The sequence below is a fragment of the Nelumbo nucifera genome, chromosome 1 (assembly GCF_055504915.1).
Source record: "Nelumbo nucifera cultivar China Antique chromosome 1, China Antique-T2T, whole genome shotgun sequence".
Taxonomy (NCBI): Eukaryota; Viridiplantae; Streptophyta; class Magnoliopsida; order Proteales; family Nelumbonaceae; genus Nelumbo; species Nelumbo nucifera.
In genome coordinates this window covers 212,149,966-212,219,792 of record NC_142649.1, presented here as the reverse complement: position 1 = coordinate 212,219,792, position 69,827 = coordinate 212,149,966, and the positions used below count along the sequence as shown (strand labels likewise).

Sequence of the window (69,827 nt, the reverse complement as noted above, 5' to 3'; positions counted from 1 at the left end):
AGGGGGTCTTTGTCACAGACCCCATAGTACAGGAGGACTCTTTATAATTTACCCAAAAAAAAAAGAAAATATCTCTGAAAATACAAATATATATATATATATATATATATATATATATATATAGATATCCACGTCACGGAGAAAACAAAGGCAATCAGCTAAGACCAAGAAGGAGCCCCTGTTTGTAGTCCAAGAATTGTTGAGAAATGGTAGTGTCAGTGTGTGAAGTAGTAGCCCCTAGAATCTAGATTCTAATTCAAATGACGAGATCGCCTCTTGTGACGATACCCAATCATAACTCATAAGATTGACAGGACCCCACCCATATTATGGTTGTTTTATGGGAATGCAACAATTCAGTATTCCAAATTTTAAAGCGTGAAAATTCAGTATTTGACGTTAAGTAGCATTTGAAAAATACATAAATGCTTTTTGAGTGTTATTTAATTTTTTTAATCAAGTATTTAAATATTGACAAAAAATTAGGGGTTCTAAATTCTTGTCTCTTTTATTCAATAAAGTTGGGGTCACCAAAATGTCTACTCAAATGTGACCCCAACTTTTTTAAACAGAGGAGACAAGGATTTATGACTGTTAATTTTTGTCAATGTTTGGATGATTGATAAAGAAAATTAGATGACACTCAAAAGGTATTTGTATCTTTTTTAAATGTCACATAACGACTGATTAACACCTAGTTAACAATAAATAATGGATTGTTACGTTTCAAAAATTCAAATACTAAATTATCACATTTTAAAATTCGAAGACCAAAAGAACACTAAACTCAAATTATAGGTTACTAATTGGAAAATTTCCCTTGTTTTATTATACAGAAGGGCGAAGGCCCACACTACCGTCCTGCTCCACGAGTGGGTCAGGTTTTGGTTTAATTTGAATGTTCAAGTTCAACAACATCTGGGGGAGGTTTAAGATATTGAATGCATCAGTGCGTATCTTAAAGATTTTATATATTAGCTTTTAGGATTATCGATTTAGGCTTCATTTATTACGTTAACATAATATTCATCTTAACATAACAAATCCATATATACTTTAAATCTTAAATCAAATGGAGAGCTTCAATAGCTTCCTGTCTCTCTCTCTCTCTCTCTCAAATTGTCCTTTTCCCAGAATATACTTGTGTTTTTTTCTTTTTCTTGGAATCAATTCATGTGACATTTGAAGTCGTATTTGGGCATCAATTCTACTTCACGGAATCATTATAAATTAAATAAAAGTATCCCTTTTCTTAGTGCAGAATCTCATCCATTGATGAATGATGCATGGGTGTTTATTAGACAAATATGAATCAATGGGAGAGATGGACCACTAGTATTCCAGCATTTCTTTCCCACCCAGATTGGTATATTGATTTCACAGAAGAACTCTTATTGCAATTAAAGATACAAGTGTTAGCAGACTGAAATTAAGGTATAGTGGAGTGGTTTTCTTTTAATTTAATATAACAAATGAAACTTGATTACTATGAAGAAACCCAACATTTGTTTAAAATGAGAGTGAAAGTAAGTGAGCGTGAAATTTCGTTAAAACAAAGTCACTAAACAAATCTTCGATTGGTCTGAAAAAGTAGGTAACATCCACAACTAAACACTTCTTTGATTCCAAAAAGTTCTCTTTTTCAATGACGCCCATCTTACAACCTAGAAAGTTGAGTATCAAGTGCAAAACGCATATGGTCGATAGGGCCCAGGCCCATCGCTCTCTACTTTTTTTTTTTTTTTTTTGCTTTTTCTTGAAAAAAAAAACTTTGGCTGTTTAAAGAATGTCTTCAATATCATTCTTTAAGCCAAGAAAACAAAAAGGGTTCAATTATGATACTTGAAAAAATTACTTTATAACCAAGTGGCAACCAAATAAGTGGATTTATATCAAAATTCACAAGACGTTTTGATTGGTTAAAGCCTTTTCGGTATCATGTCTTTCTGATATGATAGATTTTTTTTCAAACAAAAAAACAACCGAATGATGTAACATGTAACGCATTGTGCAGAAGAACCTCCCAAACAGCCTTTTCATTCTATCTTTGACAGGTGTCCCATTGCACATGTAAATACAAGTGTACAATATCTCAAATGAACATGTTAGTGATTCATACAATTTTGTACCCCAAAAAAGTTTCATGCATAGGCTATCTTTGGTTTGAAAAGGAAATGTAAGGTTTCCCTACCTTTCCTACCTTTTTTTTTTTTTTTCTTTCCCTGTTTTTTTCTGTTAAACCAAACACAGCCTTAGGGCATGTATGAAAATTGCAAGCACAAAAAACGTGCAGTTAACGATAACGATCATTTTAGTTACAAACACATAGGCCTACCATACGCATTAACACTGCAACTTGGGCCGGGTTGGCCTGAACCCAGCCCGAAAAAGTTGGGTCGGGTTGGATTGGGTTGATGCTCGGGTTAGGGTTAGGGTTACGGTTGAAATTCATGAACCCAACTTTACTTTGAATTAGGTTAGGGTTGACCCCTTAGGCAATCTGACCCGACTCTATGGTACATGTCATATATAAATATATGTTATACGTAATATATAACATACATTGGTTTGTTTAGATGCATGATATTTGTATAGCCCCCACCACATAGTAGAATGTATTTCTTTTAAGATAATCACTTCACTTAATCCTAATCAGAAATACTAAAACTTTAATAACATTATTTTATATTTTTTGAAAATTTTATTCTTCATCTCCTCTTTGTTGTTTGCCGCCCATAAAAGATCTATCATAAGTCATAACTCATAATAAACTATAGTCATTTCTAACACTTGTTTTTTTTTTGAATTTTGTGCCAAAGTCTCAGTTTGGAAGATACAAATATGTACAATACAAATATATACAAAATACATAGTTTTGCACTCTACATATTTGTATTTGTACTCCTTCCAAACTGAGCCTAAAGAAAAAAAAAAAGAAAAGAAAAAAACGTCAACAAACAAATACTAATGAAACATAGGATTAATATATGTAGTGAAAGTTAAGTTGAGATCTAAAATTGAAAAATTCTATGAAGTTTTAAGGGATGGGAAGAAGGTTGGGTTGGACCCAACCCGAGCCCAACCCAACCCAAAATTGACTTTGGGTTGAATTGGCCTGGGTTAAGGTTGAAAGGATTTAGTTAAGGTTAGGGTTAGGGTTGGGGGTTTAGAATTTAGGGTTGGCCTCAACCCGACCTAACCCAGCCCAACTTGCAGCCTTAATACACATGTTATATGGGAGTTTGGATTTCCTCCTCACACTCATCTCACACAGCACATTGCAGCCGCTCATTGAGAACATCTCCCGTATTTTATATTTTCATTCGTAGGAAGATAAGTGTTCTCAACACACAGCTGCAACTGTCGTGAGGTGGGTGTGAGGACCATTCAGTGAGGAGGAAATGCGGATTGGTTTTATGGGTCAAGTGGAATTTTAAATATAAGTCTTGTTGATGCACCATGGAAGGAGACTATAGGAGGAGATGTCAAAGAGCAGTTGAATAAATCAACAAGGTGTAGTGGAAAAACACCAGTGTTTTGAAAACGGACTGGACCGACCGGTTGAACCAGTCAAACCATGACCCAGGGCCTTGACTGGTTCGGTCTTACCGAATAACCCTTTTCATTAAAAATAGTGAAAATCAGCTGATCGGCCAGTTTAACTAGAAAACCGGTGAATCGGTCCCTATTTCATGAAATCGCCCGGGTCTTGATCAATTGAAATTTTAAAATGCTTTTTAACAAGATTTGAACTCATGACCTCTTATTATCATTAATTACCTAATTACCATTAATGTACCTCTTAACTTGTATTGATTAATAACTCTTACTTTATTATGCACGTATTTTAAAGAAAATGTAAATTAAGAGACTTGGGTTTGACCCTAATTGAACTTCTCCCTTCTCTGATTTTATCTCCGGTCCAGTTCTCTGCCCCTACATCACAAGCACATTGGCCTTTGCTACTACATCAGTATCAAGAAAGATGATGATGAAACATATAAGAAGCTTTTAGATTCATCTAAGGGGGTATTCTTTTTTCCGATTTTGACAGGGGGGAAAGTTGGTCAATGGGATTTTGATTCCCATTGACCAAGAAACTCATGTTCATTTTTCAGATTTATGTGGGGATGGGGGAAATTTTATTTTCTTGGGTATAAGTGAAAGTTGGCAACATTTGAATGGGACAAAAAATATTCTTTTTAATAATGGATTTTTATGGTTAAAATGGTCATTGCCTTATTTACATGGGAAATAAAAGAATATAGGTAAATGCACTTACCCGAATAAGTCTTTCCTGAGAAACACTTAACCGAATAAGTAACTTACCGAAAAACAAACGGACCTAAAGTGTATTATCTTTAGAAGATTATTTGACCCCACCAAACGAATTGAGTTTGTCGTTTGAGTCATAAGAAAATCCGTTCCCATGAATATAATAGGGCCAAGCTGCAATACGATTATTGTATAAAACCCAAGCCTCAATATGCAAAATGATTATTTCATCGACAGCCTGCAAAATAGATGGGGGTGGTTAAATTTTGGTTCAAGTCTTAGAGTAGTGGAGCTTTGAGAGTGGAAATTCATTTTCGAGAGGAAACTTGGGAAGTCCACAAGTGTGATTAAATTCAATATTGTTCATATTTGAGAAAGATGGCATAGAGTTTTCCACATCGAGATTAGGGTTTTAGTTTTAAAATAGGACTTAATATAACTTGTTGACTTGTGGCATCATCTAGGGTTATAAGTCAGGTTGCCTGACATGAAGAATTTCAAATATCTGCTGAAGATTAGGATTCGGGACCACTGAAAATTTGACAAATTCTCAATCCAACCTGACCCAAGTTGCACTCTAGCCTCATTTCCTATTTTTTCTAGGAAGAAACCTCTAAATAACATAATTTTAAAAGGCTTATGCCTTGAGATAAGGCCCTGAAGGCTTAAACCTAATAAATTTGGTATGAGGCTTAAGCCTTTGCCATAAAATGGTGTAAGTCTCCGTTCATGAAGAGCACCCTAATTGATCTTGATAAGGTTTTAAATTTGTCAATGGAAAAAAAAAAGAAAAATAAATGAAAATTTGATCATGGCGAAAGTGTCTTAGTAAATGACTCTAAATATAACCCTTGCTGCTGCATTAGAGAGTAGAGACAAAGGTACCTTTGGTGAACTTAGTTGGAGATGACAAGAGCAATTCAATAAATCAACAAGGTGCAGTGCAAAAATACAATAAACCAGAAGGAGATCTTCCTAGACCAGATAGAGAGGATTTAATCTGCCCCCACATATTGAATTTAACAAATTGTCCAAAATCTAAGTCCATTTGCAATATTGCTGGTTTAAATGTTGGGCCTACATCATAAGCACATTGGCCTCTGCTGCTACAGCAAGTATTAGGAAAGGCGATGAGACAGAAAAGAAGCTTTAAATGCATTTTCTTCTCAAGATTATTTGACCCCACCAAAGGAATTGGGTTTGTCATCCAGTTATAAGAAAATTTGTTCCGTGAATACAACGGCACGGAGCCAATATGGAAGAAGATTATTGTATAAAGCCTAAGCCTCAGTCCGAAAGATGATTATATTTCATATTACAGCCTACAAAAAATAGGGGATGGAGTAACAATTTGGTCAAAGCCTAAGAGTAGTGAAGCCTTGAGATTGAAAACTCAGTTTGGAGAGGAAACTTGGGAGACCCATAAGTGATAAAGTTGGCATAGAATTTTCTACTGGGGTCTTAGTTTTGAAATACACCGTAAAATAACTAATTGACTTGTAGTTGTTAAAAAATAAAAACGTTATTGGGGATTTCATCTAATAGCTTAAGATTTTAAGTTGAACAGTTCTTTAATATGGTATCATAGCCTCTTTGATCGAGTGGTTTAGTGTTCAATCCTTATCGCTTTTATTATAATTAATTAAATTTCAATACAAGGTGTGGATGGGCCTGTACTTGTCTACACTTCAAGTTTGATAGTCTTTTGCATAACGGGGCGTGCTAGATAATAAAAACCTATTGACTAACCTGGCTCACACATTGACAACTTGTACACCACATGAAGAATTTCAACCATATATGGCTCATGTTAAGATTTGGGCTCATTCAAAATTTGACAAATTCTCAACCCAACCTGACCCAAGTTACACCCTAACTAGTCTCATCACCTGTTTTTTCTAGGAAAAAACCTTTTATCTGATTATTCAAGTATTGATAAATCTATAGGATCCAAAATTGTGGACCAAAGAACCTCTTGAGTATTATATGTATCCACATTAGAAGAGAACACTGGTAGATCTAGATAAGCCTAAATGGAGGCTTCTATTCTTGTTTTTAGTTTAATGGATTAGGGACAGCTAAGTTGTTGGTTTTGGTCATTTACAAAAGACTAATAGCTAAGTGTGGACTTTGGAGCACACATTGGAGGTCTTCCTAGTACAGCCGTTGTGTTGATACCATCAATCATTCTCTCTTCTCTCCTATAGGTGGATGATTTATTAGCAATCTCTTATCAAGGGTTTAGCCTACTGTTCTTTGGAATCTGTCCAAATTTCAGTTCACCACTTCCACAAACAAGTCTTAAATATTCTTTAGTTCTTATCAAGGGTTTTAATGCTGGTTGTTAATCCCAATGCTGAGGTTGTAACTTTAATTTAACCCATCAGCATCCAACAATTTGATTTATTATTAAATCATTGCCCTTCATCAGCTCTTCAATCTGATAACCAGATTTTGATACTTAGTGCTGCAATTACACAGTAAAGACAACTCGATGCAACCACCACTGAATTAGCCAACGGTATGTACACGTTTGAGGTTTGAACCTCCGATATCAGAGCCAGTGAGCCAGAGCTCACCCTCATAAACCCATTTCTTCCTCCTAATTCATGAATTCATGAGATGGGGTGTCCATACAATTATTTTTTTGCGTTATTCTACACCTTAGAAATGCACCGGACACCATCTATTTGAAATAAATACCGTGTGAGAGTGAGACCCACCTGTCCTAACGAACCATTAAAGAGGACTCAATTGAGCATTAATAAGTTATAAGAGTTGCAATAAAATAATTAACATTGCTTACAAGAGAGTGGGAAGTTTTCTGCTTTACCTTTTCTTTTTCATCTTTTCAATTTCAATTCATGTGGAGTTATACAGTAGTACTTTAGGATCCACTCAATGACAAGTTGTTTTTGCTTCAGTAGTGCAAGTGGTGGCCCACCCACCATCATCAAGAAGGTTGTATCCCATTCCCATCCATGAATTAACAAATGGAAATTGTTGCAGCATCAATCCAATGCTCAAAGAACACCACTGATCACATCCACATCTCATCACGCACATTGCCTTGCTAACTCAGAGGGGAACCACATTTGTTCCAGTCCCATGGAATGGATGATGACCCTCAAACAAACGTATCTCATGGGATGCTTCTATCCGTGTTCAACTGTTCAATGCCACTGGAGTTGTTGAGATGGCACTTCTACAAGCTCATAATTCATATCGAAAGCTGGACGACAATCACTCCACAGTTTCATTTTCCACTGTGAAAACTGAAAAGAGTTTTTAACTCAACTTTGTTCTTCTTGTTCAATCGAACTTGTAATTAGTACAAGAGGCTTGCTAAAACTAACTAGTAACCCAGGAGAAGATTCTTTCCTTTTTTTTCCTTCTCAGGCTAAGCCAGAAGTCCTTCAACTTATGTTATTCCAACAAAATATGTGGGTCATGAGCTATTAACTTGATGCGTTTCATGTCCACACCTGTCACATAATCCATGGCTAGGCCATGTGGGCAGTTGGCCGTCTCATGCCTAACAACCCCAAAATGCTCACCAGATGGGTAAAAACTTCACCATCATACAATGGAAGACCTTCCAGCTTCGGGCTTCCTAAGCAGAACCCAGTGCGGTCGGTGACCACCTGATAAACACGTCACAAAATGACTCGGGGGTCCATCTTCTATTAATAATTCACAGACTCTGGACTGCAGCTTATCATCTGATGTCTGCTGTGCTGCCTAAATGAAATGTCACCATTTGAAGCTTGGTTTTTAGTACTGGATGAATAAAAAGGTCTCCTTCACGGTTCATCTCACCATTTGCAGAATTGGAATGATTTACACTTTTACTTATCACGGAAAGCCCACAATTTTGGACTGCCATCTATGCTGCCAAGTGTTGATTTCTGAGTCATCAATAAGCAGACAATAGCAAATGCTCTGTCCGATTTGGATTCATGGAAGCCAAGTTTAAAGTTTAAACCCAAACCCCATTTTTTGTGGAATTGACAAAGGATTCATCTCTGCTGACATTTTTACAAATCCCATCAGTCGTTGAAGTAATACAACAAACAACTTCATACATGTTTTGAGCCTGTCCATCTCATCCTCACAGCAGGCGAAAACCCATGTTTTGGTTGTTTCCTTAGAAAAAAGAATGGTAAATCGAAATGGAAACAAACACATAAACCATGGAATTAAAGCGTGCCCATTGTCCACGGACTAGTTTTTACTAATGGCAGTGGGTAGTCCTTAGCCCTTACAACCATATTATTAAATATTGTACATGGGACCTCAATATTGAATGGAATATAAATGACAAAAAGCTAGAAGACAACCCACCTCTCAAATCAAAACTAAATCAACCACTACTCCGATACCCACCATCTGCCATCTTTATTTTATGTAATATTGGTTTTATCTTTTATGTGCTCGTATTGTCAAGGATGCCCAAGGTCGTTTGTAAAAACTGATCATATATTCTTCCTACGACAATAAGTTTGTAAAAAACTGATCAGCTCATCACTTTAGGCTTTAGCTTTTATTTGGTACAGGTGTTCAGCAAAACGGTTTTCATCGTTTTCATTTTTTTTGGGAAGGGAAGTTATTCAGATAGAACAAGGTACCATGCTTTTAACTTGCTGATTGGAATCCAACAAGATTACACTATACATGCGTGGGGTTTACGCACATGAATGAACCATAGTGCAAGTTATTTTAGAACTATCTACAAGTTCTTCAAAGCTTCCAAGTTGAAATAGAAAGAAAATTTTAAGATTCTCTGGTTGGTTTATATTTTGGATTTTGGCTGATTCAAGGATGGTTCAAAATATGGACGCGTACAACACACGCACAAAAAAAAAAGTCTGGTATTTTAATGATAAACATGTTCAGACAGAAATTTCAACAACCACCCCTGCTGCAATGAACTAAATTTAGACACATCAGCTCCGGGGAGGGGGGCAATTCTATGAGTTTCACAAACCAAGTCCTCACAATCCTTGAATGTTGAATCACCTTTAATAAATATCTTACTGTAACTACTCTCTGTAGCCATGATGTGGCTTTGTCTCGCTGCCTACATTTCATCTCTGTATCTGTATTAATCAATGATAACCCAAATTATTTTTTGCCTATTTGCTCTTAAAATGTTACCCTTGTGGTTCCTCATGATCCATCCATTGGTACATTTCCCTCCTTAAAAAAACCCTGTATATAGATAGAGTTTCAGTGGGTTCAAGAACTGATACGCACCAATGCATTGCAATATTTTGAACCTTGCGTCCAAGGCCTCAAGGGTCTGAAACAGCATTCCAAAGCATTTTAAGCTAGACAAGAATCAGAAATAGAACAAGCTTGTACTTTATATGCACAAACAGAAGATAAAGACCGTTTTCTCCCCAGCCCCCACACGCCTGAATAAACATATCACATAGTGGCCTCTTATGTCATTGGTAAAGATGTACTTCAGATTTCAAATGCAAATCTGGCCTCCACCACTGGTGAATGCCATGTGCTCGTTTAAAATCTGGTGAAGGGCTCAGATTTATGGTCAGATTAGCTGATGGAAGGAGGTGCAACGGTTCTGCTTGCTTCCCCATAGCAGCCATGAATAGGCTCCCTATAGAGTTCTGCATTGCTAGTTTCTCAATGCCTCCGGCTCCTATCTTCTCCATATTTTTCCTGTGCTCAAAATACCCAACATACTCTGAACAGATGTGATCACTAGGGTTCACAAATAGGCACGGAACCCAGGCAGATAAGGCAACAAATGCATCTTCTGATGGAGATCTTTGGCGGTGAGCCTTCACAGCAACTGTGAGTCCTGCAGTGATCAAGCTGCTTGCAATACGGATCCCATTCTTCAACTTCTTATCTTTTATCTTTTCAATGGGGGCAGAGAGGAAAGGCGGATTGAAGAGAAAGGTTTCTAGAAAATTGCCCATCTTGGCCATGGTCTTCCCAGCAAGCATCGCCACAGCAGACCCCAAAGAATGACCAGCTAACCAGATATTCAAAGATCCAACTGTAGCAACCATATTCCGGACAGCCTGTATTGCAATCTCAACTCGGGAGGTCTGATGAAGTCCATTCCGGATGAAGTGAAGGTCCAAATTAAGATCCCGTGAGAAAGAATCAGGTTTGGTAATGGTGCCTCGGAAGGCAATGACATATCTCGGAGCATTCTGTATGTAGCAGGAAAATGGGGGCTTGAATTCATATATGGCCCCAAAGATGGAAGAATCAGCATCATCCACAAGCTGACGAATCAATTGAAAATGGAAAAACTCCCACCAAGGGGGAGCAAGGGCTTCAGGCCCATGGCGATTCTCCTGGCGGTCCCTCTCTAGAATGTAGACACCCTGAACCAAGGTGGCTGCGACAGATCTTTGATGATGTGCACTATTCCTGCATATAGAAGTTTCATTTAATGGATCAACAAAAATAAATTTGCAAAGAATTTCATGTTCATCTTCATATAGAGTACAATATAGGGTATCACATAAGATGGGCATTTGAAGGTTATCTGGCACATACAGTATCAGGTGTATGAACCACTATCTATCATCAAAAACACCCAGAAACAATCCCAACTGGAGATAAGAATGTTAGCTATACCACAATCAAGTCAAGGGCCTGATAATAACATAACTACAGATATAAAATATGACAGCTTTGGATGATATGGGATTTAGAGAATGTTCATCATCACCGGTACTGTCATATGACTAGTATTTCTAATTGGAATTTTAACCATGTTTTGAGCAGGTAAACTATTTTACTTTTCAATAATTCTTTTTTTTTTTCACTGAGTAGAAAAATTGATGTAATGCCACAGGTAACATAAAATTGGTTTGCTGGCATCTAGTGTAGAATATTTGTCTCAACCGCTGCATGTATATAACATTTAGTAATGACTGACAGAGGTAAGTCCATTACTGTTGTCCAAGAAAAGACTTCATGGTAAAGGGAAACGATGCCATACCAGTCAACAGCTGTCAGGTGTGATGGTCCTGAAAGGCTAAATATTTCTCTCTCAGATGCAACTAAGCCCATTAGCCCTTGTATTCCACCTTACCCCAAAAGAATCTGCAAAAGGCCAGAAAGAAAAACCACTAACAAATGGTCCACCAAGGGGAAAATAATATTCCATGAGATATATAATAGTAAAAGGATTCCATGAGAATATATTGCAGAGGACATGACTATATGTTTTACATTGTGCTGAATGACTGCAAATTGCCTGATAAGTGCATGTATCATCCAATATCTCAGCATAAAGGCTCAATAGCACAAAACCTCATTCCCCTTCAACATCAAAGGTGTTGAATGATATATCTTGTATTGTCATCTATCATTAACTGGCAGTCCATTGAGGCAGGTCTATATCATCCAACAAAAAAATTAACAGAGAGGGTAAGTACTGCAAGAAGCAAAGCTTTTTAATGCAATCTATTCATTTTCTTAACCAAGCTCCAATTTTCAGCAAACATTTTCTTTTCCAGTTCATGAATCAAGCTCAAGCAAGCCAAGTCTGATAAATGTTACGCCAGGCAGCAGGTACATATAAACACATAAGGTTTGAGAAAATAATTTCTTGGAAGAACCTAACCATCAGAGCCACTTATGTGGCACGCAAGCAAGAATAAGGATGGTTCTATTGAATATTATTTTTCTTTACTTCTTATATTTTTTGATGGTAGAAATATTTCTATCATTTTCTATCCATTTCATGTAAGGTGCCATAGTCTTTAAATTCTATCTTTTATCCATAAATTCCTTTGGCATTCTTATAGATTATCAACCTATTACATTATTGACTGGGTAGTTAGTGCATTTTTTTCTTACCCAGCCACCTCAATATCAACCTATAAATGCACTATGTTCCTTTAACGATGATGAATGGAATTTGAGTTTATGCAACTCTTATAGATGTGATTCCTTAAATACTTCTTATTTTCTATTGCGTTTGTTGCCTGTTGATACATTGTTGTTGTTGGAGGAATGATTTTTGAGTTCAGAACTGATTTAATTGCACGCAATTAAGTAATTTGATCACCAACCATCAGAGCTTCTTGAGAACTGTTAAAATAATTTAGTTGTTGATGTTAGGGTCTGTTTGGCTAGTTAAAGTGTTTCTTTTATTTCGTTTTTTCCTTTCTGTTATGGCTGTTATTGTACTCAGGGGCACAAGGGTCTTTTCCCTTGTTATTTCTGCCACCCTATATATATTAAAATAAAGGCTGGCGCCGCCAGCACTGTTACATTGCAAAACCCTTCTCTCTTCTCTCCTCTTCTTCTCCTCTTCTCTTCTCTTCTCTTTCTCTTATTTCTGGCCGGCCATACTGTCAAGATGGTATCAGAGCGGGAATACTGATTAAAGAGAGCAGATCGAACAACCTTTACTGAGAGAACAGATCGAACAGACTTGCTGAACCTGGGCGGAACAGAAATCTGAATCTGGACTGAAAAAACAGCACTACAACTGGTACAGTTCTCCCATTTTCTCTTCTTTACCCTCCTTGGTCATGTACCGAGTGAAAACCATATGAATCTGGGCGGCTGAATGCTGTCGAATCTGTATACCCCTGTTTTTTCTTGGATCGTGTGATCCTGTTTGTTAGAGTTAGCCGAATAAGGGTAGATTAGTCAACTCACCTTGGTTAAGTTATGAGCTTATGTGGCAGTCTTATTAGAGGTTCTCTGTCCCATACTTAAGTAGGGGCAGTTTAGTCCTTGTACATTTAATTAGAGCCTAATCACTATTAAGAGGTCGACTGATAGGGTTTAGCTATCAGGTTCGACAGTTCTTTCATCTTCTTCTTCTTCTCCTTCTCTTTCTTCTTCTCCTTACTGGTTCGGACTACTGTAGCAACAGTAGAAACATGGTATCAGAGCGTGACAACTTCAGTTCGTGCTTCAGTTCTCTCCTTTTCTTCTCTGACTGTCAATGGAGAAAAGTGGTTCGTCCCAGGCCTGAAACATCACAGCTCTTCTTTTTTCTGGTGCACAGAACCTCCTTTCCTAAGAAAACAACTTCAGCAGTGAATGGTTGGCTGAAGCTCTCAAACGAAGGTTGGTTATCTCTCCTCTGTGTGCTATTGGTATCTCTCCTCTGTGTGCTGTTGGTATTTCTGGTTGTTGCCCTGGTTGTTGAAAAAAAATTCCAAGAATAGGCTGTGTTTACAGTGACCAAATGGTGTAAGGGCTGCTACTGTAGGTGGCCGAATGGTGCAAGGTGTAATGCAATGGTACTAGTTGAGTTTTTGTTAGTCTTGTGGTGCCCTCTTAAAAGCGTTAAAGCAGGTTTGTATTGTGTGTGACAGCTATGGCTGTGTGGTTGTGCTTGTGATGCACAAACTCTGTTGAGTAGTTGTAAGAGAGCTTGCATGTGGTTAGTAAGTGCTGAATTAATGTCGGTGTAGTCTGTGTTTTTTTGTGAAATCAGTAGTGGTGTGGATAAGAACAAAGGCGTGTGTATCTATCATTGTGTTTAGGGACTGCTGTAGGTTCTGGAACATCAAACTCTTGACAGCAGCACTTAGTTGGTGATTGGGAATTCAGATTAGAAGCAGCATTGAAAGAGTATCATGGCAGCAATGGGAGATGGCTGTAGTGATCAGAAACCTAGTGTGGTGGTTTCCTCTGACTATCTAGGTGTACAGATGACCTCAATTAAACTGAATGGTGAGAACTATGTTCCATGGGCCAAGTCGGTGGAAGTTTTTCTCAAGGCAAAGAGAAAAGTGAAGCATGTGAAAGAAGATAAACCACCGGCTGACTCTCCAGGATTTGATGATTGGGAACAGGAGGATGCTCAAATCATGGCATGGCTATGGAACAGTATGGAACCCAAAATAAGTGCCAACTTCATGTTCTTAGATACAGCTAAGGACATATGGGAACATGCCAAGAAGCTGTATTCTGGGCAAGATAATACTACAAGGGTATATCAGCTCTATCAGGAGTACTTTGGTCTGCAACAAGGAAATAAAATCCTATAAGAGTACTATGCCAGTATGAAGAACCTCATAAATGAACTCAATGTCTATCATCCTCTCACTACAGATGTTAAGGTTCAGCAACAACAGAGGGAACAACTATATGTCACAAGGTTCTTAGTGGGGTTGAAATCAGAGTATGAACCAGTTAGGGCCCAAATATTGGGAGGCTCTACCCTTCCTACACTTGAGGAAGTGTTTGCTCGGCTTCGCAGGATTTCTTTGGGACAGACAGAGAATCCCACACAGTCTGATAGATAAGCTTTTGTGACAGCCAGAGGAGGTGGACGTGGTACGAAAGGGGGAGGACATGCCTCCCGAGGAGGTCGTGGTGGTTCCATATTTGGCAGTGGTGGTGGTCGTGACTCAGGGGGAGGCCGTGGCAAAGAAAAATGCAGCTCTACAAGGAAGTGTACCCACTGTGGCAGGGAAGGACATTCCGTAAATTTCTGTTATGATCTTCATGGCCGCCCTCCCTCTAAATGGGCCAATCATGTTGTTGCTGGTGGGGTTGATGCCAGTGATAATCAATAGGCAGAACTAACTCCTTCCACATCTACATCTGTTTCCGGAAGGGAGATGGTGAGTGTACCGCGTGATGAGTATGAGCGGTTCCTTCAGTCCACTTCACAGCACACTACTGCTACTCTTGCCCACTCAGGTATAGCTTGCCTGTCATCTAAAACCTCTCCTTGGATTATTGACTCTGGAGCCTCTGATCACATGACTGGGACTCCAGATGTGTTCTCTTCTCTCTCTGAAACTTCCACATCTCAAACTGTTACCCTTGCCAATGGTTCCTCCTCTCCCATCTGTGGTGTTGGCAATGTTGACATGGCTTCTCTTTCTTTATCATCTGTTCTATATGTCCCTAAGTTTCCATTCAATCTTATGTCTGTTAGTAAATTAACCAAGACTCTTAATTGTTCTGTTACTTTTTTCCCTTCCTCTTGTGTTTTTCAGGATCTCAGGACGGGGAAGAAGATTGGTGGGGCGCATGAAGCTGGTGGACTGTATTATCTTGACGGTGGTGGATCGTCAGTTGCACTTCAGACTTCACTCACTCCTCTACAGTGGCATTGTCGACTGGGACATCCTTCTCTCAAGGCACTCAAGATACTAGTTCCGTCTTTGAGTCATTTGTCAGTGTTACAGTGTGAGTCGTGTCAGTTTGGGAAACATCGTCGTGTTTCCTTCAATCCTAGAGTTGAAAGTCGTATGTTGAGTCCTTTTGCTTTGGTTCATTCAGATGTTTGGGGCCCGATCAAAATAGAGTTTTATAATGGTTACAAGTATTTTGTCACTTTTATTGATGATTGTTCAAGAATGACATGGATTTTTTTAATGAAAGAAATGAGTGAATTATTTTCCATTTTTCAAAAATTCCATGCTGAAATACGTACACAATTTGGTGTTCCAATCAAAGTTCTTCGTTCAGATAATGGTCGTGAATATTTTCTAACTTCCTTTCAACAGTATTTAGAACAGCATGGCATCATTCATCAAACTTCATGTGCATCCACTCCTCAACAAAATGGGGTGGCTGAACGGAAGAACCGTCATCTCCTTGAAACAACTCGGTCTATTCTTCATCATATGAGTGTTCCTAAACGGTTTTGGAGTGATGTTGTACTTACTGCGTGTTTCCTCATTAATCGGATGCCCTCCTTTATTCTTCATGGTCGGTCTCCTTTCTCTATCTTGTTCCCCACCTTGTCTCCCTTTCCATTAACACCTCGTATCTTTGGCTGTGTGTGCTTTGTTCACAATCTGAGTCCTGGAATAGACAAGTTGGATGCACGCTCCATTAAGTGTGTCTTTCTTGGCTACTCTCGGACCCAAAAAGGGTACAAGTGTTACAATCCCATTACTCGGAAGTGCTATGTCTGTCCTGATGTCACCTTTTTTGAGTCTGTTCCCTTCTTCTTAGGAACTGAAGCATCTTCGTCTCCACCTTTACTTCCTCTCCCTCTTCCGGTCAGTGATCCCGTTCCAGGTGTTCCTGTTGGAGTTGACTCCTCACCTCATCCAGTACAGATCCCTACTGAACGACACCGGCCCCTCCTCCAGCTTCTACCTTGTCCGCGGATCTGTCGTTGCTCCTGTTGTTGAACCCTCAGGACTTGACCTACCCATTGCCTTATGGAAAGGTAAACGTAGTTCTACTTTCCATCCCATTTCCAATTTTGTTTCAGTATCTCGCCTTTCCGCCTCACATCGCCAGTTTGTTTCACTATTGTCATCTATTTCCATACCTAACAATGTCCAAGAGGCTCTTAGTTCACCTGGGTGGAGGCAGGCAATGGAGGAGGAACTCTACTCTTCAGCATACTCACACGTGGGAGCTCACTACTCTTCCTCCTAGTAAGCATGTTGTGGGTTGTAAATGGGTGTATACTGTGAAATACTTGCCAGATGGTAGTGTGGAGCGTCTGAAAGCCAGACTTGTTGCTAAAGGGTATTCACAGTTGTATGGAGTGGACTATATGGAGACCTTCTCTCCAGTGGCTAAGATTAACTCTGTCCGTGTGTTAATTTCCTTGGCAGTTATGTATGATTGGCCCTTTTTTCAACTTGACATAAAAATGCCTTCCTTCATGGTAACCTTATAGAGGAGGTATATATGGAGTAACCACCTGGGTTTGTTGCTCAGGGGGAGGCTGGTAAGTGTGCAGACTGAAAAAGGCAATTTATGGGTTGAAACAATCGCCTCGTGCTTGGTTCGGGAAGTTTAGTGAAGTGGTGAAGAATTTTGGAATGAAACAATGCCAGGTTGATCACTCAGTGTTCAGCTGACTCAGAAGCTGGAAAGATTTTATTAGTGGTCTATGTGGATGATATTGTCATAACTGGCAGTGACAAATTGGGGATCGACAAACTCAAGGTCTTTCTGCAAAATCATTTTCAAACAAAAGACCTTAGGACATTGAAGTATTTCTTGGGTATAGAAATTGCTAGATCAAGACAAGGTGTAAACCTGTGCCAAAGAAAATATGTTCTCGATCTATTGGACGAAACAGGACTATTAGGTGCAAAATCGGCTGAGACTCCTATGGAACCAAATGTTAAGTTGAGCAGTGATATAGGGGAAATATTTGATGATCCTGGAAGGTATAGACGACTAGTGGGGAAGCTGAACTATTTGACTATCAATAGACCAGACATCTCCTTTGCAGTCAGTGTGGTGAGCTAATTTATGCAGAACCCTCGTATATCTCACTGGGATGCAGTTCTTAGAATTGTAAGATATTTGAAGGGAGATCCGGGCCGTGGGCTATTGTATAAACCAGGAGGAAAACTTGAAGTAGTTGGGTACACGGATGCAGATTGGGCGGGCTTTGTGTCTGATAGAAGATCTACTACAGGTTACTGCACATTTCTTGGAGGAAATCTTGTGACGTGGAAGAGTAAAAAGCAGACGGTTGTGGCTAGAAGCAGTACTGAAGCCGAGTACAGAGCCATGGCACACACTACATGTGAATTAGTGTGGTTGAGGAATCTCCTACAAGAAATCGGGTTCCACATGGATAAACCTATGAAGTTGTACTGTGACAATCAAGCTGCGCTCCATATCTCATCCAACCCTGTTTTTCATGAGAGAACAAAGCACATAGAGATTGATTGCCACTTTGTGAGGGAGAAGGTTCTTACTAGAGAGATAAGCACAGAACATGTAAGCTCAGGTGATCAGTAGGCAGATTTGTTTACAAAAGCCTTAAGCTCAGGGAGAGTGAACTATATATGTAACAAGCTAGGATTATATGACATATATTCTCCAGCTTGAGGGGGAGTGTTAGAGTTAGCCGAATAAGGGTAGATTAGTCAACTCACCTTGGTTAAGTTATGAGCTTATGTGGCAGTCTTATTAGAGGTTCTTTGTCCCATACTTAAGTAGGGGCAGTTTAGTCCTTGTACATTTAATTAGAGCCTAATCACTATTAAGAGGTCGACTGATAGGGTTTAGCTATCAGGTTCGACAGTTCTTTCATCTTCTTCTTCTTCTCTTCTTCTTCTTCTCCTTACTGGTTCGGCCTACTGTAGCAACAGTAGAAACATGGTATCAGAGTGAAAACCATATGAATCTGGGCGGCTGAATGCTGTCGAATCTGTATACCCCTGTTTTTTCTTGGATCGTGTGATCCTGTTCATATGTTAAGACAACTGTAGGTCAAGGATGGCCTGTCATCTCAATGATTCGATTGGATTATAAGTGATAAGGATCTCTCTTGCCGATTAATGGTTGTTAGACATTCTAGAATTCTGGTAGGTTGGGACTGTTAAAACTGTACAGGTCTGAAATCTGCCGAATACTACCTCTGTTTTGTCCTGAATTTGGTACTGTTTATGCTCAACCTGGTTTTTTAAACCCAAGTGTGTGGGTGTGGACTGAGTGGAGTAAGGAGGGGTCCTAAGTCCGGTGTTTGGGACTGATTATCTGTTTGATCATGTCATCTGAGAATTCTGCTACTTCAGAGATTTCAGGGAGCCACAATGGAGTGAGTGGGGGAATGGATATGAGCTTTCCCATGGCTGTTATTCCCTTTGATGGTCTGAACTACCTTGAGTGGTCTAGGGGAATAAAACTCTACATCACTGCTAGGGGGAAAATAGGATACATCAATGGGAGATTGAAGGAACCGAAGTATGGAAGTGTTGAGTATGATAGGTGGAACCAAGAGAATAGTATGGTGATGTCTTGGCTCTTGGTTTCAATGCTGCCACAAGTAAGGAAGACTTTTATGTGGGCTGAAACTACTTGTGAGATATGGGAACAAGCGAAGTCCACCTATTCAGAGCAGAGACACTATGCCAAGATATATCAACTGCAAACTGAATCCTCTACTTGCAAGCAGGGGGAGAGGAGTCTCTCGATGTACTATTCTGATTTAACATCAATATGGAAAGAACTTGATCACTATCAGAATGTGAATTGGAAGTTTGATGAAGATGCAAAGGCCTATAAGTCACTTGTATCTCAGCAACGAGTTTTTGCCTTCCTCCTAGGGCTGAATCCTTCGTATGAGTCAATCAGAGTGCAGATCTTGGGTAGTAAAGACTTGCCATCAGTTCAGGAGGTGTATGCCTTGGTGCAGTCAGAAGAAAGCAGAAGAAGTGTGATGAATGGTGTAGAAGGAGAGTCAGTTGCCCTAACTGTCCGGGGAAATTCAGATACAAATGTCGGAGGTGGTTTTAAAAATGGTGACACTAAAAAAAAAACAGATGATAAGAGCAAACTTTGGTGCACTCACTGCCAGAAGACACGACACACGAAAGATACATGTTGGGATCTCCATGGAAAACCTAAATGGGCACAGGATTTGGGTAAGAAGTCAACACCTGATCAGGGCAAGAAACTAGGCCAGCAGAATCAAAAAAGGTATAACTCAGCCAATATGGCGTCAACAGAGACTAGTCCTTCGGTAACTCAGGAGAGGCATCCCAATTCTGACCCTAAGGAAGATATTATCAACTCCTTTCGTGAACATTTGGAATTGTATGGTAGGACTCTCCGCCAGATGGATTCTGGTCCTACTTCCTCTACCTCGTTTGCGTCTACATTAGGTAATGCCACAGTCTTCCATGTGTCATCTCATACGATTGATTCTCCTTGGATTATTGACTCCGGAGCTTCAAACCACACGACCGGTAAGTCAAATTTGTTTCAGACATATAACCTTCTCTCTGGGAGAGATAAGGTAAGGCTGGCTGATGGTTCTTTTTCTACCATAGCTAGCCGAGGTACCATACCTCTCCCACTTGGCCTTACCCTTCCTAGTGTACTGCATGTTCCGAAATTACCTATTAATTTGTTGTCCATTAGTAGTCTAACTCACTCCTTGAACTGCTCAGTCACTTTTTTTCCGTCTTCATGTGTGTTTCAGGATTTGGCCTCGGGGAAGACGATTGGTAGAGGAAGCATGGTGGATGGTCTCTACGTGTTGGAGAATAATGCTGGTCTTGTGGCGACAGAGTCCATGAGTTCGTCAAGTGAGAGTCAAGCCTATTTATGGCATAGTCGTCTAGGTCATCTTTCTTTTGAGTCGTTAAAAGTTATGTTTCCAAAGTTGTTTGAGTCCTTGTCAGTGAGTCAGTTACAGTGTCAAACTTGTCAATTGAGTAAGCATTGTAGTTCTTTACCTTTGCGAAATAAAAGATATGAATTTCCATTTCATATTGTTTATTCTGATGTTTGGGGCCCTGTTACTCTACCTACTGAGGCTGGCTATAAGTACTTCATTATCTTGATTGATGATTATTCTAGATACACTTGGGTTTACCCTATGCGATCTCAAGATAAAGTGCCACAAATTGTGAAAGATTTTCAACGCATGGTGTTCACTCAGTTCCAAACGAAAATCCATATCTTCCAGTCGGACAATGCGAAGGAATATTTCCATAGTGATCTCACGGAGTTTTTTGCTTCGAGTGGGTCACTTCAGCGAAGCTCTTGTGCCAGGACACCCCAACAAAATGGTGTGGCTGAACGGAAGAACCGCCACCTTCTCGAAGTCGCTCGTGGCTTATTGATTCTAATGAATGTGCCAAAACGGTTTTGGATGGATGCAGTCTTGTGTGCTACGTATATCATCAATCGCATGCCCTCTCGACTACTAGAGTATAAGGCCCCACATCAGCTTTTGTTCCCTACAGCCCCGTTGTCCACCATTCCGATGCGTTTTTGGGTGTCATTGCTTTGTCCATAACCTATCCCCTACTCGTGGTAAGCTTGATCCTCGGGCTATTCCGTGTGTGTTTCTTGGTTACCTTTTATCTCAAAAGGGGTATCGCTGCTATGATCCCATTGCTCGCAAGTACTATGTTTCCATTGATGTCTCATTCTTTGAGAATCAACCTTTTTTCTCAGTTTCTCCTCAGGGGGAGAGTAGGGTTGAGGAGAAACAGGCGACAACTCAAATTCAACTACCTCCTTTACCCGATCCTCCTCCATTCAGAGTTTTTCATCGTCGCCATAAGAGCCAGTAGAGTTCAAGAGCCGTGGAACCTGACACTATGCAACCAACATCATCGGATTCACCTGAGGCAGATCCGTCTCATCAGCCAGGTACACTTGCTCCTATTGATATGTCTGTTCCTCTAAATGTTGATTCACCTGTCACCAATGATCTTAATATTCCTATTGCTAAGAGAAAGGGTGCTAGGTCTTGTACCACTAATCATCCTATCTCTAATTTTGTGTCCTATGAGCATGTTTCGCCTTCATACCGTGCCTTCCTCTCTTCTGTGGACAGTGTCCCCGTTCCTAAGACTATGGCGGAAGCTTTGTCTAAACCTGAATGGACAGATGCAATGCAGGAAGAAATTGATGCTTTACACAAAAATGGCACTTGGGAGTTAGTAGACCTTCCTGAAGGGAAGGAACCAGTGGGGTGCAAGTGGGTGTTCACAGTGAAACACAAGGCTGATGGAATTGTTGAAAGGTATAAGGCTAGACTGGTAGCAAGAGGCTTTACACAGGTATATGGAGTGGACTATGCAGAGACTTTTTCTCCAGTAGCCAAGATGAACTCTATCAGGATTCTTCTTTCCTTGGCAGCAAATCTTGACTGGGAACTTCACCAATTGGACATAAAAAATGCTTTCTTGAATGGTGACTTGGAAGAGGAAGCGTACATGACCCAACCCCCAGGGTTCTGTGCCAAAGGCAGTGAACAAAAGGTGTGCAGGTTAAAAAAATCTCTATATGGGTTGAAACAATCACCTCGGGCTTGGTTCAGTAAGTTCCATTTAATAGTTCAACAGATGGGGTTCAAACAATGCCAGTCAGATCATACTCTATTTGTGAAAAGAGGTGAAGGTAAAATTGCAACTCTTATTGTGTATGTGGATGATATAGTGATCACAAGAGATTGGGAGGCTGAAATCCGGAGACTAAAAAAATTCTTAGCCACTCAATTTGAGGTGAAGGATCTAGGCCCCTTACGTTACTTCCTTGGAATTGAAGTTGCTCGCTTTCACAAGGGCATCTTTATTTCCCAGCGGAAATATGTACTAGATCTACTAGAAGATACATGCAAGTTGGGGGTAAAACCATTTGATTCACCAATTGAACCTAATCATCATCTGGGAGACAGTCAGGGAGAATTTTTGAAAGATGTAAAGAAGTTCTAGAGACTCATGGGGAGACTTTTGTATTTGTCTATGACCAGGTCTGATATTGCCTATGCAGTGGGTGTCTTTAGTCAATTCATGCACAGCCCTAGGACAACTCACTTTGAGGCTGCAGAGAGGATCTTGAGATATCTCAAGAAGTTTCCTAGAGCTGGTTTGTTGTTCCAGAAACATAGTCACTTAAAGGTGGAAGTATATACTAATGCAAATTGGGCGGGATCAGTCAATGATCGAAAGTCTACCGGTGGGTATTGTGCCTTTGTAGGAGGAAACATGGTCACATGGAGAAGTAAAAAACAAAGTGTGGTGGCTCCAGTGCTGAAGCAGAATATAGAGCGATGGCTCATGGGGTTGCGGAAATCATGTGGATAAGAAATCTGTTAGGTGAACTGGGTTTCGCAGTGAGCAATCCTATGTCACTCTACTGTGACAATAAAGCTGCCATCAATATTGCTGCTAATCCAGTCCTGCATGATAGGATGAAACACATTGAAGTGGACAAGCATTTTATTAGAGAGAAACTTGAAAGTGGAGAAGTGTGTACACCATATGTCAGCTCAGAAGAACAAATTGCAGATATCTTCACCAAAGGTCTTCATCATGTGCGGCACAAAGACTTGTGTGACAAGTTGGGCATGATTGACATCTATGCTCCAACTTGAGGGAGAGTGTTAAAATAATTTAGTTGTTGATGTTAGGGTTTGTTTGGCTAGTTAAAGTGTTTTTTTTATTTCGTTTTTTCCTTTCTATTATGGCTGTTATTGTACTCAGGGGCACAAGGGTCTTTTCCCTTGTTATTTTTCCGCCCTATATATATTAAAATAAAGGCTGGCGCCGCCAGCACTGTTACATTGCAAAACCCTTCTCTCTTCTCTTCTTCTCCTCTTCTCTTCTCTTCTCTTTCTCTTATTTCTGGCCGGCCATACTGTCAAGAAGAACCTAACCCTAGAGAAAATCTGAAAATCATGTACCTCAGAAAACCTAGAAAAAAAAAGACAGATTCAATCATACTGTCCCTATATTTCCTGAATTTTCATCACTTTCTTTTAAAGTTTCTGCAGACTTGGGGGCTGTCTGATAATGACTGAAGCAGCTGAACTAAATGACTTATTTCTTTGTCTTCTATTGGATAAAATAATTGAGTAATTCAAGGGTATATTAGCCAACCCAGCTTCAGCTTCAGGCATTAAGGAGACACATCTACTGTTATCAAATAAGCCCACTTAACGTAATAACTAGATTTCAGGTCACTTATGTTCCACTTTTAACCCTATTTTTTCCAAATTTCAACTCACTTTTCCTGAAATTTCTGCAAACTTTAAGTTCTAATTTGAAATCAGAGTTCATATCAATTAAAATTAATTCCAACTCATAACAATAACCTGCCTTATCAATATTCCAAACTAACCTTATAGCATTCCCCAATTGTTGAAAATCACTTTCCCCATTTTCACCTCCTTAAACCCTATATGACAAGATTCCCCATTTCCCTAACCCATATTGTGAAACCACTCCTCTCACCACACACTATTTTCCTAACCCATTCTGTGAAACCACTCCTCCCACCACACACACACACACAATATGTGATGAGGAAACTAATAGCACCTTGATTTCTTAAAGACAGTTTTCCCATCATAAAGAGTATTATAATTGATTGTTCTCATAAACTTTGTATGAAAATTTTGCACTCCAAATAGCATGTCATTCCTCAATTAGTTGAGAATAGTTTTGTCCCACATTTTGTTAAGACACAAATAAGTGGAACAGGGAGACAAGTGTACAAGAAAAGGCCACGTCAGCCTTTAAGTAATGTAACTGAAAGCCAACCACTCAAACAGACTACATAACTGTTAGAGTGAGCCGAATAGGGGTAGTTTAGTAATCTCATGTCAGTTAAGTACTTTGCTTATGTGGCTGTTTTATTAGAGCACTCTGCCCCACACTTAAGTGTGGGCAGTTTAGTCTTTGTAAGTGTAATTAGAACCTAATAAACATAAGGGGGTCGACTGAATGGGTGACTAATCAGTTTTCGACTAAACCCTCCTGTTCTCTCTTTCTCTTGTCTTCTTCCTCATCTTCTTCTTCCTTCTTCACTGGTTCGGATTACTGTAGCTGCTCCAAAACATGGTATCAAAGCGAGGTTTCTGACCTGCTTCCGCTTGCAAAGCATCTCAGCTGTGTTCGTGACACCCTCTTCTTCGTTTCTGGTTAGTTAATGGAGAGAGCTGGTTCGCCCTAGGTCTGAGACATCACAGTCCGTTGCTCTCTGCTGCGCACAGTTTTCTTCATCAAGGAAGGTGATTTCAGCAGTGAATGGTTGGCTGATACTCTCAAAGGAAGGTTGGTTATTTAGTCATTTTGTGTTGCTGGTATTTCTGGGTAGGAACCCTTCAAGAATCAGTTAGTACTGATTAGAACCTAGAGAACTAGGTTCATTGTTGCCCTAAGAAGGGTTGTGTGTGCAGTAGCCGAATGGTGTAGGGCTGCTGTGAGTTGTTGAGTGGTGTTAGGGCTGCTGTAGGTGGCCGAGTGGTGTAAGGTGGAATGCAGTGACCTTGCCAAGCTCCTTGTGGTCGTGTAATGCCCTCTTAAGTGTGTTAAACAAATCTGAACTGGGTGTAGCAGTTTGACTGTGTTGTGGTGCTTGTGATGCACAATTTTTTTTATTGAGTGGTTGTAAGAGGGCCTACTGTTGTGTTGTGGTGCTTGTGATGCTTATGTGGGTCGTAGGTGTGTGAAGTCAACAGTAGTGTGAAGAAGAACAAGTGTGTGCTCCCACTGTTGTGTTTAGGGGCTGCAATAGGTGCTGAAGTATCAAACTGTGAACAACATCAATCAGCTTGTAGCTGAGAAGTAAGGTTAGAGGCAACTGTGAAAGAGTACAATGGCAGCAATAGGAGATGGCTACAATGATCAGAAACCTAATGTGGTAATTTCCTTCGACTACCTACGGGTACAAATGACCTCAATTAAGCTGAATGGGGAGAACTATGTTCCATGGGCTAAATCAGTGGAAGTGTTTCTCAAGGCAAAGAAGAAAGTAAAGCATGTAAGAGATGAAAAGCCACCGGAGGACTCTCCAGGGTTTGATGATTGAGAGCAAGAAGATGCTCAAATCATGACTTGGCTGTGGAATAGTATGGAACCCAAAATTAGTGCCAACTTCATGTTCCTTGATACGGCTAAGGATATATGGAAGCATGCTAAGAAGCTATATTCTAGACAAGATAACACAGCAAGAGTGTATCAACTTTATCAGGAGTATTTTGATTTACAACAAGAAACCAGAACTCTAGAAGAGTACTATGCCAGCATGAAGAATATAAGGAATGAACTCAATGTCTATCACCCCCTTACTCTAGATATTAAAGTTCAGCAACAGCAAAGGGAGCAACTAGATGTTACAAGATTTTTAGTGGGGCTGAAGTCGGAATATGAACCAGTTAGAGCCCAAATATTGGGGGGCTCTACTCTTCCTACACTTGAGGAAGTATTCTCAAGGCTTCGTAGAATTTCTTTGGGACAGACAGAGAACTCCACACAGTCTGATAGATCAGCACTTGTGACAGCTCGAGGAGTTGGACATAGTACAAGAGGGGGAGGTCATGCTCCCCGAGGGGGCCGTCGCAGTTCCATAATTAGTCGGGGTGGTCGTGACTCAGGGGGAGGCCGTGGCAGAGGGAAGAATAACTCTACAAGGAAATGTACTCATTGTGGTAGAGAGGGACACACAGTGAGTTTCTGTTATGATCTACATGGCCCTCCCTCTAAATGGGCTAATCATGCTGTAGCAGGTGAGGTTGATATCAGTGACAGTAAACCGGTAGACCGAACTCCTCCCACATCTACATCTACCTCTGGGAGGGAAATGGTGAGCGTACCGCGTGATGAGTATGAACGGTTCCTTCAAACTACATCACAGCATATCACTGCCACACTTGCCCAATCAGGTATTGCTTGCATGTCATCTAAAACATCTCCCTGGATTATTGACTCTGGAGCCTCAGATCATATGACCGGGACTCCAGGTGTGTTCTCTTCTCTTTCTGAAAACCCCACATCACAAACTGTTACACTTGCCAATGGGTCCTCATCTCCCATATGTGGTGTTGGTAATGTTGACATGGCTTCTGTGCCCTTATCATCTGTTTTATATGTCCCTAAGTTTCCATTCAATCTTATGTCTGTTAGTAAAATAACCAAAGCTCTTAACTGTTCTGTTACCTTCTTTCCTTCCACTTGTGTTTTTCAGGATCTCAAGACGGGGAAGAAGATTGGTGGGGGGCATGAAGCTGGTGAACTGTATTATCTTGACGGTGGTGGATCTTCAATTGCTCTTCAAACTTCACTTACTCCTCTACAATGGCATTGCCGACTGGAACATCCATCTCTCAAGGCTCTCAAGATTTTGGTCCCGTCATTGAGTCATTTGTCAGTTTTGCAATGTGAGTCATGTCAGTTTGGGAAACATCGTCATGTGTCATCGTGTGTCCTTCAGTCCAAGAGTTGAGAGTCGTATGTTGAGTCATTTTTCTTTGGTTCATTCAGATGTTTGGGGTCCAATCAAAATAGAGCCTTATAATGGATACAAGTATTTTGTCTCCTTTATTGATGATTGTTCAAGAATGACATGGATTTACTTAATGAAAGAAAGAAGTGAATTGTTTTCCATTTTTCAAAAATTTCATGCTGAAATACGCACACAATTTGGTGTTCCAATCAAAATTCTCCGTTCAGATAATGGTCGTGAATACTTTCTTACTTCATTTCAACAGTATTTAGAACAGCATGGCATTATTCATCAGACATCATGTGCATACACCCCTCAACAAAATGGGGTAGCTGAACGGAAGAACCGTTAGCTTCTTGAAACTGCTCGGTCTATTCTTCACCACATGAATGTTCCTAAACGTTTTTGGAGTGATGTACTCACTGCATGTTTTCTCATTAATCGGATGCCCTCCTTCATCCTTCATGGTCGGTCCCCCTTCTCTATCTTGTTTCCCACTTTATCTCCATTCCCATTAATTCCTCGTGTCTTTGGTTGTGTGTGCTTTGTCCACAATCTGAGCCCTGGAATAGACAAGCTAGATGCACGCTCAATTAAATGTGTCTTCCTTGGCTACTCACGGACTCAAAAAGGGTACAAGTGTTATAATCCCATTACCCGGAAGTGCTATGTCTGCCCTGATGTCACCTTTTTTGAGTCAGTCCCCTTCTTCTCAAGTCCTGAAGCGCCTTCGTCTCCACCCGCACTTCCTCTTCCTCTCCCTGTCAGTGATCCAGTTCCAGATGTTGTTGTTGGAATAGACTCATCACCTCATCCCGTGCAGATCACCACCGAACGTCCACCAATCCGGCAAGTGTATACATGTCGAACGACACCGGCCCCTCCTCCAGCTTCTGCCTCATCTGCGGATCCTCTCATGGCTCCTATTGTTGAACCTTCAGACCTTGACCTACCCATTGACTTACGGAAAGGTAAACGCAGTTCTACCCTCCATCCCATTTCCAATTTTGTTTCATTATCTCGTCTTTCTACATCACATCGCCAGTTTGTTTCCCTTTTATCCTCTATTTCCATACCTAACAATGTTCAAGAAGCTCTCAGTTCACCTGATTGGCGGCGGGCAATGGAGGAACTTTCTGCTCTTCAACATACTCAAACGTGGGAACTTACTACTCTCTCACCTGGTAAGCATGCTGTGGGATGTAAATGGGTGTATACTGTGAAATACTTGCCAGATGGTAGTGTGGAGCGTTTGAAGGCCAGACTTGTTGCTAAAGGTTACTCACAGTTGTATGGAGTGGACTACATGGAGACATTCTCTCCGGTGGTTAAGATTGGTTCTGTTCGTGTACTAATTTCCCTGGCAGTTATGTATGATTGGCCTCTGTTTCAGCTTGATATAAAGAATGCCTTTCTCCATGGTGATCTTGTGGAGGAGATATATATGGAGCAACCACCTGGGTTTGTTGCTCAAGGGGAGGATGGTAAGGTATGCAGATTGAAGAAGGCAATTTATGGGCCGAAACAATCGCCGCGTGCTTGGTTTGGGAAGTTCAGTGAAGTGGTGAAGAATTTTGGAATGAAGCAGTGCCAGGTAGATCACTCAGTGTTCAGCTATGACTCAGAAGCTGGGAAGATTCTATTAGTGGTCTATGTGGATGATATTGTCATTACTGGCAGTGATAAATTGGGGATTGGCAAATTAAAGGTATTTCTGCAAAATCATTTCCAAACAAAAGATCTTGGAACATTGAAATATTTATTGGGAATAGAGGTTGCCAGGTCAAAACAAGGTGTAAATCTGTGCCAAAGAAAATATGTTCTTGATCTATTGGAAGAAACAGGACTGTTAGGTGCAAAACCGGTTGAGACCCCTATGGAATCAAATGTTAAGTTGAGCAGTGATACAGGAGAAGTATTTGAAGATCCTGGAAGGTATAGACGACTAGTGGGGAAGCTGAACTATCTGACTATCACAAGACCTGACATATCCTTTGCAGTCAGTGTAGTGAGCCAATTCATGCAGGACCCTCGTATACCTCACTGGGATGCAATTCTTAGAATTGTGAGGTATTTGAAAGGAGCTCCAGGCCGTGGACTATTGTATAAACCAGGAGGAAAACTTGAAGTAGTGGGGTATACAGATGCAGACTGGGCAGGCTCAGTGAATGATACAAGATCTACTACGGGCTATTGCACATTTCTTGGAGGAAATCTTGTGACGTGGAAGAGTAAAAAGCAGACGGTTGTGGCCAGAAGTAGTGCTGAAGCTGAGTATAGGGCCATGGCACATACTACCTGTGAGTTAGTGTGGTTGAGGAATCTTCTACAAGAAATTGGGTTTCACATGAATAAACCTATGAGACTGTATTGTGACAACCAAGCTGCACTCCATATCTCATCCAATCCTGTATTTCATGAGAGATCAAAGCACATAGAGGTTGATTGCCACTTTGTGAGGGAGAAGGTCCTTGCTGGAGAGATAAACACAGAACATGTGGGCTCGAATGATCAATGGGCAGATTTGTTTACAAAAGCTCTAAACTCAGGGAAAGTGAACCATCTATGTAACAAGCTGGGATTATATGACATATATTCTCCAGCTTGAGGGGTTGTGTTAGAGTGAGCCGAATAGGGGTAGTTTAGTAATCTCATGTCAGTTAAGTACTTTGCTTATATGGCTATTTTATTAGAGCACTCTGCCCCACACTTAAGTGTGGGCAGTTTAGTCTTTGTAAGTGTAATTAGAACCTAATAAACATAAGGGGGTCGACTGAATGGGTGACTAATCAGTTTTCGACTAAACCCTCCTGTTCTCTCTTTCTCTTGTCTTCTTCCTCATCTTCTTCTTCCTTCTTCACTGGTTCGGATTACTGTAGCTGCTCCAAAACAATAACAAACTGGACAAGTGGAGAGGCTGGTATAACAGAATTGTAACTGAGTGTATCCTAGTTATAAATAAGGAAAGGAAGTCCAGAAGAAGGAGAACTGATTTCTGGAAATTCCGTCTCTCTCTCTCTCTCTCGCGCGCGCGCGCTTCAGGAGGCAGGCTTCCTCAAAAAGCCCTGAGTTAGGCAGTTACCTAAAACATTTTTGCACCCCAAAAGAAAAGTGTGTCCTATTATTGTACTTTGTTACCAACTTGATCTCTTCAAATTTTGGTACTTTTATCATTTTAAATAAACCTTTATGTAGTGATGACTCTGATTTGGTGGATAAATTTTCAAAACATAAAACAACAGTGGTAATGTCCCCTGCTATAATTTATCCTAGATACAGTCTCTAGGATTTAATCATCCCTCATTATTCTCTACTAAATTCATCCTATGAAATTTCAATAAAAAAATCCAACTAAAATCTTAATTTTGGAACTTTTGAATTTTCTCCCATAGAGAAGATTCTTCACCCCTTTGTGTTTTTTTTTTGATAAATGACTAATATTTTATTAAAGAAAGATCAAGATTACACGACAATACAGACTAAGGAGAGGCACAAGCTGGTACCTCTCCTAAACAACAACATTGTATTACATCAGACTAGAAAACAAAAATTGACAGAGCTGCCCAAAATAATTGTTCCCTTGAGGCCCCTTGCTTAGCTAACCCATCCGCCATGGTATTAGCTGTTCTACCCACCCACTGTGAAGTATCGGTCATGTTCCTTGAAAACCAATTAACTTTCTTCAGAAGGTTCCTGTAGCACCAAATAACTGAACCTGGATTTGTTAACCAACCCACGACAACTCTGGAATCTCCTTCAATAACCAGCCCACCAATTAGTGTGGGTTTTACATCACACTAACTACTTGAAGCAATGCAATTAACAAGGGTATGAATAAGAAGGCTTTTCTGTAGACCAATGGCCCTGTGCCTACCTAAGTTATTTGTTGTTGAGGGATGAAACTTCAATGCATGTTTTTCTGTATATTTCATGCATCCTCTCACATACACGATACACCTTTGCTCTATGTCTATTAATGATAACTTGATATAGCCTTCTATAAGGAAATAGGAGGATGGGGAGAGTAAAAGATCAACCGTAAGTACTAGATTACTCATTTACAAACCCAATTTTCTGGTTCAGCAATTGTGCATAAACAGACCAACAATGTTTTCTCAATGACAGCCATACATGAGCCAGACCAAATGACAAATACAACAAAGTGACATCAACCATTTCTTGAACAGATATTTGTGGAAAAGTTGCTTTTCGTCTCTCTTGAGTTTAACTTCAAATTTTAAAATGATAAAGTAAAAGAAAATTATGTTTGCAGCATATAATATTGTTTGATTCCTTGGTTTTACAACTTTCCTAAACCTAGCAACTATTTCTCCAAGTGGCCATAACAAATTCTTTTCTTTAATAAATCTAATCCCAGATAACAATCAAAAGAATAAACCTAATTCCAGAATTCCATTTTGGTGTATTTCCTTGAGATCTAGAAATAACAGAAACTAAAGATTTTAGATAGCAATACAGCGGTAAAAAAACACAAATTTTATTAAAACTCATCATCATGGATCTTTATGTAAAATAAACAATGAATTAAGGAGAAGGCCAAACATGAGAAAGCTAATTAAGGAAAAGGACAGCCGCCTTAACATTTCAAGCCGCTTACTAATTAAGGAAAAGGCTAAACGTGAGAAAGTTAATCTGTTTGAAGAGGTTAAGTGGGGCTATTTTGCCGGATATATCTGATCAAAGCTAAATGTTTTTCAAAAGAATGATATCATCGAGAAAACTAGGACCTTTAACACAAATAGTCTTGAAGCGGAGGCCTAGCAGAAGTAGGCGTATATAATTCACACTGGGGGAATCAAATTTTCGCAATGACAAGAATTATCTGTCTTTTAGCTACCAAACCAAATGACATATTATTTAATAAAAACCATGAAGAAAAGAAGATATAATCAGATGGTAGCATACCAGAAATATTGATCAGAATCCCCAAATGCAGAAGAACAAAAAGAAGGAAGCTTTTAATAAACAAATCGAAAACGCCAAAAGGAACGAAACAAGCAGGTGTCCAAGGTATCTTGTTTATGAACTTAAGAAAGAAGAAAGTAAAGAAAGAGATGGTTGATGAGCACCATTGACAGATAAGAAATTGGGAAAATGAATAAACAACGAGATGTCTCACAATCCAAATGCAACTTGACAAAAATCTAAGAACAAAGAAAGCCAATAATCAATTTAAAATTTTCGTATAAACTTTTAACAAGTCAAACAGAGGGAAATGATTAAGAACTCCAAGTATCCTACATGTCACAGAAAAATGGATCTAGGTTTGGAGTAGTTAAAAAAAAAAAAGAACTAGACACATTTTAAGACTGAGAAATTTCCTAAAATAGTTAAGATAATAATGTACATTGGAAATTTCTAGCAGATCAGGTGTGAACCAGAAAGAAGAGAATTGTGACCTGTTGGAAATCCAGGGCTTACTTTAGACTTTAGAGTGGTTTGAAGAAGAAGAAATGTTAGGACTGGGGGGTTGAAGAAGAAGAAGGTGTAGGTCCTCTGCTTCCTCTTCCTCCCACAGTTCTCCGTTTCCCTCTCGCCCTTTCTCTGCTGCTCACCGTTTCCGGGAGGTAGGGAGGTAGGTAGGTAGGATTTGCAGATCTAATTGAATCCAACCGCTGCCGTTGTCCTAACTCCGAAGTAGGCGTAGGACCCTTGTTACGCTATTGGTTTAAGCTGGCCCACATTTTTGTTTTTGTTGGTGGCCCAAAATGCCTCCATGTCAAATACGTGGGCTTTGATGAAATGAATTTTTTACGAGTTACAAGCCCATTTGTTGGTAAAGCCAAATTTGAACGTAATGAAACTCATCAGTTCATAAAACTCGCTGGCTTAATTGAGTTTATATTATATATATTCTAGGGGTGGTTGGGAGGCCTTGGGGCCGTTTGGTGCTTATTCTCATAATTTGTTTGGTTCAAACAGGAATGAGATTTTATTTTCAAGGAGGAGTAGGAAATGGTCATTCCCTCAAATGGGAGAATGTCATTCCAACAGGAATAAGAATGGGATTCTAATTCCGCCCAGCCAAACGGTTGGAATCAAAATAACCCATTCTGGTTCTGATTTCAAACCCCTATTCCCGTAAACCAAATGGGGCCTAAAATTGGGACCATATGTCATCATGCCCAAATAAAGATTCACACGAACTGAATTTTTAATGAGTTATTTGAATTTTGATTGTAAAAATTTCGATTCATGCCACTGTAAACCAATCTCGAGTCAAATATATAGGCCTATTTATTTGCTCATAGAGTTGAATTTGAGACTAATCAACTCGAAGTCTAATCTAGTTTATATTTATATGTATGAATTTTTACTTTTTTTATATGAAGCTTGGTTCATGAGCTTTCAACTTGAACCGAAATTGAAGTTCATGCTTCTAGTTTAAATTGAGCTCGAGCCCAAACTTAAAAAAAAAAAAAAAAAACAACCAAGGGAGCAATAATTATTAGTCATCATTGTTGTTGTTAAATAATAATTCAAGCATAATATTGATAATAATAATAATATATTGTTAACATTACGTGGAAACAACAAGATTATGTAGAAAAAAACAACAATGATAATAAAAGTATTAATAATAATTAATTTCATAAATTAATTATAGTAATTTTGTACAAATACCAATATCATAGCAAGAAAATTTAAAGGAAAAAAAAAAACATTTTAGCTATAAATTGGTTTTATCAGCACTTGATTATATGATTCTAAGATCACTTTCTTGAAACTTGTACTTCTTGCCAACAAAAGACCCTGATAGATTGTTTTGGGTTCAGCTTGGAGGGCCAAAGAAGCAAACACATGCCAATAACTAGTAGCAACACAAAATGCAGAGCTGTCACGAATAACTGCTCCAAAGCTGGCCTTATTTCCACCTTTGAAACCCCCATCAACGTTCACCTTTACTAAGCCTTGACCAAGGGGCAACCAAACAACTAAAGAGGACTGAGGGGCTTCATTCAGTTGCTGAATTTGCCAGGTACTTTGCAACAGGAGCTCGAGAGCAATGGACTCGACATCGACTGGGAGAACTCCCTCACCTACCTATAGATATTGTTCACCAACACAATAGGATCAGCAGTTCCTTAAAAAATATAAAGGTTTTAGCTTTCCAAATAGTCCAAATAATTTGGGCTGTGTGAGAAAGCAATTCAGACTTTCTTTCTTTTAGAACATAGTAATTTGAGACCCAATCAAAGAACCAGTCAACAAGCTTGATGTAAAACTGATTTAGGAGCCTTGTTACAAAGAGGGCATAGGTTTGACCTACCCAATTATCTTTTGAACAACAAATCATTTACCTCATGGCAACACCTCCATAAGAAATTTTTGATTTTTTGTTCAGTGGGCAAAGACCAAATTAATTTCCACTTGGATTTTTGAATGGATATGGGAGTCCCTTCTTCTAGATTTTGATTGTTGGCAAGAAAGTTAGTAGAGCGAACTGTTCACTAACCATTTGGGTTCAAAGTCCAGTAGAGCCTATCTTCCCAATCCCCATTGACAAAGGGGATTTGGGTGATTATGTTACTACATCACTGAAAGAGTTGGAAATTAGGTTTTCTTTCCACCTTCTTTGTCAATTAATCCACTCACCAATTTAGGTTCAGAAGGGCCTGGCATCGGCCCCATTGGTTTAAAACCTTCTAGAGTTGGGAGCCATGGGTTCTCCCAGATTGAAATATTAGATCCCTTATTGACATTCTAGCAAACTCCTTTAAGTCAAATTTTCCTCTCCTCTATCCCCAAGATCCCTTAGCTTGGAATTAGAGGAATCACCAATCACCCCTCTCGTAGAGCTCACCACTACTGCTACAACATCTTTACATGAATGAAGGAGATAGTAGAGTTTCTCTATTTATAAGGGCAATGTTGACATTTTAAATTTTTTATAGACACTCTTGTCCTAGCGAAAATAAATAACTGTGGTTTTTTTTTTTTTGTAAAACATGAATAAATACTTAGTTGCCACTTATTGTATGGTCACACCACTTATTTAAATAAGTAATACCAAACAGCCACCTAATAAATCAACATAGATAAACCAGTTCAACCAATATAAATAACCCTGAATCTTAGGTTAGTTCAACTAGTTTTTTGAACACAAAATCCAGCTAATAAAATATTGGGAAAATTTCCATAGTATTTTATACTTTAGGTCAAGTGCCAATTTAGTACCTAAACTTTAAAATGCCATAATCTAATACCTAAACTTTCATTTTGCGACAATTTAGTACCCCACACTAATTCATCATCAGTTAGAAGAATAAGATGATATTAAATATTTTTGAAATACCAAAACTAACATTTACAAAAATATACGGACCACTGGTCAACTGTTGTATCAATAGCGGCGCCGACCACATTCCTTTCCTCTTCCTCTTCCTCGAATCCAACTTCTAGTTGTCTTCCTCTTCCTCACGTCCACCCCCTCCTGTGAGTCACCGGCCATTGCCAAGTAACCTATTCAACTACTGTATCAATGACGAGTCTTTAACCTGAGACTGAGGCTACGAGGATTGTGCTCATCCACTCGTCTATTTAATACAACTGCTGCTGTATCACCGGCCATCGCCATTGATACAAATGTTGTTCAACTGAGCACGAGGAGGTTAAAGATTAAGACTGAGCAGTTGTATCAATAGTTGTATCACTGGCCATCACTCAGTCTCTTTCACCTGAGACTGAGACTGTGAGTCTGTTCAACTGCTGTATCAATGGCGATCCAAGAGCTGCTCGGCTCGAGGGTCCTTTTGTTGCTGCTGATGATTTGCCGATTCTGTCGCCACCTACGGTGGCCACCACCAGCTCCACCTCACAGACCACCATTGCCACAACCTTAGGCGGTCCGAGAGTTGGTCCATTGTAATGGGAACAAAGGTACCTCCACTGCCATTCGGAGATCCACCTCCCAACTCTTGCCTAAGACGAATGAGTTGCTCCGGATGCTTCTCAATTCTATGCATCTCTGGTTCTCCACAACCTTGCAAGTTGTACCTCTGTTATTAGCAAATCATCAGCAAAACTCTGGTTCTCCCATCCGTCGGAGGTCCGAGAGCTGGTCCATTGTGTCTAGCAAGCTCTAGTTCTCCACAACCTTGCAAGCCATACCTCTTCCCAGAATATCTGTAACTCTCCTAAATCCAGCTCCTCCACCCTCTGTTTTCTAGCTTCTCTCTCTCTCTAGATTCATTGATGAAAGATGGTCTGGCGGTGCAGCTAAAAAACAAACACCCCCCAGGAGCTGTTCTTCATGCACTTGAGTTGGTCGCTGATGACGACAATGGTGGGGAGCTCAATGCCTTCTTTCATGACATTGAGGTGGCGCAGCTAGTCTACGGCGTCGAGGAGGGGTCGAATCCAGTCGTTGTAGGAGGAATAGAGAGGAATTGCATCTTCGGTAACCTCAGCGTCTTCTTCCTTGGCACTACCAAGGCCAATGCTGGCCATTGTGTCTTCCATAGAAGAAGTTGCAGAAGCCATGAGAGATAAGAGAGAGATGGTTTCTTTTCAAATTATAAGAGTTGCGTTGCGCAGAGTGAGAGACGAGAGATCAAAGGTGATGCCAGTTGAGATTGCTTGGGTTGCCAATTTAGCATTTTCACTGCCATGATGACTTCCAAGATTCATATTGTTCATTGCTAATTTGCCATTTTCGCCCAGACCATCAAAGGAGGTGGCAAGTTCACTCTCCTCTGCATCAGGTTTTATCGGTTTTCTTCGTCATCTTTCTCGGTATTTCATTCCCCATTTCCCATCTTCACCTTTTTCTCCTTCCTCTAGTCTGAACCTCGTCATCCATTCATCACTATTCATCGTCTCCTTCGATGAACAGTGACGACACTCGCCTCTCTCTCTCTTTCTCAATAATCCCCAGATTTCACACATTCAATGTTCCGGCGCAACACATGGTGAGGCTTCTCATCATGGTGGTCTTCTACATCTGCAACGACGGTGGTTCCGAAGGCAACATCCCCTCCAACGCCAGCAAGAAGAAGCCCAGTGGGCTCCTGTACAGGAAAGGCAAGTGGTTTTTTAGGCTGGTATGAGAAATCCACATATTCCGCAAAACCTCTCCGCGTTTTTGAGTTTTGACCTCTGAAGTTTCGAATATAATCATTAAAATCATTAATGTCATCCCAACTGAAATCTCAAATCTGGGCTCACATTAGATCAGACCATTAGGAAAGAATCTTACCTAATTCAACTCTCAAGGGTGGGACCCACTGCTTAGATTTGGACGGTCGGGATTTGGACCCAATCTCAGTAACTACAAGTGCGAACAGTAGTTACCACTTGCATAGGTCGAAATAGCTAATGGGATCATTTTTGTAATTTCAATAGAGAATTCATGCATTATTCGAAATAGTTTAAGGGTATTTAAGTCTCTTTGTCTAACTAATGGTGAGTTAACGTCGGGTACTAAATTGTCGCAAAAATGAAAGTTTGGATACTAAATTATCACGTTTTAAAGTTCGGGTACTAAATTGACACTCGGCCTAAAATACAGAGTACCTATCGAGAATTTTCCTTAAAATATTTAACTCGAAACGTACAAGCATGCAACTTGGCCTAGTTCCATTGCATTCTCACAATTTGGAGTTTGGGGCATCCAACCTTTTATCTACACCTAAATTAAAAAATGGTTCCCAAGAAAGACCATCCACCCTACTTGTGAAGTAAGAAACCTTTTTGTTCGCTACAACAAATAGGGACATTTAGGGGATGCTTGGTACCAGTGCATTTCACGACCATTCCATTTCATAAGTGGATCCCAATTCATAGGAGATTCGTTTCATTGTTTTTTTTTTTTTCTTTTGAGAAACATAAAAAATAGGGTTGCAGGTTAACTAGATGTTTAAAGTGATTAGGCTTAATATTATAATATATTTATAATGACAATTGTGTGACATCTAAAAAAGTAGTTAGCTTTTTCAACTTTCAATGGGTAATTTAGGATCCTAGGCGATTTAAGAAACAAAATTTTGGCATTTCAAGAAATCCCTCCTTTCCTGAACCCCAAAGCTAATTATTACAAACATGTTATAGCTACCAAATACCATTTTTTTACCGATTCCATTTATTTGTCGATGTGGCACACATGACACATCAGCAGAACGGGACAGTCGTGAAACACACCGGTCCCAAACGTTCCCTAATGAGTGAATGAAACCATTGGGTCATGTGACTAGTGTCAACACTTACGCAATAAAAGCCTATACTACAAAGGCCCAATTTGTCCGCATTTAGCAGGGGTAAGTTGGTCAGCAAACAAATTGACCACGATACCTATTGATGAGGGGTGATTTGACCCGACCTACTCATGTACGAACACGTGAAAGCGACCTGATGATTAGACCTTGACTCGACACTTTCTACCATATCAGCAGGTGAGGTCACCTCGGGTACCTCAGCTAGGACCGAGGTCCAAGCAGCTCATGATGGCCCGACCTACCGATGTGACACATAGCTATCTTCTAGAAGCGGGCCAGCTGTCTCCGAGCTCTTCGGGATCACGTCGCACAACTGTGGGTCTTATCCTTATCCCGCCCAGATCATACAGACTCGATAAGCCTTTTGTCTTGCACGAAGTCCTCCTTTTGGTGCAGAATAGACTCCTAATAGTGCATGCCGAAGATCTTAGAGGTGTTTCGTGAGACCCACTACAGCTCTTCTATTTAAGGGCACCAACCTCAACGACATAAGGTATGTGCGATTTACTACTTACTAGCACTCTTGTATTCGAGATTACTAGCTCGCACACCCAAGTACTGACTTAAGCATCAAAGTGCCCATGCTGGGTAAACTACCTCGGGTCCTCTAAGCTTCCTTCTCTTGCAGTTCAACTGTCCAACTGAGCAATCGACGTTTGCGCTACCATCTAGCTAGGAGCAACTTGATCACGCACAATCAATTGGCATCGTCTGTCTATGAGAAACACAACAAAAAGTTAAGTTCTCACTTCTAGCATTTACTTTCTTACAAATTCTATTAATGGCTTCCTCTAGCACTAGCAAGAGCATTGAGATGACTATCACCGGGGGGCAGGACCAACCTGCATTCAATTTAGAGATCCCCTCTGTGACCATCGGTCAATTCACCATCCCCCTTACTCTACCAGGGGTATCTGCAGTCCAGAACCCGGTATTCCTTACTCAGCAAGTAAGCGCACCTTTGCCTCATGTGAAAGTCGTTGTCCCAATCACAAAGTCTTATGTGGTTCTTGGGGTCGGAACACAACAGTTCTTGGGGTCACAACTCAGCAAGTAATGCAACTACAGATGCAGCAGATCCAACAATTTCAGTACCAGTAGTATCAACATTACCAGCAGCACTTTCCTCCTCTCCACCAAAACTAACAGAACCTGAACCAACAGCCTGGACGTCGACCACCTCCCCGGGGATCGATGCCCTCTCGGGTCCCAACTCCTCCTCGGGGCCCGACTCCACCTCGGGAGCCAGCATTAGGTCAATGCTCGTCACCACCACGGCAGGTAGTTGACCAAGAAACCAGCCACAACGCACCCACCAAAGCGATCAATAGCAACGATCGTGCAACGAGCATCGTGAGGATCAAATCAACAATCAGCAGCTCGGGGTAAGAGGCGAGAACCCAGCTCAGGACCCCTCTATTCCCCATGGTAGCCAGAACCTGGCCTTTGTTCGGGACAATATAAAAAATAAGCCCCCTCCTTCTCCTCCTCCTTGTGGCAACGTTCGAGATCAAGAAAGCTCTAGGGTCGAGATTTAGGCCAGCATAGAAGTAAACAACACCAATGAGGTAGCGAAGAAGCGATGTCGACAACATGCACGTCGTACCTCAGGTAAGACCAGCGCCATCCCAATGACACCAGAAACAAGGGAAGAAGTGAGCTTGGTAGCAGCACAGCCGGCTCCCATCTCTCTAAGTCGACCTTCCCCTAGCCTTGGAGATTATCTCGGCCCCAAGGCTGAGGAACTTTAAGACGCCTGCCCTGGAGACCTATGATGCAAACTCCAACCCGAATGATCATGTGGGTAGTTTCCAGTCCTTAATGCTACTTGTCGGGGTGAATGAAGCAAGCCTCTGCATGGCCTTATCCACGACCTTCAGAGGCATAGCTAGATCGTGGTAAAGGAATCTACCTCTGGAATCGATCAAAAGCTAGAAGCAGTTCATAGACCTGTTCACCACCCACTTCGTCACAAGTAAGAAGTGCCCGAAGTCTCTGATGATCCTTCTAAACGTGGTCCAGCGGGAGAACAATTCCCTAAGAGATTACTTCAAGAGGTTCAACTCGGAGAGGCTACAGGTACCTAACCTCGACTGTGCCGTGTAACTCACTATGGCCCAAAAGGGAGTTCGCCAACTAGATTTTTGTTGGCATCTCGAGTTGAACCCTCCTAAGACCATGGAGGTGTTCCTCGATGAGGTTGACAAATTTATCAAGGTGGAAGAGGCTCTCGGGTCCTGGTTAGAGCTACACTAGGCTGGGAAGAGGAAGAAAGCAGAAGCAACAAGCATCAACGATGAAAGAGCAAGTCACCAAAGCGAAGTAGATCACCATGCAGCAGGTGAAGTAAGTCTCCAAGAAAGAGCAGGTCACCACCTCAGGGTGCTAGGTTAGGTCGGCAATTTAGAACTAGACAGACCAAGCAGAAACAAGGTATCGACACTGAGAGCATACCATCATGACGTAATCCACCGCCCTAGCACCCACTTGAGCATGAGGCAGCTCGGAATACTTAATGACCTCCTCAGGAAAGGTCACCTCCTTACTCTTTATGAGGTTGGTCCTGGCGTTCATGATGCTTTTGACCATCTCAGGGCCCTCACTAGAAGAACTGACCTTGGGATGGACGGTTTGAGGCTTGGGCGATGGAACTACCTCAAGTCGGTGAGGCGAAGACTCCTCTTGGTCCTCCTCGACCAAGTTGATGACTGTAGGGTCCTCGGTCTGAACAGGGGCATCTGACTTGGTTGAAGGTGCTTGGGAAGAGTCACCTTGGAATGTCTTTCTCTTCCTCCTCTTCTTCATGCTAACGAAGAGGTTAGTCATCGGGATGCTTACCATAATGCCTATGGAAAGCAAGTACCAGGTTAGCCGAAGTAACACAAGAAAAGATAGCGTGGGAAAGTAAAGTGTGTGTGTATACCCCGGTGACGACCTACTCAGAGGACTCAGCCCGGCCTTGACAAGCTTTTCCTCAGCCAAGTAGTCTCCCAATTCTTGACCGAGCTCAACTAAGTACCGCATCTTCTTCATCATCTTCCTACTCAAGCGGTCTCTGGGGTCACTGATGGCAGTTCTCCATTGAGTTGGGAAGGGCCATCCCCCTTCAACGATCACAATAAAATACCTAGTCTTCTAGGCTGGCACCTTAGAAGGGTACCCGTGGAGCAGCTTGTACTAGGTCGGTAAGCAATATAATAACTAAATTTGTCCACCCCTTTGGGACCGGCAGGATTCTTTTTGATTGAACAAAGCGAGGAGAAGGTATCAATATCTAGGGGGAGGTTGCGATCATGAAACAAGGAGATGGTGCCTACCACGGTACGAACAGAGTTCGGATGAAGTTGGTTGATGGTGACACCAAAGAAGTTTAACACTTTAACAATAAAAGGGTGAAGCGGGAAATGGAGCCCGACAATCAACTTCTCCTCGAAGATAGAAATTCCATCATCATCGTGTTCCAAGGGAAGACTCTCTAAAGGTAGACTATAACCAAAGTGATCGGCGAACTTATAATGGGTAGCCAGCGCCTCAATCCTCTCGGGTGTTAGGATAGAAGGACCAAAGCAATCTGGCCCCCGAGAAGGACGAGCACGACGAGAAGATGAAGCCTTTTTACTAAATGCTTTTCGCTCCTGAACCGAGGTCTCCACCTCGTTCGGACCGGACTCTAAGCTGTGCATCGATGTGACCATCTCGGGCATGCCAGACTCTGTCTTGAACCGAGGTGCCCTCCTCGGCCCTATTGGACTCACTAGTCATATCGATCAAGCTACCTGTACTACTAGGCATGCTAAAAACAAACAAGCGAACTCAAACAGGAAGCAAAGGCAAGGAAAGACAACTTACCTAAGAAAGAAGAAAGGAGACGACCTCGGGGACAAGACAAAGAGGACCAACCTAGAAGCTAGCGTGTGACCTCTAGAACGCGGAAATTCGAAATAAGATAAGGAGAAATGGAACCCCAAGGCCCCTATTTATAGCCACTCTAGTCGGTCATGGATGGCTAATATCAGTTTGATTTGAGGACTCCTATAAAAATTGGGACCTTTGAGGTCGAAATCGGTTGAGCGTGCGTTTTGATGTTCATGGAGTTTTTAATCCGAGTGACATCCGTGCATCCCTGGTACGTGATCTGGTTTTACGGTTGAGCCAGTTGGGTCATCACGGTCTGACCTTTGGACCGGACCTCGATCGAGACGGAGACCAGGCCAGATCTACCTAAGCTCGTCACGAACTCCCCACACCAGGTCAGGACCCCTAGCACGGGGAGTGGGGGGCAAATGATGAGGGGTGATTTGGCTCGACCTACTCATGTATGGACATGTGGAAGCGACTTGATGATTGGACCTTGACTCGACACTTTCTGCCACCTCGACAGGCCAGTCACCTTGGGTACCTCAAGCACCTCGGCCAAGACCGAGGTCCGAGCAGCTCGTGATGGCCCAACCTGTCGATGTGACACGTAGACATCTTCTAGAAGCGGGCCAACTGTCTCCGAGCACTTTGGGATCACGTTGCACTACTGTGGGTCTTATCCTTATCCCGTCCGAATTGGACGGACTCAATAATCCTTATCGGCTTGCACGAAGTCCTCCTTTTGGTGCGGAACGGACTCCTAACAGCGCAAGTCGAAGATCTCGGAGGCATTTCGTGAGACCCACGATAGCTCACCTATTTAAGGGCACCAACCCCAACGACATAAGGTACGCGCGATTTATTGCTTACTAGCACTCTTGCATTCGAGATTCCTAACTCACACACCAAGTACTGACTTAAGCATCGGAGCACCCACGTCGGATAAACTACCTCAGGTCCTCTAAGCTTCATTCTCTTACAGTTCGACCGTCCAACAAAGCAATCGACGTCCGAGCTGCCATATAGATAGGAGGAACCAGATCGTGCACAATCACCTGTATTTGTTTATCGCTATATTGAGTCCCATGATAACCAAGGATACTGGAGAGTATCAGTTACCCATGTAATTGGTAAACTTAGCCACATGCCGATAAATGCTCTTTCCCTCCACTACTCTCTTTACTAGGATAACTTGGAACATACAAGAACACTGAAATCTCACTTACCCAGACAAGTTTTAGCTGATAAATACTTGCCCGCATAAACATACTTACCCAGATAAAGTAAAACTAACGGAGACAGCGTTTGAATTTATTTGCTGTTTAGAAATTAAAAGCAGTTTTTGGCTGGGTTTTCTCATTTACATCTGAAGGAGAAACCTCAAGATAAGGGGTAGCATTAGTAGTAAAACTTTAAGTGCGGCCCCAACAAAATTCACAGATCTAAACAATCATAAATCACATAGGGTCATATATGATTACATTACTTCTGTCGTGATAATAGAACTAGAACAAAGACCATCCATGTTATTATCCTATATACAAGTAAAAAATATGTTCAGACAAGGAAACTTATAAAGGCTCAAAAGAATGACAAACCACCTGCTCACCCTTCCGCTACAAGAGTTTCAGACACCCTCCCCCAACACCCCAAACTGCACCATGAATGAAAGAATCAAAATTCCAGTCTCTGAATTCCTAGTACATAAAAAAAGAGCACCATGAATTCCTAGTACAAACCACCTGCTCACCCTTCCGCTACAAGAGTTTCAGACACCCTCCCCCAACACCCCAAACTGCACCATGAATGAAAGAATCAAAATTCCAGTCTCTGAATTCCTAGAACAAATCTAGTTATCTACTTCGACCAAGCAACTGCATCGATCTCTGCCTGGGCACTTCTGTATAACTCCAATCTCTTTGCAAGAGCAGCTCGCCGCTCCATGACTGCAGGGTCCTCATCCAATAATGAGGCCAACTGCTTTTGCTGTAAAAACATTTTTAGAAAGTCAACAGACCGTAACCGCAGTAACCACATGTGCTCCCAGAAGAATAAACGGTATTTGCTATTTCAGCATAAGGACAATGGGTAGTAACAGTCAGATAATAGAACCAATCTACTGGACAACAGAAGATGCAATATAAATTGATCTGTAAGGACCTGTAGCTTTTATCTACTGAGGCAAAGGGAAAGAAGACTTGCAGGATGCAGCATAGAAAGTGTGGCATATGTCTGTGTTTGTGTGCCTACATAAATAATTTACAAAAGAGACAGGTAACCTCCTCACCTCCTTTTTACCCAATTCAGTGAAGAAATGGTCAAGCAAGGACCGTTTGGATTCACGCACTTGACAATAAACAATGGACTTAGGAATGGAGTTCCGCAGGCTTGCACAGACCATATTGACATAAGACAAAACGGTTGTTCCTGTTTATATTAAAAAAGATTCATAATTGGCACTAACCCAACGGAAATGGAAATAACCTGCCAAATTTGATCAAGATAATATTCTCCCAGATTTTGATATGATGAAGCTGCCTGTACATGAGGTGTTATTTTTTTAGCATTGAATTGGGAGTTGAGACCCACTGCAACACCCATATCTCCCATTCTATTGGCACTATATATTACAGTCCAAATCAACCCCTCAAAGTTAAAGGACAGTAACCGTTAAGCCATGTTTGGACTGGGGCAAAAGTGGAAACAGAGACGCGACATGATTCACAAAATCCACTTTGCCTTTTGCTCCAAAAAAAGAAGAGGGTGGAGTCCGAAGAGTGGATTTTTAGTTGTATCTCCTGCCTGTTAGCAGGTTTTGGAATCCACAGGGTAGACTAAGCATGTCATTACTCATCCAAATGACCAGTTTAATTATATCATATCTCACTCTTTCACCAGATGGTTTGTCTCTGAACCAGGCTTTCCAGATCTTGGCTTAGACAGAACAAATTCCTGCATGAACCATTGAGATCCTGCTATACAAAAACTACTTACCTATTCTACGAAGATACGGATCATTATATCTGTCAAAAACTGAATGTGTTGGATTTCCTCCTTTCTCAATATCTTGGGGAAGCTTCCGGAAGAAATCAATTGTCAGATAACTACACTCCATGTCAACTAGTTTAAGAGTTGCCTTCTTGCTTTCTTCCCTCATTCTGTCCAGTGATTCACAAGCTGCATTCCCAACCTCCACCCTGAGAGTGGGGTACTGCCTTAGCTCCTGAGCGAAACAAGAGAGAGCAAATCCATTAAACAAATTCAAGGAGTTACAGATGAAATCATAAAGATACACTTGGATTAAAAGAAGCAGAGTAATGACTATATATATATATATGTGTGTGTGTGTATGTATGTATGGTCATTACTTGGTGTAATGGAAAAATCTCAGGCTGGCAAGACCCCCAGATAGCTGGGACCGTACCCAGTCTACCCCTCCCAAGACCCCAGATAGCTGGGACCTACATTGGGTAATGGCCTTTTAATTGAAGAGGATTGATAGACTAGACAAACAAACAAACAGAGAGGAAGATAGAGAGAGGTTTTCTTTTCTTTTCTTTTTTCTTCTTTTTTTTTTTTGGGGGGGGGGGGAGAGTTATACATATGAGATTTTGAATTTTTGAGGAAATATATTTGGATATAGTACAATAAAGACAATATGCATGCAACATACATCAACAAGCAGTACAATAAAGACAAACATATTAATATGCACCCAGCCATGCATGCAACATACACCAACAAGTGTTACGTGTACATGCTATGAATCTACCAAGAAGTTGTCCACATACCATAGATTTTGTTGATATCCCAATTTCCAATTCGTTTCAAAAATAATCATCAATTAGATAACAGATCAAACCAAATATCTATGCCAGATAAAAGAAATAGCATGTAAACATAACAACCCCTTTTCCTTTGTCAGTAAGAAGGTAATTTATAAGGCTTTATCTCAATATCTAGAAGAAGAGAAGAAACAAATCGCATCACTCTCAGAAGGTTTTATCTCAATGACCAATTTATAAGGCTTTATCTAATGGCCAATATGGAACTTTCTAATATGTAGTACTACCTCATTGATTATATCTTTCCAGTGCAAATATGAGAATTCAAAGTTAACAGTAAAAATACTCAACATGGACAACTGTGAGATGTATGCATCACTTTATTAGGTTTTCTAACTTGTTAGAACGTAAGAAGAGCATCTTGCATCTGATATTTTCATTCCTACAAAAACAAAGTACAGCTATGAAGCCATTTCCTAAATATGTCAGCAACTTTGCTCTTACAAACCCATGGTCATAAAAAACATGTAACAGGTTTTGACTTATATGCAACAGATTATCATACAAGAAGGCAATAAAATGAAGGTAGCATTTGGCATACAAGGAACTTACCGCAGTTTCATTGACTGACTTGTGAACCAGCTCCTTCAGTATAGCATGAACCTGGACTTTGTGCAAAAACAAAAATTTGCAAGGAGCAAAATATTTTAGTATTGTTGTAGAGAGTACATTTCAACAAAACACAATGTATAAGATAATTTAAATAGAGCAGACAACAGGGAGCCCCTGTACTATTATACTTCAGACACTACAGGCTATGATGTAAAAATATATGAATACTATTAACAATCCAAACTGTTCAGTTTTCAAAGCCATCTTAAATACTTTGTTTTTCCAAAAACTAAAAAAACAAACAAGTAGGATAACCAAACTCTGTTTGGATAAGCTTTTGCTTTTGAGCTTTGGTCTGTGGGAAACAAAATTGAGCCAAAAAAAGTGTTTTGAACATTTGGTAAGAATTGCTTTTGGGCTTTAAAAACACAACCAACACTTCGGTACTATTAAAAATCCAAACCATTCAACCGAACCTTTCCTAAATGGTCAGTGAACTAGGATTCTTTTCTTCAGAAAATTTGATCGGACCATTCAACCCACAATCTGGTCATGATTCCTGTCCAGGTTAACCTAAAACCCAAAAATTCTTTGAAAGCCATTCCTGGAATTCAAACAAAAGAATGTGAGAAATACTTTCTGATGGTGTCTAATAAACACAAACAGAAAAAGACAGAAAAGAGAGAAAACAAAACAAAACTAGAAAGGGAGCAAAGGTGATGCGATAAAGGTAAAATATCCACTGAAGTCATCAAACACCTAGCAAACATTTTGTTGGTTGAATTCTTCTCCTATCTTACAAAAGTTGCTCTGTAATCTAGATAATATGCTTTAGTTTTTAATTTTTACCGCATCAACAGCTGCCTCTGCAGGCCCTCTAATAGTGACCAATGATGATTCAATGAGTCGGCGGTACCCCTGTTCAGGAGCTATCAAATGAGGTTGGTACCCATCAGCCTCAGTAATTAGTTTTCTTACATTTTCCACTGAGAGATGCTTATCAAATTGCAATCGTTTTAGAGCTGCAGGAAGTTGATTGTCAAAGACATTGTAGATTTTATCACCACCAGGGCGGCTGCAGACATTATATGCATTAAAATGCAAGGTTAATCCAGACACTAAGAGGAAATAGTAAATACTATATATATATATTGGAAAAATAAGTTACATACATGCCATCAATATGCTCTTTATATATTTGATCAAAAATACGACAAATCTCCATTATCATGTATAACTTTCCCTGCATGAAATGAGGAATGAGAAAACCATAAGAAAAGTTGTATTGCGGGGGGGGGGGGGTAAGAGGCTGGAGGACTGATACACATTGCAGTAGTAGGGGTTATCAATTCTATCCCAGCCCATAATAAGACACATAATATTACATATATAGTATAACTATATTATATGTCATATAATATAAAATAACATAGATATTTAATATGGCACATTTAAAGTTATATAGGCCCAGAAGCCAGGTCCATGGAGGGCAGGGCCCAGGTTTATATTTCAGGTCCAGGGTGCAGGCCAGGCTGGGCCTTGCCCTACCCCTTATCATAGGTGCTAAAGCCCAGCCCGGTCCATGATCACCTCTACATCGCAATTTTATCAGTAGTCAACAAAACCTCCAGGACTAGGAGACCTGTAGGCCATCAACTGACCCAATAAACTAAAAGCACAAGTGGATACAAAAGAAAATTGGCAATGACTTACTCCAGCATCTGCAGCAATAGGCTTCCCAAGACGGCTCAATTCTGCTTCTAGTTCAGCAATAGTTTTATTGATAAGGGACTGGATACCTGGGATTCGGGACTTGATTACAGTTTCCAAATGCTGCAAGAAGAATCATTATATTATATTTAAATTACAATGCCGAAAAACATTAAATTGCCCAACTCAAGTAAATAAATTTTTATGTTAAGTTGCCAAAGATAACACCAAAAAGTTTTGACTAAGATTAACTGAGTTGAATTGAAGTACCAATTGACTAAATAAAACAAGTACACTCTCTCAATCTTCTCTGAAAAACAAAATCTGCTACACCTTTGATAGCATTTTTCCTAGATGCTCAGAACCCATTCTCTGAGCAAGATGTTTGTACTCTGGACTATTAGCAAAATATTCCCTCTCTCTTCGTCGAGCAGCAATCATATCAACACTCTTGTTGATATCAGCTTGAGAGCGATTAACAACACCAATCCAGGGAAACTGTAGCCGATATGCCTTGCCTTCCAGTATCTAAGGAAGGCCACAAAACATCAATCAGAATGCAGTCCTTCCAGAAAAGTTAAAATGCCCCATGTCTTACAATGAAAAGGGGGAATTAATTCAAAAATCATCACACAAATATCAGTTTAATTACTTTTGCATGTTAGACATGATAAGAATGCCTGTATATGAACTATAATATGCCTCCTGTCACATTCCTAAATCAAGGGGTGTTTGATGCTATGTAACATAATTGTGGTATGTGGAGAGGCATAGGACTGCTTATATTTTTCCTTTAGTTACTGCCCTATTGCAAGCAACGGGCACATATTCTCTCACTTACATCAACTGCATCAGTACCCTTATCCATAAGATCAATCTTGGTCAAAACACCAAATGTCCTCTCCCCTGAACGGTTGAAAATAAACAACACCAAGATTTAGAGTTAGTTGAATGTTCAAATTCAATTTCAATTGCTACCATCCTGTTAGCCAATAATATATAATGGAACAAAGAATTCTTAAAATTTACAACTTAAAAGTACAAAGAAATTGGTATTCCTAAAAGAAGCTGCAAATACCACCTTGGTATTACTTTAATGTCTCAAACCTTGCAACAAATGCAATGAGGTGAAGTAAGCAAGAGAATCAGTCAAAACAGAAGTAAAAGTTTGTGCCTTTCTTCTTTTTCCTGGAAAAGACATCTGTGCACATTTTAGTAACAGGCTTACCTTTAGGATCTACTTCACGAGAGATCTTGATTGCATCAGAGGTGGCAAGGTCTTGATTGGCAGGTGATATTGCCAATATTATACAGTTTGGCTGCAAGGTAAAGGAAAAAGTTTCAATAAATAATACCTTTGAGCAATGTTTTAAAAACCGACCCAGAGGCCGAACTGTTTTTGCCTCCGGGTTGCGGGTCACCAGTTCGACCATCCAGGTCAAACGGGTCAGACCATGCCACACACACACACATATATATAGGTATGTTTAAACCTGTATTTTATCAATAAAAAATGTATAATTACCTTTTAGATGTAAAATATGTATATATAAATGTTATTTTATGTTTAATTTACATTTTTTAATTCAGTTTGAATTTTTTATTTGTAAAAAATGCTAAAAATATGCATATATATATATGTGTGTGTGTAGGTATGTATAGAGATCTATTTTATTAATAAATAATGTATAATTATGACCTACATATAATATATGTATTATTTAATATTTGCTGTATGCTTTTTAATTCAGTTTTTAATTTTTTATTGGGTAAAATACAAAAACCTCCCCTGTAGTTTAATTTTAACAAATACCTCCCCTGAACTTTTGAAAAAATCAACAGAAACCTCCCTTCGATCACTAATCCAAACAGAAAACATTAGACCAATACATCGGTTTTTTTCAAATACCCATTCTACCCTCTCATCGATCTATTTCTCTCATAATCTCCCATTCTTGATGAAAAAATCAACAGAAACCTCCCTTCCGTCACTAATCCGGACGGAAAACATTAGACCAATACATCAGTTTTTTTCAAATACCCATTCTACCCTCTCGTCGATCTCTTTCTCTCATAATCTCCCATTCTTGAACTCCATTAACTAGGAAGTAGGAACCTTGTTTAAAACTCCATCGACCGAAGAAGAGAGGAACCCTGGAAGAACATTTATCATCTTCTCCTCTTTCAATCTTTCGTTCTTAAAACACCATCGACTCAAGAAAAGGTAGCAACCACCGTTGACTCTTTCGGCCCTGAAACTTACTCCAGTCAGGAAGGGAAACAACATTTGACCACTGGAAATTGTCTGGTGGAGAAGTGAGGCAACGTTTCTGGTTTATGCACATGAAACACAGATAAAATTTGAACTTTAGCTATAGATTAGAAGGTGAACTGTTGCAGGTGATTGTTCTTCACCGGAAGGTTGGCTGAGAAGTGTGTTAATCAACTTAAAGGCCGCCTAATCTTTTAATCACATCTTGGATTTACAATACTAGTTTTCTAGCGGAAATGCCAAATGATGAATTCTTGGGTTTGATTGCATATCAGAAATAAAACTGACTGTTACACTGTTCAACTTTTCCCCCTGTTTTGCTTTTGGGTTTTATGTATTTATGGACACTTCTGAATGCATTTTTTTCTCATTTTGGGTCATACCAAATGTCATTTATTGAATCTCTGGTTTGGTTTTTGTCGGCTTCAATGAATTTTTGCTTTTATTATTTCTGTGTTTTTGGATTCGATGAAGCATAACTCTATTTGGTCCCAAATTTCTTATCGGTTGGCTGCTGGTTACTCAACTTACAAGCTACCAATGATGTTAGTAACACCTTCAAAAGAAAACATTAACAAATTACAGCACAGAAGAGGAATTGATTTCTTGTCCTTGAGAGCCTTGGTTATTTTTCCATGCGATACTGGTGAGAATACTCACACCTATTTATGAAATGCAATCCTCATAGCAAGAGAAACGGAAAAAAAAAAAGCTCTGGTGAAAAATTCCTCGAGGGGGGAACTAGATATTGCAGACAATGAAGAACAGTTTCCGGTAAAGAACAGTGGCTAGTGAAGAACGGTTTCTAGAAAATGGGAAATATTCTTAGGCGAATGGAATATTTTGAATGATGGTGCCATGCAAGTGTTTAGTGGTGTTAGGGTTTAAACTCTATTCTTTTTCTATGAAAAAAGGCTCATAAAATCGCAAGAGTGATGTTAACCGAATGAAAGCATTTTTAGAATTTTAATATATTTTCAATGGTGCCCTGACAATTAGTTAGGGGTAATTTTGTAACTTTATACGTTTTCCGTCTGGATTAGTGACGGAAGGAAGGTTTCTGTTGATTTTTTCAAAAGTTTAGGGGAGGTATTTGTTAAAATTAAACTACAGGGGAGGTTTTTGTATTTTACCCTTTTCTATTTGTAAAAAATATCAAAAATTGCAATTGAAGGCCAAAAAAAGGGTTTTTTTTCATGAAATTGGTGGGGCAAGGATCCATAGGCACCTTGGGGCACATAGACCTCGAAAAGTTACCCAAAATCAAGAAAGAAAAAAAAAAGATCACCCCAATTGGACATCCAAGCACAAAGTTATTGCCTTTAGAAATTTGCACATACATTGAGTGTGCAACCCGTGACTTGGTAATCGGGTCGAATGAGTCAATGGTTCAATCACCCAGGTCGAGCGATTTTTTACCAAATCAACGGTTTTTAAGCAAATGATGGATTTTAGAGAAACTGGGCATAGAATCAAGGCTGGGTGATGATTCGAATGGTTCAACCAGTTAGGTCAACGGTGGGTTGAAAACACTGCCCTTGAGGCCTTGATATATGCACATTGAGATGAGAGAGAGATATTTTGGGTTGCATCCCATCCAATGGAAGGTGTAAGAAATTTTATTTAAATCTATGAAAGCTCATCTAGATATTGTCCCTACTGAGAATTACAAGCTCAAAAGTTCTATAATTTAAGACCTCATCACTAATTTGACCATTATGCTCTTGTAACATAGACACCCTTTTTAAATAATAGCATCTTGAGATAAACAATAAATGTGCATTGAAAACAAGTAATTATGTCTTTAAAGTAATATACAGGCATTAGTCTAATCTGTCAAGAGGTGTGAGACATTCTAAAAGTTCCGTGGTTTCAGGAATTTCAAATTGAAATTACCTTTTCAATATAGGAGCGAACCATATTTTCAATGTCTTGCACAATACTTTCCGGTTGACCCTCTGTCAATATAGTAAATTATTAAGTGCCATTTAAAAGAAAGTAAAAATACATGAGAAGAAAAAACAGAAAACCTTCAGTACTGGCTGACAGGTCAGAACAATGATAGACTACTTACCAACAGCTACTTTTGTAAGTCCAGGAAGATCAATCAGAGTCAAGTTTACAACTGTCAAGGGACAAAAAATAATCATGATAAACTAGGAAAAATCATAACGGGGCTGTATATTGACACATAAGGACTTGACAATTATAAAGGGACTGATAAATAATCCTAAAAGATAGTTTTTGTTTGGCATTGATTTTCAAATTAAAAGGTCAGTAATCCACAGTGAAATGCATAAAAAAAATGTTAATAGTTAAAAGCTTCAAAGAACAGGTCAATTTTTTTATGGATGTAAGATCAACAACTTGCCCTAGTAAAAATCTGGATCTCATTTTAGATATCTGAGAAGATAGAAATGAGTTGAAAAATGATGGCATTCGTTCAAAATTAGTACAAGAACTTCTCACTTTTCCAAGAAAAGTATTTAAAACATAAGCTTGATACATCTCCAAATGTATTGAAGAAAGGTCAAAACTGCCCTAGCAGAAACATTTAGATGCCTACCATAATCATAATTTCATAATATCATACCTTGCAAAAAACCAAAAACACAAATTGTCATCCATGAAAAGAACAAATTCATAGTTGTTCAAATAAAACAAGAAGGTCCACACAATCCATTTAGAATTTTAAGCAGAGATGAATGGAATCAGTAAGTAAATCCATATTAGAATTGTTTATGAAAGATTTTTTTTTTTTTTGGTGAAAGAATTACTTTGTGCTACCATATCTATTTTCTTCTTTGGGAAGATCTGTCTCACATAGGATGTGATTGTAGGAAATGGGGCGAAGCTTTAGTTCTCCCTTTTGGTTGTAATCTCTTCAATCTAATTGTTAGTGGTGTTAGTGAAGGGGTATTTCAGTCTTTGTACTTGTTGAGAATGCTGATGTGTACTGTTATATTAGTTCGAGTGCCTCTTACTTAAAGAAGGGCACTCAAGTCTTTTCCAATAAGTTAATAATATAATAACAGGTCTGACCGAATCAAGGGATTAACTTTTTTCCCTAATTCGAACCAGCCTTTCTCTCTTTTCTCTCTTCTCTCTTTTCTTCTTTCCTCTCCTACTTCTTGCTGTCTACTTTACTCTACAGTCAACGAACAAGACAAAATTCTATGGCAGGTCAAACTTCAACATGGTATCAGAGCTAGGTTCACCAAATCAGACTTGCTAGAATTCTGCCTTCTGCGCATTCGAATTAGGGTTTCACTTGGGGTTCTCAGTTGTGAGTTGGAGACTGGGAAAAGGGCTGAAAAGGAGTGATCGCCCTCTTCCCTAGGAGGTCTCTATGCCTCCGATTGTGTCGTTGGTGATTGGTTGCTGTGGTTTCTAAGCCCTAGTTAGGGCTGGTACGTGTGGTGCAATGGTGTCTCAGCCCTTCATATGGTTGGCCTTCAGGCGATGAGGTAAAGTTTTTTTATAAATTTTTTTTGTTATGGAATACATGAGAGGTGTAGTACAGTTCGCATGATGGGTTTTCAGATTGCAGTATGCTAGGGTTTATGCTAGGGTTTATTCTGGTTTGTGTGTGATTCGAATGGCAATAGTGTCTACTGAATGGTGAAGCTTCCTATAGTTGTGGATTAATGTTGGTGGTGTTACAAGTGTGGTTTTCAGCTTTTGATATCGCTGAAATCAGTGTGTAGACCTCGGTGAGTAGGGGTTGTGGTGTTGTAGGTTTCAGCATTTAATACTGCTGAAATCAGTGTACAGATTTCGGTGAGTAGGGTTTGTGGTGTTGCAGTTCTCAGCTGTTGAAATCAGTGTGCAGATTTCGGTGAAGTGTCTGTGTGTAGTGTGCAGTGTGTAGTGCTCCTAATTCAGTGCTCAGAATTAAGGGAGTTCGGCAATGGCAGATAACAGTGATAGTAAACCTAGTGTCATGATATCTACTGACTACCTGAATGTCCAAATGACCTCCATTAAACTGAATGGAGATAATTATGTCCCTTGGGCCAAGTCTGTAGAGGTTTTTTTGAAGGCGAAGAAGAAAGTGAAGCATATAAGAGAGGAGAAACCCCCCGCTAATTCTCAGGAGTATGAAGACTGGGAACAGGAAGATGCATAGATCATTACATGGTTGTGGAATAGTATGGAACCCAAAATCAGTGTGAACTTCATGTTTCTTGACACAGCCAAAGAGGTGTGGGATCATGCTAAGAAACTGTATTCAGGTCAGGATAATACCACTAGGGTATATCAACTGTATCAGGAATACTTCAATCTGCAACAGGGAAATCAGAGCCTTGAGGAGTACTATGCCAATGTGAGGAATATCCGTAATGAGTTAAATGTCTATCATCCTCTCACTTCAGATGTCAAAGTTCAACAGCAACAGCGAGAGCAGCTTGATGTGACACGGTTTCTGGTGGGGCTGAAGTCTGAGTATGAACCAGTACGAGCCCAGATACTAGGGGGATCTGCTCTTCCATCTTTAGAGGAGGTGTTTGCTCGTCTTCGGAGAGCTTCCATTGGATCTATGGACTCTAATGTCTCCGATAAATCAGCATTTGCAGTGTCAAGAGGCCGAGGTGGCAGAAGTGGGACTCGAGGAACCCAGCCTGGCAGGAGTGGTAGTGGTGGATCTACACATATCCGTGGTGGTGGTCGTACTGGAGGCAGAGATTCAGGGGGAGCTCGTGGTAGAGGACGTGGCTCGGGTCCACGGAAGTGTACTCACTGTGGTTTGGATGGACATACCATTAACTACTGCTATGACTTACATGGTCCTCCCTCGACGTGGGCCAACCATGCCATGACTAGTGACACCAGTTTCAGCTCTACACAGGAGAAACGGTCAGCTGACCTGATGCCTTCTACTCCCTCAGATGGTCCAGGCAAGGAGATGGTGAGTGTTCCTCGTGATGAGTATGAGAGGTTTGTTCAATCCAAGTCGCAACAGAACACAGCTTCCTTTGCACACTCAGGTATGGCTTGTTTGGCATCCACACCCAACCCCTGGATTATTGACTCTGGAGCCTCCGATCACATGACGGGAACTCCAAGTGTGTTTTCATCTCTCACTCATTGCTCAACATCACAATCTGTTACCCTTGCTAATGGCTCCACGTCATCTATCTGTGGTGTTGGTAATGTTGACCTAGACCCTGTATCCCTATCCTCTGTTTTATATGTACCTAAGCTTCCATTTAATCTTATGTCTGTTAGTAAGCTGACCAAGTCCCTTAAGTGCTCCATCACTTTTTACCCTTCTATGTGTGTTTTTCAGGATCTCAAGACGGGGATGAAGATTGGTGGAGGGCATGAAGCCGGTGGACTGTATTATCTTGATGGTGGTGGACGAACGTCAACGGCTCTTCAGTCATCCATTTCTCCTCTCCAGTGGCACTATAGATTTGGTCATCCTTCGCTGAAAGTGTTGCAGTCCTTAGTCCCTTCATTGAGTCAACTTTCTGTTTTAGATTGTGAGTCTTGTCAATTTGGGAAACACCATCGTGTTCCCTTTCGTTCTAGGGTCGATAACCGTGTGTCGAGTCTTTTTTCTTTAATTCATTCAGATGTTTGGGGTCCTTATAAAGTGATGTCATATAATGGATACGGATATTTTGTTATTTTTGTTGATGACTGTTCAAGAATGACGTGGCTCTATTTAATGAAAGAAAGAAGTGAATTATTTTCCATCTTCCAGAAATTTTATGCTGAGATCCGCAATCAATTTGGTGTTCACATCAAAATTTTCCGTTCTGATAATGGTCGTGAATACTTGTCTTCATCTTTTCGAGAATACTTGGACCAACATGGCATTATACACCAAACTTCATGTACCTATACTCCGTAACAAAATGGGGTTGCTGAGAGAAAGAACCGCCATCTTGTAGAAACGGCACGCTCCCTCATGCACCACATGAATGTTCCCAAAACTTTTTGGAGCGATGCAATGCTCACCTCTTGTTTCTTAATTAATCGGATGCCCACGTCTATCCTTGATGGTCGTTCTCCTTTTAGTGTCTTATTCCCCAACATGTCTCCGTTTCCGCTTTCTCCTCGGGTATTTGGGTGTGTCTGCTTCGTTCATAATCTGAGTCCCGGGACTGACAAGTTAGATGCACGTTCCGTGAAGTGTATCTTCCTTGGTTATTACCGAACTCAGAAAGGGTACAAGTGTTATCATCCTAGTTCTCGTCGTTCCTTGGTATGTGCTGATGTTACATTCTTCGAGTCTACTCCGTTCTTCGTGGGGTCCGGTGCTGCTGCTTCCCCCACATCACCACCTCCTCTTCCTCTTCCTGTGGCTGATCCACCTCCTCTGGTTCCAGTCATGCCTACGTCCTTGCCTCCGGTGCCACCATTGGTTGACCGTCCACCCATCCGTCACGTGTATACACATCGCCCACGTGTACCGGCTGCAGCTCCTCCAGCTTCATCACCGTCGTTAGATCCAGCTCCAGCTCCGACACCAGCCTCCGACCTAGATCTTCCTGTTGCCTTACGGAAAGGTAAGCGTACTTGCACCCTTCACCCTATTTCCAATTTTGTTTCACTTACCCACCTCTCCGCTTCCCATCGCCAGTTCATATCTTTATTATCCTCCGTGGTTGTTCCTAAGGATGTCCAGGAAGCCCTTACCTCTCCAGAGTGGTGCCGTGCTATGGAAGAAGAGCTCTCTGCTTTGCATCATAATCACACTTGGGATCTCACCGCTCTTCCTCCTGGGAAGCAGGCTGTCGGTTGTAAGTGGGTGTATAGTGTTAAGTACTTGCCAGATGGTCGTGTTAAGCGCTTGAAGGCGCGGCTGGTTGCCAAAGGGTACTCCCAAACCTATGGCATTGACTACACGGAGACGTTCTCCCCGGTTGCTAAGATAGGGTCAGTTCGTGTCGTCATCTCTCTTGCAGCTATGTCTGATTGGCCTCTCCATCAGCTCGATATCAAAAATGCCTTTTTGCATGGGGATTTGCTCGAGGAGGTCAACATGGAGCAACCACCCGGGTTTGTTGCTCAGGAGGAGGATGGTAAGGTATGCAGACTTAAGAAGGCTATTTATGGACTTAAACAGTCCCCTCGAGCATGGTTTGGTAGGTTCAGTGAGGTGGTCAAGAAGTTTGGTATGAAACAGTGCCAAGTTGATCACTCTGTCTACAGTCTTGACTCTTCGGCAGGTAAAATAATATTGGTGGTGTATGTGGATGATATCGTTGTGACTGGGAATGATAAAATGGGCATTGACAGATTGAAAGCATTCCTACAAGAACACTTTCAGACAAAGGACCTTGGCAAGTTGAAATACTTTTTGGGCATAGAGGTAGCACGATCTAAGCATGGCATTAATTTGTGCCAGAGGAAATATGTGCTTGATTTACTGGAAGAAACATGATTGTTGGGTACCAAACCGGCTGAGACACCTATGGAAACAAATACGAGGCTGAGCAGTGATATAGGTGAAGTGTTTGAAGAGCCTGGCAGATACCGATGACTTGTAGGCAAACTAAACTATCTAACCATTACTCGGCCAGATATTTCATTTGCGGTTAGTGTGGTGAGTCAGTTCATGCAGAAACCTTTGGTCCCACATTGGAATGCAGTGCTAAGGATTGTGAGGTATCTGAAAGGAGCTCCTGGTCGTGGTTTGCTGTACAGAAGTGGTGGAAAACTGGTAGTAGAAGGATACACCGATGCTGATTGGGCAGGTTCTATGTCTGATAAACGATCTACCACAGGCTATTGCACCTTTCTGGGGGGTAACCTGGTAACATGGAAAAGTAAGAAGCAAACAGTTGTGGCAAGAAGCAGTGCAGAAGCAGAATATAGGGCCATGGCACATACTGCTTGTGAACTAGTGTGGCTGAGGAACCTTCTACAGGAGATAGGATATGACATCAGTACTCCAATGAAGCTCTATTGTGACAATCAGGCAGCGGTTCATATCTCTTCCAATCCAGTGTTTCATGAAAGAACCAAGCACATCGAAGTTGACTGTCATTTTGTGAGAGAGAAGGTGCTGAATGGGGTGATAGAAACTGCATATGTTAGTACGGGAAACCAGTGGGCAGACTTGTTTACAAAAGGCTTGAGTCGGGGGAGAGTGGACTACATATGTAACAAGCTGGGATTATATGATATATACTCACCAGCTTGAGGGGGAGTGTTAGTGGTGTTAGTGAAGGGGTATTTCAGTCTTTGTACTTGTTGAGAATGCTGATGTGTACTGTTATATTAGTTCGAGTGCCTCTTACTTAAAGAAGGGCACTCAAGTCTTTTCCAATAAGTTAATAATATAATAACAGGTCTGGCCGAATCAAGGGATTAACTTTTTTCCCTAATTCGAACCAGCCTTTCTCTCTTTTCTCTCTTCTCTCTTTTCTTCTTTCCTCTCCTACTTCTTGCTGTCTACTTTACTCTACAGTCAACGAACAAGACAGAATTCTATGGCAGGTCAAACTTCAACACTAATAATTTAATTGTATTCTGATTTTGGCAGCAAAGATAGACAGTGTGACCATCTTCAAGAAACTAGGGATTGTGGCCCCAGAAAGAAAGAAAAGAAGAAGAAAAGGAGAAAGGGAGAAAACCCATGTCTCACCATTAGGAGAATAGATACTGAGATGGATAGGAACACTGGAGACCTGTTTGCTGCGCCCTGTTTCTCTATCTGTCTCATCTGAGATCTCCTTCCTTACAGCAGCTACATGAAGATCATTAATAGTACATATGAGGCAAAAAGATAATAGATGGTAAAACAAAGATGTTACATGCACTAGAGAAAGATATAGTATTACCAAAACAGAAACTAGTACTATGAAACACTTAGGCTATGTTTGGTTTGAAGGAAAATGTAGGGAAAGGAAGGGAAAGGTAGGGAGACCTTTACAAATCTTGTATTGGTTTTCCTGTCTTTCCCTTCCGTACCCTACCTTTTCCTTCAAGCCAAACATAGCCTTAAGTCAGAAATTGAAAATATTAGCTATTGGCTACACAAATAAGAATGTTTAAAAGGCAAAAATATGAATGCACTACTTTGCTTCCAAAAAAAAAATAACAATTACCAAAATCAGTGAACCTCTTTCTTGAGAGGTGAAGGAACTCTGCATACTCTCTTCCTTCATCTATTTTATGAAGCTGTAAGACAAGGGGACGCCGAGTAACAATTCCTGCATAAAGTTTTGTTTGTATCATTTCTCTAGCATTTAAGAGACCAAAGAAAAAGTGTATATGAAAATGAAGAAGTTGCAAAAGGACTGAGAAAATTAACTCACTAATTGTAAATGAAGTGATACATGATAAAAGTAAAGTAATAGGACAACAAATTACCAGATCCACGGGGCAAGAAGTCCTTTCCAACAATGCTCTCCAACACTGAAGACTTACCAGAGCTCTAGAGAATGTTACAGAAGCATAAGAAGAAAGTAAATATATAAAGGGCAGCCCAGTGCATGAGGCTAGGCTCCCACCAATGCGGGGTTTGGGGAGGGACAGATGCAAGGGGTTTGGTAGAAAGAATAGCTTTATTATGTGCCATTAATTAGTAGTATACGGGAAAATTACAACAACCATCCTTCCTGAATACTAGTTTTAACAGTGTAATTGTGAGAAGACAACCACACATCTTTGGTACATGACTATAAATACCTTAAGTTGCACTTCCATTATTCCATATTAGGAAAAAATAAAACCACTTCGCATTTAGCATTCGGTTCAAGTGAACAGAGAATTTGAAAAAAAAAAAAAAAACCTAGATGTGTTGGCCATGGAACAGAATGGAATATGACAGATATACAACAGGTGAGGTTAACATCCGACTCCAAAATATCAGAACAAACTATTCCTCAAATTTCATCTTTCAGGGCTTACCATGTTACCACTTACTACAAAGTTTTACAAGTGATATCTACTTTACAGGAACTAGAGCAAAAATTACCTTCAAGAGGATCGAATTTGAATTATGCGATTATGTCTCTACACAGGGTCATAGGACTAGTAACCAGGGATTCGTTAACCTAAGGACGCAACTTCAAAAAGTTAAGGGCATGACCTTGTAAACATAGTTCAAATTTGATCCTCTTGCGGATACAACAAACACACTGCAGTTACCAAAACCTATAATTCCGCCACGTGATACAGTCAAGATATTCAATACAAAAGTTATCGATAAATTAGAACTCAATAAAAACATGCAACCTGAATCAGTGCAAACCATGAACTCAACAAATTGAAGTATTTGAGAATATAAAAGAAGAAAGCTTAACGTTCGGCTAGATTCCGCATAAGAAAACAAGAATATTCAAACGAACAAAACAATGCATCTAACCCAGATAGATCCTTCAATATCGACGAAAATAAAATCAACCGACAGATACTTTAAAATGAGACTAGAGAGAGGGGGGTCGAGCTGACCTGTCCTCCGACGACAGCGATTGCCGGCAACGAATCCCATAAAGTCGGCAATGCACTCTCTTCACCATGGTCTCCCAGAGCCGTACAAGCCCTCTGCAACTTGTTCACCAAAGAGATCAAATTGTCCATGTTCTCCCCTCGTTCTCAGAAAACAAAAACGAAAAAAAAGAATGGGAAAAACGAATTTGAAAAGGAATTTTATCAGGGAAAATGGCAATAGAGGAGATTGTGGCGCTTCGGCCGGATAAAAAGAAGGGGGAGATCAGGAGAATAAGCTTGAAGAATGCATTTGGCTAACAACCCGAGTTCTTTATATTTTCAAGTTTGATTGAAATCGTGTATTATTTATTTTGATGAAGCGTTTGGGTTTTGTATCAGGACTCAGGAGTCGGGAGGCAACGGGCAACGAGCAACGATGATGTCTGACCACCCCCACGTTTCCAATCATTTCGAATCCTAGTACTAAACACTGAGCTCACAACGTCAGCTTCGTAAACTAAGGGCCCACGTATTGGAATGACGTGGTCTTGGCCCACTGTCCGCACCGTTCGAACCGGAGACGGCTGACTCGGTGTTTTGCCTTTTTGGCGGGAGGATCTTGACAGACTTGAGTTCGTGTTTTGACTTTAACTATAACTTTCCTTATTTTCTTTTCCTCGTCCTTTTTTTAGGCTATGTTTGTTACGAAGGAAAAGGTAAGGAAAAGGAGTTACTTATGTAAATGAATTAATTAATTCAATTAAATTAATTGAATTAAGGTAATTATTGATTCAAAGAGAAAGCAACGTGCTAACATTTTTTGTTTTCCTAAAAGTAAGCAACGTGTGCTTACCCATGAAGGAATTGAATTACTATTTCCTAAAAACGTGGGTAGTTGAATTTGAATTCTATTTCCTATAAAAATGGGAAAATGGGCAATTGAATTGAAATTCTATTTCCTGTAAAAATGGGATGACACGTGTCTAATTGGGAGGGGGCTTTGGAGACAACGCCCTTAGAGCAGTAAGGGGTAACCTTTGGTTTGACTGAACCGAACCCATTAAACATGGAGGAACTAGCCCGTTCTGTTGTTGCAGAACACTAGAAAACAGCCGACCACCTCTACATCAACCATATCCTCAACTGCTTGTCTAATGAACTGTATAATGTCTACTCTTCCTACAATTATGCCTATGAAATTTGGAATGCTTTGGCCAATAAGTGTGCTCTAGAAAATGCTGGAAATAAGAAATATGTAATTGCCAACTTCCTGCACTTCACCATAAAAGAAGACATGGACGTGTCTGCCCAAATAATTGAATTTCAAGTTCTTATGGGGGAACTAGCAAAAGAAGGCATGATACTGCTAGATGAATTCATTACTGGTTCTCTCATAGAGAAACTACCACATACATGGAATCGGAGGTGTAAAGTGGATCGGCACGGCCCACGCAAAGTGCGGGCTGTCACGGGTTGTGTTGCCCTTCCCGCAGGCCAGGCTAGCCCGTGGGCCAAGCCTTGGCCCAAGTCGAGCCATGGACCGAGCCAAAGCTATTTTTTCCTATTTATTTAAAAAAATTGAAGAAAACTTAAAATTTTAATTTTATATGAATTTTGATGTATACAATTGTTTATATATACAATAATTAAATAAATTAGTATAATAAAATTTAAAAAATGTTTATTTTATTAATTTATTATATATTATATATTATTATATTATTATAATTTATATAATATATTATATATAAATATATAAAATATATAAGTATTATGTATATATATATATAGCAGCACGACCTGCTTGATTGTGTCATGTCGTGTCGGCTTTTGGACTTCAAACCCCAGGCCCAGCATGGCGCAGCGATCATACTAGGCTTGGCATGACCCATGGACTGTCGTGTCGTACCGTGTCGAGCCGGTCCAAAATTGTGCCGAGCCGCGGGATTTACACCTCTACATGGAATGATTTCAAGACTAGTATGAAGCATAAGAGGAATGACACTACTTTGGACCAAGTAGTGGTCCGAATTAAGATAGAAGAAAAAAACAGAAAGAATGATGAGGATCAGTTTTCCAAAACCAATCTGGTTGAGGAAAAGGCTACAAAATTCAAAAGGAATCTAAATGTGAAAAATGATCAAAAATTCAAGAAGCAACAAAAGAAAGAAAATTGCTATGTATGTGGCAAACCCAGACATTACAAGGATTGTCAGTACCGAAAGAAGGACTCTAAGAAACCAAAGGTCAATTTAATTCAGGATGTAATCGCAGCCATGGTAACTGAGGCAAACTTAGTTGACAAGTCGAAGGAGCGGGTACTGGACACTGGTGCTACCAAGCACGTATGTGGGGACAGTAGCTCCATCTATGAGTATAAAACACAGTCTAAGGGAGATAAAGTCTTCATGGAAAACTCACAAACTTCGAAAGTCATCAGCAAAGGAAAGGTGCTCTTGAAAATGACTTCAGGGAAAATTCTAATGCTAAATGATGTGCTACATGTGCCAGAGATCCGATGAAACTTAGTATCGGGAGCACTCCTCAACAAAGTAGGACTGAAGTTCACTTTTGAAGAAGACAAGGGTGTGTTAATTAAAAATAATGTTTTTATTGGAAAATGATATAATGCTAGAGGATTGTTACTGAATATTTCTAATATTAACTGTCATCAAGCTAGAGGAGGAAAAAGATAGTACATAACATTTACAGATGATGCAAAAGTAGTTCTACTTAGATCAAAAGATGAGGTTGATCAAACTTTTGTAAACTACAAAATTGAAATAAAAAACTAGTTAAGAAAGAAAATTAAAAGAGTTAGAACAGATAGAGGGACTGAATATGATGGACAAACCATTAGAAATTCTTTGAATAAAATAGAATCATACTTGAAACCATAGCTCCCTATCAACCTGAATCTAATGGAGTTGCAGAAAGACTTAACAGAACACTAAAAGAAATGATGAATGGATTGCTAATTAGTTCAGGTGCACATCTGAATTTGTGGGGGGAATAAATCCTAACGTCTTGTCACTTATATAATAGAATACCACCGAATAAGAAAGAACAAATAATTTTTGAACTTTGGCATAATAGAAAACCTAGTTTGAACTACCTAAAAGTTTGGGGCTGCCTAGAAAAGGTTGGAATACCTGAACCTAAAAGAAAGAAATTAGGACTGAAAACTTGTGACTGTGTGTTCAATGGATATGCACAAAATAATGCAGCTTATCGGTTCCTTGTGATTAAAACAATTGATAATGTTGTAGAAAACAACACAATAATAGAGTTCTGAGATGCAGGGTTCTTTCAACATATCTTTCCTTGGAGAAAAGAAACAATAAATGGGGAATCTTCCCAAATCCAAAACAGAAACCAAGAACATTTAAGTGCTCAAGGAATCAGTACTTCTCTTAGTCAAGACAAATCCGATTCTAGGAATCAAGAACTAGACCTAAGGAGAAGTAAAAGACAAAGGAAATAAACAAACTTGGGTGACGGAATGTTCACATTTCTAGTGAACAAGGACCCAATAACTTATCAAGAAGTCGTAACTTCACCTAAAGCAGTATTTTGGAAAAAAACCATAAAGAGTGAGATAGATTCTTTAGTCACTAATCACACTTGGGAACTTGTAGATCTCCCAACTAGAACTAAGGCACTAGATGTAAATGGATTTTTAAGAAAAAATTATAACCATATGGTACAATAGATAAATTCAAAACTAGATTAGTTGCTAAAAGGTTTAGAGAAAAGAAAGATGTAGGCTTCTTTGGCACCTACTCCCCGGTTGCGAGGTTAACTACAATTATAGTTTTGTTTGCTATAGCATCCATTTACAAACTAGTATTTCATCAAATGGATGTGAAAACAACTTTCTTAAATAGGGAATTAGAAGAAGAAATATATATTAAGCAACCTGAAGGCTTCATATTGCCAGGACAAGAAAATAAAGTATGTAAACTAATTAAGTCTCTGTGTAGCTTAAAATAAGCTTCCAAACAATGGCATGAAAAATTTGATAATGTGTTACTAACTAATGGATACTACAAAAATGATTCTAATAGATACATCTATGGCAACTTTGAAAATGATAAAGGAGTCATGATTTGTTTATATGTTGATAATATGCTAATAATGAGAACAAGTCTAGAGGTAGTAAAAGAAACAAAACAATTTCTAATGTCCAAATTTGATACCAAAGACTTGGGTGAGGCTGATGTAATCTTGGGGAATAAAATTCATAAACAACAAGAAAATTTTATTCTCTCCCAATCACACTATGTAGAAAGTATTCTTAGGAAATTTAGACACTATGATTGTAATCCGGTTAAAACACCTATTGACTATAGTATTCACTTAAGAAAACATGTAAGAGAACCTATTTCACAAAAATAGTATGCAAGTATAATTGGATCTATATCTTACTTAATGAATTGCATAAGACCAAACATAGCTATAGTTATGGGAAAATTAAGTCAACATACTCATAATCTCGAAAATGAACATTAGGAAGCTCTAGTAAAATTATTAAAATATTAAAAAAGAACTGTAAATTTTGGTTTACACTACTCAGGTTTTCCTCCCATTTTAGAAGGCTTTACTGATGCAAATTGGATTTCAAATTTAAAGTATAGTACTTTCACCAGTGGATATGTGTTTACTCTAGGTGGATGAACAGTATCGTGGAAATTGGTAAAGCAGTCATGTAATACAAGTTCAACAATGGAGGCCGAGTTTATTGTACTAGAATCGGCAGGGTCCAAGGCAGAGTGGACAAGGAACTTACTGGCAAATATACTACTTTGGTTACGGCTGATTCCATCCATATCTCTCCATTGTGATAGCCAAGTAGCAATAGCCAGAGCTAAGAACTAGACGTACAATGGTAAAAGAAGGCACATTCGCTTAAGGCATAACCTGGTAAAACAATACTATGATGAAGGTACAATTGCTTTGGACTTTGTAAGGTTTGAAAAGAATCTTGCAGATTCATTAACCAAACCAGAGACTTCTAAAGTGGTTTATGAGGCATCAGTAAGAATGGGGTTTGATGGAGGGTGATTTGACCCGACCTCCTAAGAAGGCGACACGTGGACATGACTCAACATAAGTAACAGCTCAGCATGACAGCATGGCTACAACTGAGTAACGAACTTGTTAAAGTCCTCGCAGGTCAACTCGCCACGGAACAAGCTCGCTATAGCGCGAGCTCAAGGATCCCAGTATGCTGAAAGGGAACACTCCAAGCTAAGTCTATCCCAGCTCACGAGCTGGGATAATCAGCTCGCTCCAATACTTAGGCAAGGGGGCCGCCTCAAAGGCAACCTCAGGCAGAGTCACCTCGGAATATCTCCAGGAGCTCGCTATAAGGCAGCTCGCTATGGGATAGCTCGCTACAAAGGCAGTTCGCTATTGAGCGACGCGACATTTTCAGGAAGCTTCTTATCTGACAAGTTCGTACCCGTCAGAATGCACCACGTCTCCTGACTGACGACGTAGTCCCTGCCAGCCCAGCGAACTGCATCCACGTCTCTCGACAGGAGGCGGTGTGCCTGTCCTTTCCGGGTTGTGTCTCTCATTTGATTGGGAAGTATTCTGCAACGGTTACCTGCGCGGCCCTAGCAAATAATGGCTGCGACAGAGGGCCAGTGGTGGTTACGCCCGATTTGACAAGAACATTTGTATTTAAAGGCCCCGGTTTCCAAGGGGTGAGGGTAATTGAACTGATCTAGCGCTATCTGCACTCTTAGCTCTCTTTGCATTTCTTACAGCTCTTTCAGAGTTCTAACTTAAGCATCGGAGTATTCCCACCGGGCGAGCTCTCCGGGAATCCTTCACCTTCCTCTTCTCAGGTACCATCCGTCGCCAGCTAGGAGTGTCCGGGTCGCGCTGCATCAGGGTTGAAGCCTGTTACAAAGTCATTAGTGATGGACACCCAACCTATGTGAAAGGAGATCACTGGAATTAGGTTGAATGGGTAAAACGAGTCACTAGATGACTTAGGAAAGCATTATCATTTGTGTCCCATTTCAAATGCCGAGGTAAGATAGTGCTCACTGTAGTTTGAGGAGGTTGAGCATGAAGCTCTTAATCAATTAAGAATAGTGTGTGCAGTGCATGCTAATAACTGACCTAAGTGAGTGTTAAGTGTGGCCGCTTCTAAGAGAGATCTAGGGCTGACTCTCTAAAGCACTCGTGATTCCAAGAGGGGAACAAGGCTGAAATGTTCCAAAACAAAAGAACAACTAAAGAACTTGTGAGTTGAATTGGTTGGCCAGTTAGTTAGTTGCAACAAAGAGGAAAGGTTGAAGGAGTCTGACTCCACCCGTACTCTATGACATAGCCTATCATACCTAAGTGTTGATTGAAGTCCACAAGACATCATCATGAATACTTTTTTCACTGTGATGCTCAGATTGTTCATTTTGAATCTTGGAGGGGATTTTCGGAGGGAGATTCAAAATTTCAATACTCTCTCTCCTCCCTCTCTTGTTTTTGTCTTTTCCTCTTCCCACTCTTAAGTGCATGGGAAGACTCATTGTCCCACATTGCTTAGGAAAGGAGTGGAAGTAGAGTATATCTATAGTTTTGCTCTCTCTATGGGTAGGGACCCATAGGAGGAGAGCACTATAGATATTCCATGCATGTAAGGGGGGTTAGGGGTGCTTTTCAACATGCGCGTCAAGCCGAGCCGGGTTAGGGCGAGGGCGTGTGTACATGTACGTGTACGCGTGATACACCAAATCGCTTTTGCTTTTTAACCGGATTTGAATTTCAAATTAAATGTTTTTGTGTCTACTCGAGCAGGTGTTTGTTCAAATTTTTTAAAATGTTTTCTCTTTCTCTTTCCGTGTCTCTTCCTCTTTGTGCCTTTTCGAACAGGTGCACTATTTTGAAGAGGCTTCTGTTTGAAAGGATACCTCTGTGTGTTGGACAACCCAGTTTTCACACATCAACATTTTCGACAGTCTTCTTCTTTTGTCTTCACTATAAAATTTGAGCATTATCCTTTTGTGGTTCGCGGAGGTCTGATAAGTGAGTGCACGCCTACCATTAGCTTGTGGGCTGTTTTATCTTGGCGACCAATTTGCGATCACCCAGTTGCACTGTAAGGGGCAAATGCGATTTTAAGGAGAGTGACCAAGTGGCACGATTCCGCCCTCATTCTCTCTACAATTTCTCAGTTTCGAGATTCTGCAACATCACACTCCTGCAAGTTCCGGTTTAAAAAGTGATTACCGATAAATTCCATCTGCCTTCTTTAATATTTTACAACACAACATGATCTGTATTTGCACATTTCACCCACCATTAGTTGGGTGGTGTCCATCCATAGCATGTTATTTCAAACATACATTGACAATTTCTCTCCAGGGATGTGAGATTGGTATGAGGACATTGTGAGATTGGTATGAGGAGCAAATGCCTTGTGTATTTTCTGGCACTTGTGTACTCATGGGCTAAACTAATCTTCTAGCCCATTTAACCAACCTATAGTTTGGGGAGTTGGGTTTGTGCCAAAACTCTTAGTAGTGGGCTTCGTCTGAATACTCTGAACTAAACGAATAGAATCCGCCATTAAATTGAGCTGAGATCCTCTGCCAACAAAACACGTTCCAGCACTCTACCAACTGCATCTCACACCGCACATCTCATATGAGATAGGGATCCACCATAAAAGAGGGGCTTGCCATGTATGAGATGTGCGGTGTAGATATTGTTGCTAGAGAGTTGGAACATGTTTCGTTGGCAGGTGATTTACACTTTGGGTTGGGTCAAATTGGATTGGGCCAGAATACTCCACAAGCACGTGCTCATTAGTTGCCAATTGCTTCCTCTGAACAACTGTTATAGCAAACAAAGAGATCTTGCCTATAGATAGGGCTGTTCACGGGTTGGTTTACTGAGATTTTTCCAATCGACTTGACCTGGTCGGGTTACCTAAAATTGAAACCGAAACTGACCCTGTGTTAAGCAAAACCGACCTGGTTGGTTTGAGTCGGGTTGGGTCGGTTTCGGCTCTAAGTTCAACCATGGTAATAAATTGAAATTTCAAAATTTTGATTCTTGAGAGTCAAATTGTATTAGAGATTGTGCTTGAGTTGAGGGGCTAAGGGGGGCGGACCAAGTTAGAATAGAAGTTATCAAGAAAATAGAAAGTCAAACTGTATTAGAGAAAGAAGACTGAAATTTATATATTTCAAGAAACCTTCTAATCTAAGTAAAAAATGGCACCTAATTCTAATTGTAATTGGTTGCCTATTTGGTGTAAAAGACCATAGAAAATAGGATCCTTTGATTCTTTTCTTTAAACTTTTCCAAAAAAATTCATTGTCTAGTTGTCTTATAATACTTGCCATTAATGTCATTTCTAACTAGAAGACTATAAATTAAGTTAGGTTGTAACTAGGATAGAGACAACTTAGTTAAGTAGGTAATAAGTAGGTTGTAACTACTAAATAGGAACTAACTACTAAGTCGGTTCGGTTCGGGTCGGTTTCGGTTTTCATGTGTAAAAACCGAAACCGACCTGAACCATCAGTTTATGATTTTTTATAACCTGAAACCGACGGTGCTGAAGAAAACCTGGCCGACTCGGGTTGGGTCGGTCCGGGTTGGTTGGTTTGGTCGGGTTGGGTCTTCTTATGAACAAACCTACCTGTAGATGTGAATACACCGACCCCACAACCAGCTGTAACATGCTGTGAGGAACTGATTTGGACTCTGTAGATGCACCCAAAAAAGGCTCAATGTATTTGCCAGCTGGCAGTTGCCACATGCCCACATCCCCTTTGATGGTTTTAAAAACCCCACCAATTGGCAAAGGAAGCCGTTTTGGACCAGAAAAAATACAAAAGGAGCAGAGTTGGGATCTGCTACACTTGTTTGCCCTCCTGCAAGTGCAACTGATCCCTACTCCTCTACACTCCTTGATTCCTCTAAATTTTATGTTTATTTTTAATTTTAGAAACAAAATATTAAAGAAGGCAAGAGAAAGGAAAAGGAATAGAAAAGTTTTCCCTTTATTTTTCTTTCTCT

At 40.2% G+C, this 69,827-nt stretch overlaps 2 protein-coding genes and 1 long non-coding RNA gene across 9 annotated transcripts; 1 reads left to right on the top strand and 2 right to left on the bottom strand.

Moving 5' to 3' along the window:
- Positions 1-9,475: 9,475 nt before the first annotated feature.
- Positions 9,476-32,566, bottom strand: LOC104604797 (alpha/beta-Hydrolases superfamily protein). Of its 5 annotated transcripts, none has more exons than XM_010269333.3 (4): positions 32,365-32,566; positions 11,497-11,661; positions 11,264-11,367; positions 9,476-10,686 (listed from the first exon to the last, which is right to left on the bottom strand). In XM_010269333.3, the coding sequence occupies exons 3-4, from the start codon at positions 11,332-11,334 to the stop codon at positions 9,726-9,728; spliced, it is 1,032 nt and encodes a 343-aa protein (XP_010267635.1). In that variant the 5' UTR covers positions 11,335-11,367; positions 11,497-11,661; positions 32,365-32,566; the 3' UTR covers positions 9,476-9,725. The 5 variants fall into 5 exon arrangements, with proteins under 5 accessions (XP_010267635.1, XP_010267634.1, XP_010267636.1 ...); XM_010269332.3 differs by having other exon boundaries at positions 32,343-32,551; XM_010269334.3 differs by lacking the exon at positions 11,497-11,661 and having other exon boundaries at positions 32,343-32,551.
- LOC148804479 (uncharacterized) lies at positions 11,668-47,575 on the top strand. Of its 2 annotated transcripts, none has more exons than XR_016081017.1 (3): positions 11,668-11,838; positions 47,272-47,352; positions 47,440-47,575. It is a non-coding gene; the product is annotated as an uncharacterized LOC148804479 (long non-coding RNA). The 2 variants fall into 2 exon arrangements; XR_016081016.1 differs by having other exon boundaries at positions 47,432-47,545.
- Positions 43,461-61,242, bottom strand: LOC104604798 (dynamin-related protein 5A-like). Of its 2 annotated transcripts, XM_010269336.3 has the most exons (16): positions 60,807-61,242; positions 59,724-59,787; positions 59,459-59,563; positions 58,996-59,097; positions 52,468-52,518; positions 52,290-52,351; positions 49,350-49,440; positions 48,963-49,027; positions 48,455-48,649; positions 48,125-48,244; positions 47,584-47,654; positions 47,261-47,486; positions 46,412-46,462; positions 45,009-45,237; positions 44,302-44,441; positions 43,461-44,000 (listed from the first exon to the last, which is right to left on the bottom strand). In XM_010269336.3, exons 1-16 carry the CDS (start codon positions 60,933-60,935, stop codon positions 43,872-43,874), a joined length of 1,830 nt encoding a protein of 609 aa, XP_010267638.1. In that variant the 5' UTR covers positions 60,936-61,242; the 3' UTR covers positions 43,461-43,871. The 2 variants fall into 2 exon arrangements, with proteins under 2 accessions (XP_010267638.1, XP_088752225.1); XM_088896099.1 differs by lacking the exon at positions 59,724-59,787.
- Between the last annotated feature and the right edge of the window lie 8,585 nt (positions 61,243-69,827).

Excerpts from the sequence above, each read along its gene's own strand:
- LOC104604797 (XM_010269333.3), bottom strand. The coding sequence starts at position 11,334 with ATGGGCTTAGTTGCATCTGAGAGAGAAATATTTAGCCTTTCAGGACCA. Across the intron at positions 10,687-11,263 it reads CACCTGACAGCTGTTGACTG|GAATAGTGCACATCATCAAA; the intron begins GTATGGCATCGT and ends TTCTATATGCAG.
- LOC104604798 (XM_010269336.3), bottom strand. The coding sequence starts at position 60,935 with ATGGACAATTTGATCTCTTTGGTGAACAAGTTGCAGAGGGCTTGTACG. Across the intron at positions 59,788-60,806 it reads TCGCTGTCGTCGGAGGACAG|AGCTCTGGTAAGTCTTCAGT; the intron begins GTCAGCTCGACC and ends AACATTCTCTAG. Across the intron at positions 52,352-52,467 it reads ACTTACAAAAGTAGCTGTTG|AGGGTCAACCGGAAAGTATT; the intron begins GTAAGTAGTCTA and ends CTATATTGACAG.